The sequence below is a fragment of the Microchirus variegatus genome (genome assembly GCF_963457635.1).
Source record: "Microchirus variegatus genome assembly, chromosome: 19".
In the NCBI taxonomy this organism is placed as follows: domain Eukaryota; kingdom Metazoa; phylum Chordata; class Actinopteri; order Pleuronectiformes; family Soleidae; genus Microchirus; species Microchirus variegatus.
This window is the reverse complement of record NC_139820.1, coordinates 4,881,472-4,953,148: the sequence shown is the minus strand read 5'-3', so window position 1 is coordinate 4,953,148 and position 71,677 is coordinate 4,881,472. Positions and strand designations below refer to the sequence as shown.

The window sequence follows — 71,677 nt, the reverse complement described above, 5'->3', positions numbered from 1 at the left end:
GCATGGGGACAGGAGGGCTGCTGGGATATCTCTTTGGTCGTCAGAGGTCAGTAAAGATGGCGATGGAGGATATGTTCTTCTTTTCATTTCACTCACAGACTTCAACATTTTTCTGTGTGTGTGTTTTGCAGAAACCATGGCAACAATTACAACAACTACTATACAAATAGTAGACCTACACACTCCTCTTCTTACCCCTCCTCCTCCTCATCTTCTTCCTCCTCCTCTGGGACTCGGACTGCTTCAGGTATGTTGGCGTGTTAGCTTAGATGGCAATGAATTTAGTTGACCTGATTCATCCCTATTTCTGAAATACAACGACATGCTGTGCTGTCGTCCAGTCATTCTCAAAGACTGGGTTACAGGTGGGATGTTATGTGGCACATTCAAGACTAACATCTCTGATTGGTCACCAGGTTTCGGAGGAACCAAGAAAAGATAGGAGGTGTGGAGGTGAACATAATGGTCTACAGTGGACGCTGGGGCTTTCTGCGTCGTGGCTTCTTCTATTATTTCTGGGTACTGGTAGACAAGTGTATACATGCAGTAATAATAATAATAGTGGTAATTAGATCTGAACGTGGCCAAAACAACAGCAGGAGGAAGAGGAGCTTCAGATGAATGACTTTAAATATTAAAACAGCCACTCTTCTGTTGAACAGGTTTCTAAGGAACTGCTCTGTGAATGTCATGTTAAGACATTTAAAGCATAATATAAGCTTCATCCAATCAAAAACACACAAATGTGTATTTAACTCACCATCAGTTTGAGCCCTGAGCCTATTGTCCTGCACATGATATCATATTGTGTTGTTTTTGTTTTTTTCAAGTGAATAATTACTGTATTTTCTTGTGATACATAATAAAAAAAAAAGTTTAATATTTTCCAGAAAGACATTTTTTTTTAAGTTTATTTGTTGTTGCGTTAAAATCACAAATTAAATAGAACACATTCTTCCCCGCTCACCAACCCATACAATCTGAAATAAAACGGTTCAATCCATGATACAATACAGCAATGAACAAGGCAATCAGAGATGGCAAACTCTGGCGCCCTCTGTTGGTCATAGTGGCAAATGTGGGAAACACAAAAAAACACCTGCATCTTTGAAACAACTTTGTGTACAATATCAAATAATTATATCAGTGTTTAAGTTACGTTATTCATGCCAGAGTTGTTTTTTTAACTTTTTTAAATAACATGATTAAGTTGCATAAGTGGCATAATGGGTCATAACAATATAGGTGGGAACTGCCGATCAGGTAACGTGTGTTGCTGGACGGAGGGAGGGTGAGCGCACACAGTTTTTTGACCGCTTCACTTAACTAAATACAATCTAAATGGCAGACTCTGGCGCCCTCTGTTGGTCGTAGTGGCAAATGTGGGGAAAAAACACAAACCAACAATATACCAACCTGTATATATGTATATGTATGGCTTCGATAGACCTTTGTGTACCTTTGATGTTGGATTAAAGGATACTGTGGACACTTTGATACCTTTGATGGCTTTGATAATGTACTGTGTATATATCTAGCAGTAGGTTGACGTGTTCGTTAGAAGCTCTTCTCGGCTCGGTGTAAAAAAAAGTTTATTTCCTTTGACAACATGGGCAACTCGCTTGGTTTTGGCCGCTTCAAGGTGAGCTGTGAGGGCTACAACCATCCCAATGATGCCTACGTCCTGAAGGGCTCCTGTGGACTGGAGTACTCCCTGGAACTGAAAGGATTGAAGGGAATTGAAGGTAGGATTGTCAGATTAATGAGGCTTCATCTTTTCAATCATCGGTGACATATTTAGAAAGTGTCATTTTCTCTCTCCGTCTGTCTCAGATCTCGTGGGCTTTGCCTCCAGTTTCTTCAGCGGTTTCCCCGGAAACAATTGCCAGCAGCACAGTCATCAGAGTTTTAATGTAGGATGCCTGCTGGTGGTCGGTGTGCTCCTGCTTCTGCTGGCCTATTGCCTCTATGAGATGTTCCTCGGTGGAAAGATAGGAGGACGAGCTGGTTATCCCAGAGCCAATCACCACGGCTCCACCGCAGGAACTCCGCCCCGAGGATTCAAGCCCGACTTCACAGGTACTGTTGTTACCGGAGAAGGATTTAGTCGGCAACAGTTGGTCCTAGACCTTATCCACACGGAAAACTTTCTTATAACTGGGTTTATAAAATCCCAGGAATACCTGCTAAACCTTCCTCCTTTATTTGGCACATTCAAAGACTAACATCTCTGATTGGTCACCAGGTTTCGGGGGAACCAAGAGAAGACAGAAGGTGTAGAGGTGAACAAGCGCAAGTGCAGGAATCGCAAACCAACAGACAAGAGCTACCGAAAATAACACTTGCGTCTTTGTAAATAGAATGTACAATATCAAATAAAAATCTAAATTGTTTCTTTTTCTGTGTTAAAAATGACGTTAGATGCTACAAAATCATCAACATGTATATTTTTCATGTTGACACTAGAGGTGCCAGATCCACTTTAGTCGGTTCCGGTCCTGTAGTTGAAGGTTGCCAGATCCTGTTCCGAATACGAGGTTAGCTGTTACACTTAATAATGACACAGAAAAGAAAAGAAAATCTACTCCAGCTGAGTTTATTTGATTTATCTGAAAGGTTTATTTTTTTTAAAACAATAGTAGCTGAGATACAGTAAAAGCTGAAATTCATACAATTTCTGTGGTTTGGACTGAAGCTGTTCTCAGGTGCTGTTGATGTGTTGCTTGCTTTCGGGACGCTGCGCGTTGTTCGGGCCGCCGTTGTAGACCTCGCTGAGCTGGTGAAGGTCCTTCAGCATTCCTGCAAACTGCTCCTCCTGTGAGCAAACAGACGGCTCAGTTGACACCGAGCTATTGCGGCTATTTTTTCCTCGTCTTTTTTTCCGTCGTTGACATTTTGCACTCACCAGCACGTTCATTCGATCGACTGCGGCGACGGCGACGCCTAACTTCCTCTCGTCTTCCTCTCGCTCCTCCTCGATCACACCCAGCCTTCGACAAACAAAGATGAAACGAGATTGCGTCGAGTGTTTGGCGCAAGGAAACTTCTAAAACATGGACCAGGATTGAGAAATCCTGATGATTTTCAATTTGCCAAAGCGACAAACTGAACCCAAACTCAAATTCTCTATTTCGTGCTACGGCTGACGTTAAATGCCACGGTGTTACCTGAAGGTGGCGCTGGTAAGCTGCTCCTCGCGCAGAGTTAGCACGCTCCGCAGCTCGGTCACCTCAGCCAGCAGCATTGCATTCTGGTCCTGGCTTTGGATGATGAAGTCCTCCAGGCGCTTGGCCATGTCCAGCTCGCGCTCCGTCACCTGGTCGATCCCCAGGCGAAGCTCCGACAGCTCCTGGCCGTGCTGGTGAGTCAGTTTGAATTTTTTTTTTTTTTTTTTAAATGTCCCCAAAAGTTTCTTATTGTAATCTAAAGTTTCCTATTTTGTTAAAAAACAACAATGACCAATTAAGGAAATGTGTAGCTTAAAAACATCTTCAGTCAAAACCAGCATTTGTGAGCTGCCTTAAGCTAACGCTAAGCTAAAGCTCTCAACAAACTATATTTTCCGCTCTTGTGCTGTTAATAACTATTTAGAAATGATGCTCTTTAAGCCTAAAATATGCTAAAAGTTATATTTATCCGGCAGCCAGAGTGTTTATTTTTGCATATAGAAGATGAAGCTAACACAAAAAATCACCCTTTCTGGTATGCGAAGGCCACCGTACATCGCCAAATGTATACATGACATGAAACAGCCGTTTTCTTTCTGGATTAAGTCACTTTGACATGCAAATAGAGATCAAGTCTGTGGTAATAGTAAAGGTATGTGTTCGGTTTGTACGGCTAATATTCTTGTTTATATATGTTTATATATTGGAAACTACTGTTGTGAAAAGATGCCATTTTTTACCCATTGAAATATCTGTAAAAGGATGTTGTAAACAGTAATATGCAGTATTCAAGTTGCCAAATTATGATATCTGGTATAGGTATAGGATACCTTGTGGCTGAAACATTATTTTTGAGTCAAAATCACTTAGTTTCATTCTATTTAGAAAAATTAAAACCCACTCAATCCCACAGGTCCAGATTTTTCAAGAGGTATAGCGCATGCTCACTTTTTGACAGGTGTGAGCACAGTCTCGCCAGTAGATGTCACTAATTCTTACACACTGGACCTTTTAAAAAAGCTATCTTTGTTCGTCGTTACCCTGTCCAGTAGGTTGATCTGCTCGTTCTCGGTCTTCATCTCACTCGATTCCTTACTGAGGCTGTTTTTGATCCAGGGAACCGGTTGATGTGTGCGTTTGAGACTGGCGCTCTGCAACAAGGACGAAAGATTGGACACCAGAATTTAGTAGACATATTGAGCACGTGACCTAGCTGGTGCCAATGTAGCGACGCTCACAGTATTCGGTGGCGAGATCATAGGCTGGTTGGTCTCCATCTCTTGTTCGGGGTCCGTTGTCGGCAGAGCTTCAGAACTCGTCTGACGCTTTAAGGCGCGTTTGGCTTGACCGGTGGGTCGGTGCGGCGCACTGTGGGTTCTTTTGATCGGCGTCCTCTCCTTTCCGTGCTTCTTAGTCCGAACGTCCCTTTTGAGTAAATGAATACATGTTTTATTCTGTGGCGAACAGTAGTGACATTGTTGTTGTTGCCGCCTGGTGGACAGGGGTGGAACAGCTAGTTGTAGCTGTGGGCTATTCACGCATTATCACAATAAATTGTTTGATCTGGTCAATGACCTGCAGGATCCTTAAGTTCCTGCGGTCAAAATGTGACTCAACATACCCGTCTCGTAGGGCTTTGGCGTCCACAGGAAGCTGCTGGAGGGACGACTGGTGAGGACTGTACTTGCCCAAGTCTTTAGGAGGAACATACATGGGCTTGACTTGTCCTGGTGTGCTGCAAGAAGGAAACTGTTTTAGAAAACACCTAACAACACCATGTTTCGCTAACAAGTGAGATCAGATATTGGCTCTCAGTGTACCTGCTAACCATGATCCGCCGCGCCTCAGGACCAAGTGACTCTGTTATCTGGTTCAGAATCGATGGCAGCGGGTCCAGCTTGTCAATAGTGTCCTAAGAAAGACAAGCTGCATGTGAGACCCCCCTTTGGTTCTCAAAGACTGGGTATGTTGAAGTGCGACTGAACAATTTGGCGTCGTCTAAAAAAAAAAAAGCTACCGTTACAACTAACTGCTTAACTTGAGCCAGAGGTTTTTCCGCCTTACCTGATCCTTCAGATGGATGATGTCAACCAGCAGGCCGTGGAGCACGGCCAAGCGCAGAGGCAAATCAACGTAGCCATCGAAGGAGGTCATGGGGATTTCGGTGTCGAGGCTGGACACCGTTTGTAGAAAACCCCTCATTCCGTTCCAGTGCTGCTCCAGGAATTCGTTCATGAAAAGCATGTACTCTTCCTTCTCACCAAACCTGAATCAGAACAAACAATTAATTTTCAGATCATTTGTTCCTACAATATTTGAAAATACGTATGCTTCTATGCACTGGCGAACGGTCCAGGGTGTACCCCGCCTATCGCCCAATGTCAGCTGAGATGGGCACAGCACCCCCCCGCAACCCTCTGGTGGAGGATAAAGCAGTAGATAATGGATGTTTCCATGCCCAGCTAAGGTTGGAGCTCAACAATGGCAACTGTCTAAATACAAGGATAGCAAGGATAGACAGTTTGTACCTGTGTCAAACCGAAACATTGTCATGTAAACGTACTGATCGAGTCACAAGATAAATGTCAAAAGTGTCTGTCCAGGTGCTCGGCTGCTCACAAGGTGAAGTTGGCTAAATTCTGGATGACTTTGGCAGTTAACGTGAGGGTCCGCAGGGTGTTTGTCTCTGGATACGGCTGCGTCAGACCAAAGAGAGAGGGACTGAGGATGGCAGGACACAAGAAGCGCAGGAAGAGAGAAGCCGAGATGAGACGCTGGCCGATCTCTGGTTTGCCCTGGTCTTCACACAGCTCCATCCAACTGGAGAAGATTTTGTGTAACTCTTCAGGAAAAGGTCTAAGGGAGAGGAACATGTCAAAGATCAGCTCAGTGAATTACTCTAATCCCGCCCTACACCACATGTCCTTTCAACTCTCACCCATGGATCTTCTCCACCACCTCGTCGCACGCTTCCTTCAAGTGCTTCTGGTTGTTTGACAGTTCGGTGGCAGCACATTTGCGAGGATCGACTTCACAGTTCTCCCCTGAGGCGTAAAGACGAGTGATGAAGTCTCCTACGATGAAAAAAAAGAGAGATACGAAATTACCAAAAACAAAACATCAAGCATCAACAACAACAAAAAACCCACCACGCAACTCTACCTAGCGTGTTAATGAGGTACTTCTGGCCAACAAGCTTCATATATTCGTCTATGGCTTTCGTGGCCAGTGTGTTCTCTCTGAAGATCAGCGCTTCCTTCTCTCCAAGACGCTCCACCTCTGCGCTTCCCAAGTCAATGAGGAACTCCTGAAGCATACACATTAAGTCAAGAAAACTTGTTTTTATTGCTTATTTAGTACAATTTTCTGTGAGCCCATGTGCTCACCTTGGCTTTGCCGATACTCTGGAGCACATGGACCAGAGCGCCTGCCAGCTCTTCCTTCTCCTTGACGTTCAGAAGTGGCTCCAGATTTCTGCACATCTCCACGTAATCCACTGTCACGTACTCCGCAAACTCTTTGTATTTCTCCATGGGTAACACCTTCAGATTCTGAAAACGGGCCTTAATTCGGAGCGACGTCTGCGCTCCCAGCAGGTCTTTGCTCCCCGCTGAGCCCGAGGCCTTGTACGGCGTGATGGGATACCATTTCTCTTGATAGGTCCTCCCTCGGATGTCAGCCAAAGGAATAGCCACGCTGCCCAGTGGATGCAGGCCGGCCTCATCTCTGGAGTGGCGTTTTTTCTTGGGGTCCTCGTCGCGGAAGAGATGCAAGGTGATTTGGGAGACGCACGGCAAGTTGTCCAGCTCGAAGAATTCACCCCAGAACAGTTGACACCCTCCGGCCACGCCTCCACTGGCCCCGACGCCGCCCGATGACCCGGCGGAACTGCCGTCCGCCAGACTGGAGCGGTTTGGTGGCTTGCCGACAGCTCGGCTGCTCGTGCGGGCGAACAGGGTGCCGTCCAGGTGTACCTCACAGTAATAACGCCGTTTGGGTGGAAGATCTTTAGCTTCATTTATCCACAGGCACAGGGAGTTCTCTGTACGCTCAATGTTGTCCTGTGAACATTTAAATCCTTGCGTGAATTCACTTTTCTGGTGAAACATTTCTTAAACTAAACGGCTAACGGGCCTTACCTTATTGGGCTGAGCAGCCCGTCTTAGGTCTTCAATCCATCGGTCACGTTCAGCAGCTGAGGAGCAGCCAAAGCAGTGGGTGCTCTCAGAATTTATCACCTGTAGGTTCATTAAAACTATCAGTTTCTTTCTTCCTTTTTTTGGACAGAATGGACTCGGACATCCTTTTAAGTCAAAGAGAGTACCTCAAAGCAGTACTTTTCCCCCAGAATGGAGCTGTGGACTGGCCGGATGACTGTGGTGATGTCTGCGCTCAGATCCAGACTCTCCAGTGGATTGACTGGGATCGACACAGACTCCCGGGAACCATACCTTCAAAGAAGTAGAAAAGATCAAGTCTAATGTTCTTATGTCTTTCAGTCAGCATTGTTCTTGATGATAATTGCTACCCTGTTCCCAGTATGGAACTTTTGCTTTTCAACCACAACGTACTCTACCTGCTTCCTTTGTTCAAGCCGATCGAATTTTGCTGGGTGTTGCTATTCCTCTTGGCCCTATTCCGTCGCTTGAGGAGTGCCTGTCAGTGAAGAGTGAAAGCAATGATGTCTGACGGCAACTATGTACTGTATAACATCAACAGGAAATGGAGCAAGCAGACGGATTGTTATCTCTTGGGTGAAATACTCACCTTCACGCCACCATCGCTCTTTGGTCGAGGACCACCTGACAGACCCACATGGTCGGGGCTACATTCTAAGTGCAAAACAAACCCAGGGATGTTAACGATGATCTGAGAAGGTTCGTAAAAGCATGCATTAGAAACTCTGTTTCCAGACAAACTGTTCGATTCACACCCATGACTCGCCGGAAACTTCGAAAAGATAAAAGACCACACTCACAACAAACATTAGCCAACGTTGAAATATTAGAAATCGGATTAGCCAATGATGCAGGATGTGGGTTTTAGGTGGAGCTGTTTTCATGTTCTGTAACTTGTTAAAATTTAACAAGTTTTTTTTTGCAGACCTCAACATAAGTTTGGACATTTTAAAAGGTTATACAAGTAGCACTGTTCTGGAAGATTTCACAATTAACAGGTTACCTAGCAACAGGTAAAAGCGTAGTTTTTTTGTGTAGTGTAAAACTTCTGCCGGCCGACAAGGTTTTATTTTTGTTGCAAGGAAAAGGTCAATCTTCACCGGAGTGATCCTTGCTGGAGAAAGACCCCGCGCAAAGTGACCACTCCACATTTATGTCTGAGCAGCTCCCCCTTCGCATTCCTCCAATAGACAAAGACTCTACCTTGAGAAGGTGCTTTAACACCGATTTGTCTACTGTAGGTATCGGGGAGCTGTCTCCCTGCTGGTGTGGCAGGAAGGTGCAGGCTAGACACAATACACAATATACAATACACTATACACAAAGGACCTGGTATTCTGTACTGGGCAGGTATGGGTGATAGGCAAATGTAGCTCTGAGAAACTGAATTTACCATCACAATTCCAAAGTATTTACAGCTTTTGTCAGCATCTCAAGGTAAATTTTGGTGCTGAATATGCGTGAACATCAAGCCTTCAGGTGGTACGCTCATGTCATCTTGATGGAAATGACCAAATGGGCTCGGAAAAACGCGACCTCAAACACTATTACGCACAGAGGAAGCTATGTAGCAGAGATGTCACATAGTTTTCTCAGCCCAAACTAACCCGAGATGGACTGACGAGACAATGGAGATGCATTCTGTGTGGATATTTGTTTGTAATCCTTCGGTTAGACCGACATCACGCATGCGAAAGACACATTTTAAGAGGAAGTTTACGCGATAATAGCTTACCCAGAGCCCCACCACACACAAACCAGCGCCTAAATCCCATCATTTAGTCTGCAGGTGTCGGCTGCCTCAGTCCTTATAACATTGTCTTTCTTCTTCTTCTTCTCTCGGTCAAAGTGCAGCGTACGACATTTTTCTTCAAAACGGCAGAGCTACGACTGACTCTATCCTCCTTCACTCCCTCTCTGAGTCTTTCGTTCTGTCTCATAGATCAGACAAAGGGGCGATGCCATCTTCCTCAACGACGACAAAAAAAAAAGAAAAAACGTAAAGGAAGCAATTTTGACAGTCTCTCGCACGCATTGACTTTCAGCTATTTCCTGTGTGACTCTCTGCAGAGTTGGAGTTACGGCGACGTCAGAAGCTCTTGCATTTATTCTCTTTCTTTGTTTTGCTTGATTTGACATTAACTGATAGTATAGTAACTCAAGAGAGACGTTGAAAGTCTTTTTTTTCCCCATTCAAAACAAGCTCTTTATGCAACCTGTGAAGTCGCCCCCTGGTGGCTAACAGCTACTGGCTTCACTTTTTAAGCCAAAAGGCTCCAACCAATTTTATAAATCAGTATTTTGTGATTCTCTGTGTGTGTGTAAATATGTCTTTGTGAGGACCAGTAGACCTAAAAAACCACAGGAAGTGGGGGACATTGTGGCTGGTCCTCGTGTCCTATCACTGCATAAAAAGTGCCGTTTATGGTTTAGACTTAGTTTTAGTGTCAAGGATACAATTTAATGGTTTATTGGTTTAATTTTAATATTTAGGATTAGGGATTTAGTCGTGATGGTTAAGGTTAGGCTAAAGGAATGCACTTTGTCAATGGTGCTCACTAAAGTAGCAGTTTAAAAATGTGTGTGTGTGTGTGTGTGTGTGTGTGTTCTTGTATTTGTGGTTTTGTGAGGACTCAATTGTATAAACCTTACAGTGTGAGGACATTTTGTCTGGTTCTCAAGCCATTAAAGGGCTTTTTGGGGGGGTTAAAGCCCTGGTTTTAGGGTAACGGTTCGAATTGGGTTAGGGTTAAGGATGTAGTTTTGATGGTTAAGGTTAGTGTAACACAAATATGTGTGTGTGTGTGTGTGTGTGTGTGTGTAATTTAACCTGCGTCAATGTCCACAAGGTTCTGCATGCTGATGTTGGACAGACAACTGTTGAAACGGTTCCGGGTCCACATCGTTGGCTGAGACACACACACACACACAAAGACACAGAGGGACAGTTGTGACAAACTCTCACAATCACATACAGTAAAATGGCTATGAAAATGCTAACTATGCTACAGAGCTTAGCTTATCCTACTTTTGTGCTACCGAGTCCAGGCTAACTCCAGCCAGGATAGCTAAGATATCCCGGCCTTATCCTGGGTTTGTGCAGTAGCCTGCAGGTGCAATACACCTGATGAACCACAGGGGGGAGCTGGTGAGTGTGCGTATGTGTGTGTGTGTGTGTGTACCTCCTCCTCTGGCGATATGAGAATCTGTCCTTCCTCGAGGACACACTTGCTAATGTCCCACAGAGGAACCTCCTGCGGTTGAGGCCAGTGTAGTCGAGGTAGATCGGTGGGTCCGGCTGACGACGGGTCCACCTCCTCCATGTCTGTGACACAAAATGGCGCCCATTAGTGATAGTAGTACCTGGTGGGTTTTTTTTAGTGCCTGCTCTGACGAGGTTCCGAGCTAGCTGAGCCGGAAAAAAATCCCAACACTTAGCAAAGGAAATGTCTAAAATCTCAATGAAATTGTTATTTTAACCAATCAGATTTTAAGCGTTGGCGTTATCACGCCCTCTGATTGGACGGTCAAGGAGTGTAGCAGACGGAGCTAGCTAAACTGTATCTGTAGCTATTTGGACTAAGACAAAATAGTTTTTTTCTAAGCATATTTGTTGTGATTCAACAGCGGTTTTCTCAACCCACAATGACTGAAGGAGGGGAAGAAATTACTGACAAAGCCGTTTTCAAGAAAATCTGGACATTGTTAAAAAAGGGCGGGAACTGAAACGCACGGCTAATCTTTGCAACAGTGCGATTGAACTCTTCTTGAGGAAAGGAAGGCACGAGCGTGAGTTTTGGTGAGTGAAATGCATTTGTTGTCTTTTTGAGACTTTGTTCTGGCTACATGAGTTGTAATTAGCCAACTTTGGTTAGCAATTTGGCTAAATCATGTTCATCGTCATGTGGATTTTTACAGCAGAGTAATTGGAGGCACATGCTTGTTTGGTTCATTTATTTTAGGTAATTATGACATTTTATCTCCCACAGCACGTGGTCACTCCCATCTGTGGAGCTGCTGCTGCTGCTACAGATGCTATCGCTGTGCTCTTCCTGTGCTATCTCCAGAGTTGTCGTGACGTTGTTTCGTGTACTTAACGCATATTTGCATATATGTTCTCATTTCTAACGGGCAAACTGGTACTTCTTTTTCCGTCTTCCTTGTCTGTGTATAGTGCCAAATCACAACATTATACATTATCTCAAGTCTCTGTACATCTACACAACACCGTAGACCACACCTTTTGACCCTTTAAGGTACTACTCAACCATTTGAGTAGTACCTTGTTCTGAATGTTGTACTTTATGAATTATGCAAACCAGGTTTATTATGAACAGACGTCTCAACCGTTTGGTAGAGGCCTGTATCTGAAATACTGTCGGGTCTAATTTCACGTTATTAAGTAAATAAAATAAAATAAAATCATTTTTGTTGGTGCGTACCTTAAGGGGTTAACGGGAGTAAATCTCTGATAGAACCAGACTCGAAGATGTGCACTTTGGGAATCACTGGTCTAAAACGTAAAAGATAGTTTTTGTGGTCACATAGTAAACTGTCAGCTGACGCCCAGACACTGAATGTAGCAGGTTTTTTGTTGTGTGTGAACATCGGTCAGGTGTGTTTCTTTGAAGTTGTTTTTGATTTATCTCCAGGATGAACATTTAACAAAAAATGTGTTTCTGTTTTTTCTGTTTTCCTTCTGCTTTGTTAGATTCCTCTTTTATTTTTGGACTTCTTCTCAGCGTGTGTGAGCCTTGTTTACTTTTGCTTTCCCCTGACTCTTTTTGCACATTTGTTTATGTTTAAAAACAGAAATGAATGAATAAATACATCTGTATTGGATTATTTAAAGGTTTTTCCGCGGGGCAGTACCTGGGAGCAAAGCCGAGGCGCTGTTCCGACTCTGCAGCCTGGGCCTCTTGAGCTTCTGGGACACGGTCCTGAGGTACTTCTTCAGCAGCGTCCCTCCTCCTGCTTTCTGGGACGTGTCTGCAGTGGAGACACCTGAGGCTTCTGCAGCGCCGGCGGCGGCGGTGGCGGCTGAGGAGGACGCCGCCGCGTTAGCCGAGCTGCCTGAGAACAGTGAGCCCGGAGGTTCTGACATGGCCCGTCTGAACGGGTTCCTCCTGGCGACGCCGACGCCTTTGTCAGGCTTTGCTCCGCTCCCACCCGACGGGTTCTTGTCCCCGGTGTCCTCGCTCAACGCCTTGCGCCAGTTCTGCATCTTGTTCCACTTGTTGGTGGAGGCCTTCTGGATCTTGTCCAAGGTGGAGGATGGAGAAGCTGCTACCGCTTCTCCTTCGTCCAGGGTTCCTTTGGAGCCCGTGTGCCAACTGTATGTGTTGAGAGGGTCGCAGGCGTCGGACGGCGGCGTCTCAACAGGACACTCCTTCTCTGTCTCTGGTGTCTCGAGCTGAGCTGCAGACTCTGAGTCTTTCTCCTCGGTGCCCATTTCAAACTGGTGTGACTCAAAATTCTCCAGGACGCATCAAAGAAGGGTCAGAAAAACCTCCAACGGGAGACGTCGTGTGTGCTTCTGATTTGTTGCCTGTGACGGGGAGGACAAAACTTCTCTCTCTCGTTTCCTGTCTTGCAAAAAACGTTATCCGGTGACAGCATTCGCCGATTGCTCTGTGGTTTCATCTGCTGCAAGCGCCCCAATCTCTCTCTTTGCTTCCTCATGAAGAAATGACACAGAGAAGTTCACCTACTGACAGAAATCTCACTCTGTGTTTTCACCTAATGCTTCCTTCACTTCCTGTTCTGCTTCTGCATGTCATCGACATCCACACTTCAGCAAACGCCTCTTCCAAACGATCCAAATCTATCTCTAAAGCACATTTAAAAACAAACGCAGTTGGTCAAAGCAACTAGAAGAAGAGGGTTTTTAGTTTGGGAGCCACCACAGCAAAGGTTCTGCCTCCATCTTGATGATTTTCCTGCAGACCTCAGTGATCGTGACAGTCATTATGGCTTTAAAAGATCACTAATAATCAGACTTTTTGGCACTTTTCTGGTCACTCACAGACGTTTTAAGAAGATGACAAAAGAAAAGTGAACAGATGATAGTGTTGGAACTATGGAAATGTCAGTTTGGTGGAGTTCTGGAGAGTAGGGGCAGCAGCAGATGAGGGTCAGGGACCTTTACCTCAAAATAAACCAGTTTCTCTGTTTTTGATGTGAGTTTTGGACCGAGGACGACGATGATGGACGAGCTCACCTGTGGGACAACGGGCTGTTGACTGTTAAAAAGTCAGTTTCCTGTCAAAGCGAGAGAAAAAAAAAAGAGGTTGCACTTCCTGCCCGCGATCTGTCAGACTCTGAAAAAAACCCCACTTCCTGTGCTCTGCTCGCACACAGCTGCAGCGCGAGATGATGAAAGAGGACGGTGAATTTTAACGAGATCTAATCTCTGGTCATTTAAGCTGCTGTTTGTTTGTACGTGGAGGTCTCAGAGGTCACAGAGGTCACAGAGGTCACACTCACACCTACAGTCAAATTTAAAGTCTGCAGGTTTTTTAAACTCCTCGGTCCAAACTGGTTTTGCTGTGAGGCCACGATGCCAGCCACTGCACCACTGTGTGACCCTCAAACAATCAATTAATAAATCAACCAATCAATCAATCAGACACTAAAATAGTGTTGATTTAATCGCAATTAAGGGTGTATTTAACTCTTTTAGTGTTATAGGATGATTAAATAAGTTAAATTGAACAGTATTTCAAAGCGGATTTGGTCTGAACTCGTGTGCACAAAGCACTGAAAGTGCAAAGTGCTTTAAAGGACAAACACGGGCATCAAACTTCCCGGAATGACACGCAAGAGATAAATGCAAATTCAACACAAAACGGAGAAGAGGAAGCGATGAGACGTTATCACAGAGCCCAGCGTTCACACACGCAAGAGGAAATGCACACGAGGGAGAAAAAGGTAAAAGATAAACATATAAAATGCATGTAACTGCAACCGTCAGCCAGTAGAGGGCACTGCACTGCAATATTAAAATGTTCCACAGCCATAATGTGTGTGTAATGACATTATAATAAATAAGTAAATGAATGAATGATGAAATGAAATAATGTATTTATTCATTATTTTTGAAGATATATATCAATTGATCGATTTATTCTTTAATTTATTCATTATTTTATTTATTTGTAAATTATTTAACTAATTAATTAATTAATTAATTAACGAAGTATTTATTTAAATAATTAAGTATTTAATGCATTAATTCATTATTTATTTATTTATTTATTTATTTATTTAATTAATTAATGTATTATTTATTATTATATTATTTATTATTTTATAATGTATTATATTTTATTATATTTACAATTTATTATTATTATTATTATAATGTATTATTATTATTATTATTTATTTATTTATATATTATATCATTATTCAGTCATTTATTGTCCTCCATATGCTGCCGTCATTTCAATTATTTCCATAAAATGTGGATAAAACACTTTAAAAATGACATGGCGAAAGTGAAGTTTCAAAAAGTGTCATTTGGAAACAAGTTTACAGTCTCGTGTGTGTCTTTGTTCACTTTTTCTCTCAGCGAACACAAACGCTGTGACCTTTTCATTGCGACCGTGACTGAATCTGCGCGGAAAAAACGCTCACATTCACTGTAACACCCCGTTTTCATGGTGAGGTCATAAATAAACTGGGTGAATGGTTTGGATTGTGACAGATCGACAACGTGATGCATTTTCCCGTGAAATAATCAAACCCCATGTGACCACACAATAACGTGTTTTCTGTCTTTTTTTTTTAAATGTTGCAATGTCTTTAATATTTGCTCAGGAAAAACTTCCCAAACACAACAATCCTGCTCTTTATTCATTCATGGTGTCATCTGTTCACTGTCATCGCTGCTAAACCTCTTACGTGATTAGGATTTGAGTGTATTAAACTCTTAAAAACCAAACAGAGGAAAATAAACAACCTATGACAACTGTGTCTGAAAAAGTGCTGTAAAAACCACAGCTGAGGAAAAACACTGTGACCTTTGCAGTGCAGTGACTCATCTGCGCCTGCTGTGTAATTCATGGGAAATAAAAGCAGAAAGCCACAATCTGAGACGACTCTATACTTTAGTTTTTATTATTTTTGATGTAGGTTCACATATGACTCTGCTCCGATTGTTTGTTTGTCCTTCACGTCAGCAGACGTGCTCATCATGCTTTGAGCACCAGCAGCATCCACTCAGTAGTGATGTGTCAGTCGTGAACGAGTCGGTTTCAAAGAGCCGACTCATTTAGGTGAATGATGTCAGAATGTGAATCTTTGGGTGGCTCGCAATTCGATTCAGATTCTTAGGGTCACGATTCGATTCAAAATCGATTCTCGATTCAACTGATTCGATTCATGTGATTCTCAATTCAAAAATGTATACAATGCATAGTGTGTTAAGGCAAATTATGGCATCAAAACAATACCGTTTGTATAAGATAATGTGATCACACAAAGGCAAACTTAAGACGAAAGTTAATTTTTTTTTTATTCAAAACAAATGAAAACTTACTTACTGTACAAAAAAACAAATTGCATAAATAAAAGCTTAGACTAGCTGCCTTTTTCTCCCAGAAGTTACAAAAATAAACTGTACACAAATAACACATGTGTTTTGAGTGCTTTTTCAAAACAGAAACTTATAAATCATCAGTCAACACTTAATGAACTGGCTGAATTCGAGTTGAGTCAAATGTTCCGGCTCACTAAAAAGGAGCCGAAGTGCCCATCACTAAACACTTGAGAAGTGGAAAAAAACACAGCTTGGGAAAGTGGGCGGAGCAATGACGACGTCATACGTCATCACTGTGAGGAGGAGGAGAAAGAGAAGGAGGTGAAGAGAGAGCAGACAGCGGAGCAGAGGGATGCAGACCTCTGCCGTGTGTGCTGCTCCGTCCTGCCGTGAAACAACCGTATACTGTGTGGGGCATTTTTTAACTCCCGTCGTCCCAGTTTCGAGCTGTCTCCGTCGGTTAGCCGGTTAGTTGCTAACCCCGGCTACATGGCCAGCGAGCTCCGCACAGCTAACTGTTGTTAGCCTCAGCGCAGCGCTGGGACCCCGGCGAAGCGAAGTGAAGTGCGAGGAATGGCAAGAGTTGTCTCGGATATTCCACTGAGAACACACGGCGACTAAAAACAAAATAAAGCACGGAACGAGTCCGCGTTTCCCCAGACACGTTTTGAGACACCGGTAAGCAACAGTTCTGTGATATATGTGTGTGTTGTATATGTAAAAGTTGACAGCGTTTATTTGAATTTAGCATTAGCTCACAGGCTAGCCTCTCTGGTAGCCACTGTTGTGTATGCTAACATTAACAAGTCGACGGAGCGAATGTTACGTATATTTTCGTGATTTATCAACCTTCATGCGTCATTATGGACATTTTGGTCCATTTGGGTAAAATTGTCCTCTTGATCTGGCCTCAATTTTGCATGTTACAGCTTATGGAACAATTTCTTTGTAAGAAACTCTCTCTTGGATGTTGGAATTCATGCCTTTTATTGTATATTATTTAACAAAAGGTGCAATGGGATGTGATTTAAAACATCTGCTGCAGGGATTCCAAAATTGACAACAATTATTGACAAATAAAAGTCAGCACTTACCATGTGTTGCATACAAAAATGATAGTTGAACATAATAACAACACTTCTACTCTGCATTCATGTTGCTTTTGCTCTGTAAAGTCTCTGTAATAGTCATACAGTGCATATATAAAAAGAACCCAGAAGTAACAGAACTCATTTCTGTCATGTGTTTCTGCTGTTGATGCTTTTAGAAATGTATTAATTCCCCAATAACCTCACATTGAAAATGAACAGGGAGCACAGTTGAAAGGCAGTCCACACAGATCACTCATGGATTAAAGGCAGTTGTGTGATTACTCAGCATTTCCAAATGCACATATTCTCGTCAACACTGCTGCCAGGCCTCTGAATCATAATCCACTGTAACAATAATAAAGTCTCACGCAGAAGTAACCACGCTAGCACATCCACGTTATGACATTTGTTGCAACGCCGCGATAGTTCTGCAGCTTGTGATGTTAACCCGTCTGCGGTGAGTGACGTGCTCTCTGATTGCTCAAGCTCTTGTGGAGCTTAAGCTTTTTGTCTCTTTGTAAAGAAGCGGTAAGAGTGTTTGCTCAACGTATATCGGTGACAGGACTTAGCGCTGCGCTCCATTTACATCAGAGGTTAGAAGTCAGAATTGGTAGTGACCTCACTTCCATGTTGACCCCGCTCCAGTTTAGACATCTCAAAGGGTTTCCACAGGTCCTTGAAGCACCCTTAATAGACATGGGTCATTCAAAGTGCTTGAATATTGGGTAAGAAATTGATATTTAGGTCAATGTCTCCCTTGTTTGTTGCTTGACGTACGTATACGAGGCCTATGCAGGACAAACGTGGGGACATAATTACAAGTGGTGTTGTGGACTCTGTCCACTCTCTCTGTCTGCTGTTGACGTGAGAATCAATGCAAAACTTTTGCCGAGTTTGAAGTCCGACTTGAGGAGACGTTTCAGTTGCAGGAACATGCCAGAAAGATGGTGCATTTCATTTTTTAGTTCCTTGGTCAGATGTCACAATTTCCAACTTATGACTTGCTTTCTCAATTGATTACTTGTTTGGTCTGAAAATGTTGATCCGCGTTTCCACACCTCAAAATGTTTTAAAGATTTCTTTGATACACAGAGCAAATAAGACATTGACATTGACATTTAAGAAGCTGAAAACTTGGTCAAGTAATGGATTAACAATGGAAGGATCATTGAGACCCTAAACTACAGGGCTTTGTTTTGCTTGGAAAACCCTTCAATTGATACGGTCACTGGTCCATGACTGTATCGCGTGCATGTCATCCGATGTCTCCAATTGAAACCTGTAATGAATTGTCTTGCTTTTTAACGCTCCTCTGAAGTTGCTGACAGACCTCGAAGCATGGCGGTAATTATGTGTGGCAGTAGCGACCCATAGATATACGTGTTGTGTAGGAAGGAATACTGTGGTGGCCTGTTTGTGCTCCGTCTGCCCTAGACCAGTGGTTATTATTAGTCTGCCTGCCCTGATCCCTCTCAAAGTAGTGTTGTGCTGGTACATGAGCTAACACCCCTCCTTGCAGCCATGTTGTCACAGCACAGCAACAGTTAGAAACGTGTATTAGCATGCTGAAAGAACACCGAGTGCTTAACATACACACATTTGACTAGAAACAAATACAAACGACTAGAACATTTCGTGTCGACACGTGCTGTTTGCAGTTCAAAGCAGACATTTTTTTCAATCATCGCGTGACGTGACTGTAAATAGCGGTGACTTGAGCTTCTGCTGTGCACACGCAGAAGTTTGACTTCATCGAGCTGTGCACCATAATAGTTTGCAGTAGGGATGAGAGGTATTGGTACTTGACTTTGAGTCCTATCTGTCTCTCCAATCTACATTGTATCTCAGTCTAGATGGCAGTACATGTACCTGTTCTCTTGCATTTCTTATCCATACGCTTACCAAGTAACCTGGCAAGTTTGAGGTCAGTCAAGTGACCCATTGGAAAGTTATTCAATAAAGTGATGCTACGTTCAGTTACATTTTAACTTGTACGTCAAAACTAGGAGCGACTTTGCCCCCAAGTTTACTGCGTTCCATTTGAGAAGTCAGAAATGTAATCTTGGGCTAGCCTGTGTTCGAATTACCATTCGATAACAACACTATACGTAGTGTTTTTGTGCGTACAAACACCATATTAGCATGTATTATCGTTAAATAATTAAACTGTACTATGTGACTATCTGATTAACCATGAAACAAATATGACACAAGTGCTATTAACAGTTAAAGTAGCAGTGTTGGAAATCCAAGTTCTTGGCCTCATCGCCTCAGAAATCCCAAGTTCCAACTACAAATGGAACATACCATTGATGCAAGGTTCAACCCAAGTTTGCAGCGAGAACACATTATTGACTATATTTGACAAATGAGCTGCGTTTACTGACCCGAGATCCTCATTTGTGGGTCAAAGAAGTTCCACTCACAGGGCTACTTTCCAACACACAGGCACGCAGAAAAGCACCTGGCATCACACGAGCGTCGAGTCAGCCAAAAGCACACCTTTATTTAATTACACAGTGGAATCCCTGTTGTAAACCCGATTGCTGTCGTGATGGCGTAGATTTGGCACGGAGCAGCCGTACATCTCAGTGTTTCTTTGTGTCACTAATTCCTGTGATCACTGTGATGATTTTTGTGTTTCTTATTCTCCAGGTTGTCGGTGTTACTGCAGTTCTCATCATGGTGCAGAAGTACCAGTCACCCGTGCGTGTGTACAAGCATCCCTTTGAGCTGGTGATGGCGGTAAGTGTCTGCGCCTGTAGTCACAGTCTGGACTCTGTCTCCATGGATGCATGACATACAGGAAATGTCATGACTTTTAAAAGTGTCTGTGGAGGAGTTTATGCAACAATCTCTTTGCCTTAAAACCCATATTTATCCTGTGTGCCTGTGTAGCTGGTCCATTTCGCTCTGTGTCTGTGTGTTTGTGTGTGTGTTTATCATACTGTATATGCAGAGTTATGTAATGCTCGTGGGCGAGTGCCACAGAGGTCATTCTCATTGAATTACACACCTTGCATGTCATTTGCTCACAGATACAAAATGCGGTTGGTGAAGCTCAGAGTGCAGAGCTCACAGCTTTCACTCTGAGGGCTATTTTTATGTTTTCCTAACAAACACCGTCAGTATTTAGGCTTATTATGGTAAAAAAGAAAAGCCTCTTTACAGCAAAGAAACAGAGTTGAAGCAGATGTTTTTCTGGAAGCCTGCTCTCCCGTTAGCCGGTCTCTTACTGTTCCGGCGTCCTGGTGCACAACAGCTATCCACCATCTTGATTTTTTATAATGAAAACAACCAGTGAAGCAACAAGTTACCTCACGTATTGCCTGCTATGTGATGTGAACAGCTCTACTCCTTGCCAAAATGGCATTATTTGGATTGTTGACGCTGTGCGATGTCAGCTACCAGACCTCTAATTATGAGCTATAGCAAGGCTAGACCGCAACGACATACACCACAGTCTCATGTGGGCGACTTAACAAGCTGTCGTGTGTTTTTAGCGCGTTTTCCGCACCAATTCAACAAACGATGCACTTCATTAATAGCACTTGAAGTCAAAGATGTCGTCGTTGCTCGGCCACTGGTGCTGTTCTGTCTCAGACTTGCAGGTGGTAGTCCATTTGCAATGTAAAACAAACCTTACCTCGCATGGCCTTTAGCAAGTGATTGCCTCACTACATGTTTTTATTAACTTTCGGGCATGAGTGCACATGTTGAGTGTAGATTTCCATGTTCATTTCCTTATATTTTGCTGTTTAAATGGCCATTTTCTTCATCCAAATACCTCCCTTTGCTTGTTTTTACTCTGCAGTGTTTTGACCTAAGCAGCTGTTTGCCAGTAGTAATGTCCTGTTGTTGCACACTGGCAGCGTCATCGTAATAACTAGACTGGCCAGAGATGCTTTAGTGCTGAGCTGGTACTTTCTGCTGTGCTTTCCTGCTTCAAACGACACCTGATGACCTGGAAGTCATGTGTTTTTTAAATACACCAGCTTACCGACGGGTGCCGTTTTTCTTTAAATGGAAATTAGCTTTCTTTACTGGCTTGAAGGAGGAAGCAGGCAGAATAAATCTCCTTAGTGTTGACTGGGTTGAGCTCTGGGCAAACAGATGGCTATATATAGAGCACTCAAACCCGCACCCCGGGTCTACACATGCAGCCCAAGGGGGGAATCCATGTCTAAAAATGCAGTAAACGTCTGCAGGTGACTTAATAAGGGCACCAGTGTTTGCAGTACAGACCATGGCATTGTTTGGATAATAAATGACGAGATATTGGTCGAAACGCAACTGATGTATTGCCAAAAAGAGTTAAAAATGACTATTGTGCATGTAATGATGGCTAAACAGGCTTGCATCATTAAATTACACATTTTGTAAACTGCAGATCAGCCACCTCCATGGGTTTTCTGTAAACTGGAATGGATTATTTCTGGAAAATGTTTGCATTGTATTTTATAGTGTAGTGGTTAAGATACACGTCCGTTGGTAAATGTGTAAAATATACCTCTGTCCTTTTCTGTGTCCCTTTTTTGAGACTTTTTCTCTGCAGTGGGTATTTTTTGCAGACACTGCAGAGGAGATTTAATGGTGCGTCACAACACTTGTATTGAAAATCCAGTGAAACCACTCGCTTCTCACTTCCTTCCATACAAGCTTTTCAGTTGTACACTGCAGCGTAGTAGTAGTGTAACGGCATCCCCTGCATTTGTGGGGGAAAAACAATCACAAAGCAATGATACAGCACTCTATTGATTTGTTGTGTAAACAGGATTCAGCTCAACCTGAACCTGCAAGTGTATAAGGTGTACAGAGCCTGCAGGCAGTGTAGGTGTTATGCAACTGGTTCGAATAATTACGTAAGAAAATGTTGAAAGATGTCACTCTCCAATGTCTTGTTTTGTCAACAACCCAAAATCATTCAGTTGTAATGATTTCTTTGTTAAATTGGGGCACAGAAACCAGTGAAATTGTCACATTTCAGAAAAGTTGCAGAATAGTTACGCCACCTCTCTCCGGTTTCTCTGTTAAAGGCATTTGAAGTATCTGCCAGCAATGGCTTCTTCCCTCTGTTTGATGGGGATTATAGTTGACATTTTGCTTTGAGGAATTTGGTGTTCTCTCGCGACCAGACTCTTGTTTGGCTCCTCTCCGTTCTTTTAAAACCCCATTTACTCGTGCAAGGGTAAAAGAAAAAGACAGAGGCGCTACATTCCCCTGTTAGAGCCTTTAAATGCATTCCTGTAGTCGAGATGAAATATGACTTCGCCTCGCTTGGCCTCCAGGAGCCACTGGGTCCACTAATGGGTGCCATCAAAGCGTCGCAACCTCCGACTTGCATGTACTTTCTGCACTGAGATGCGTCTGGATTTTAAATTCCCTTCAGCTGTTTTTGTTCTGCACTGGTTATTGCACTTCTTCTCGGCGTTGACAGCTTTTTGGCGGTTTGACGCTCTTCGTGTGAATTGGCAGTTCGTGTACAATTTGCAGGTTTTACATCATACCTGCTCATACCAATTTAACACCGTGGTTAATGGAATCAAAACTGAAAAACAACACCATCTGCATTTATATTGGTGCTCTATACGCTTTTGCTTTCTCTTGGCTACCAGTACACACTTTCTTGCGGGCTAGATTTTAACGCTGATGGGTTTTTTCCTCCTCCTGCTGCTTCACACTAAAATTAAAACCGAAAACAAAATGCTAATGTGACAACATTGTTTGGTTTTGGGTGTTGCCTTTTGATTTCGTTTCGTGGGTCTGTACAACTGTACTGTACGATTCGTACAGACAGGATCAGACTTGAAAATTAAATTTAAAAAAATGCTACACAGTGATTTCCAAAAATCAAGTTAGAACAAATATTACACCAAGGTATTCCAATATCCCCATCCTTTGGCTGCCTCACTTGGGTGAGTCCACAGAATTGTTTGTTGCTTTGCCATCCAAGACAAAGAATCGGGATCAGTTTATTGTCACTCTCAAGAACACATTTGGCAATTTAGCATACACGGAAACGGATAAAACATAAAAAGACATAAAAACACACAACAGACAGCAATGGTCTCATGCTCTTCTAGGTTGTATGTTTTTAATATAGTATGAATTGTCACAGTAACTGATTTACTTTTTTATAATCAAACACTCACGCTCATCCCTACTGTATATCAATAATTAAGCCGTTTAAACTCACCCTAACACTTTTGACGTTGACCTCTGAAGTGTCCGTATCACTCCACTAAGTTGGCCTGTTTGTGTGTGTGTGTGTGTGTGTGGGGTTGGTTTGTTGTTTCTTCACTTAAGTGAAGTTAAGGGAAGTACAGCTTCAACGCCGCTCTGGCCACAGCGGTCCCTTGACAGGACTGTACCAATATCAATAACAGGAAGTGGTATCTGATGCTGTCGCTGCTGTTGTTGCAGCCACTCAGTTCGGAAGCCTCTGGTCTACCCTCGGGGAGTCCGTTGAGGAATGTCTGAAGCAAAACACAGTACGTCGCTCGCTGTTGTTTCAGGCCTGAGGGGACGGTTGCATCTGGCACATGTCCAGTAAAAATAGCTGCTCACTTGAAGATGCCTGTTATTGATGACCTTATTAGCATGACTGCTACCAAGTGAGGGTTTCGAGTGAGTTAAATCCCAAACCGCACCATGGTAACGTACAGGGCCTGTAGCTAATCCACGAGGACAAAATGCTTTGGTCCTGCCCCTGTCCCTGTAGAGTTTCTAAAGAGGAAGGAACAGGTTGTTCCATGCTAGTGTTATTGCCACTATCATGGGATTTTAACCCCCCCCCCCTCCCCTTGTGGCCAAATCCTCAAACAAATACATGTAATTCACATAATAAATGTTGGCAAGGCAACAAAACGGACTGAATTTCAAGACTAAACCAGATTATCTGGAGATTGTTATCAGGAATGCGTCATAGGCTCGGCTAAAGCCTGTAATAATGAAAACTCGCTATGTACTTAATTCACTTTTTGCTGTGTACAAGTTTTTGCTAAAGCCCCAATACTAAACCTGATAAAGAGTCTTTCATGCACCCTTTGGTGTTATTGGAGCTGTTAAAGCCGTCTAACTTCATTTACCACCTTTTTGGTATATTTTGAATCATTATGCATTTTCTGGCAATCGCAAATATTGTTTACTGGCATCAATTTAATATATATATATATTTTTAAAGTTATATGCAATGATGGAACACTGGTGCCCATCCCTTGCGTATTATGTCCTCTGCTTTATCAGATGCGAATGATCCAGTTTTGTAAAATAAAGCGGCACTCGATTGTTTACGTGACAAAGAGTTGACGAAATGAGGACATCCATGTTTGCTCTTGTGTCGCACCAACTGACTGCCCATTATAATCTTTTTAACCGTTGTTTACCAAACCTCCGGGTTTTCTTTTGTCCACAAACCAAAATGCATTAGTTGTATTCATTAATTTGTTATATGGAGCAAAGGAAGCAGAAAGTAGTTTAATTTAGTAATGCACTAATAATCTATTAATCGTTGCATTACCGGCTCTGCATTCTGATTCCTCCCAATAATGTATCCTCTCTGTTGACCTACATTTTAGATCCATGCCTTTTTCATACTGAATCACGCCGTACAGTACAGTGTGTCACAATTAATCTGAGCTTCCATCATGCAAAACAGAGTGCACTCGGATAACCTATCAATGTCCATCTTACCTTTTTGAGATAATGGTGCAAAGAAGCAGCCGTTCCAACAGATAAAAACATTTGTCACGCGAGTGACAGAGATGAAGAAAAAAAGAGAGTTGCTGAGGATTAAATTGTGCGTACGTGGTTTGAGTGATTGGATCAGAAGATGCATTCAGGAGAGTCGAGCCCCTACTGTCGACGAGTGATTCGATCACTCGGGTCTTAAAAGGGCCCGGGATCCTGAATTCTGTTAATTGTGTCATCCTTTTTTCGCTGCATGGACTACTTTGGCCTGCAGGTGCCTCCTGTAGCTGTCGTTATGTGGGTCATCACTCGCACATTTCATTCTTTCAGTATTTGTGTCCGTTTACTGCAGCGCTAGTGTTTCTAAACCTGGCTCATCCTTCTGTCCCCTTCCTTAATGTCTGGCCCTGGTTCAGTCTCAAAGCAGCCCTGGCAGGTCGACATCCTGTCCCCCCCCCCCCCCATGTCCTGACCCACTTATGGCCAGGTCTTGTTAAGGCTTGTGTAGCCCAGTTCTCTTGTGTTGGAAATATCACGGCTTTAGTCTGTTGTTGTAATCTTTCTGTGAGTCCTGGCTTTCATTTGACTCGGATGAATTTGGGTCTAAAATTAACCTTTTGATCAGAGGTAGAGGTAGGCATTGGCCAATGAACATCGTTTTTCCACCCATAAGTTTATTTTTTTTTTGATTTGTTTGATGACCTGTGCCATGTATTGACGTCTACTTTTCACCAGGTTGTGTCTTGTAAGGTCATTCCAACTTATATTATAACAATATATGCTGTAGCAAATAATATTCACCTTTAAAAAACAACATTAGGTTTGTTTTGATATGGGAATGTGGTCGATCGAAAGAGAGCCCAGACATTTTCTGTGAAACCCACTTCCTCTTTATTCAGCCGCAGCTCCTCGGTTGTAATTTCCCATTGATTACCCCATTTAGCCTTCGATGCTTCCCTCAGCTTTGCAGCCGTCTCGTCTCATTCATAGAATCTCCAGCCACTCTTCTGAATGAAACCGTCAGAACTGTGTCTGCAGGGTCTAATTCACTTGCTGCGCTAGATGCCGTCTGCCGTAAACGAAATATAATAATAATAATGAAGAGTTAATACCGTCCTTTGGGAGTGGAGTTTATCGTCGGGAGTGCTGCTTAAAATCCAGCACTGTGCCACGTGACTGCAGCAGCCTGTGAGAAACGCCGAGGCTGATTTCATTCACTCATCGCCAGGACGCTCATTCACCCTCTTTGGCTGCTGCAAGGTCGAGATGCTGCTCCCGTCGCTGCTCCTCCTCCTCCTCCTCTTCCCCCCCGCTCGGCTCAGCTCTGCACTGCTGGAAGCAGAAGAATCTGTCACACACAGTCACCCTTTTAGTGTATTTCAGCGTTCAGTGCGACAGCAGTGAGTCAGATCTGTGTGGCAGCTTAATGACGCAAATATGAACGTGGCACGCTAATGTTGCGACGGTCTTTGCTGCGCCAATACGTGGTTATTTATGGGCCGGATTGACGTTTTCTTTTTGTGTATTTTATCTCATTTTGAGGTAGATTTGAGTGGTTTCTTTGCTCCGCATAACTGAGAAATCATTAAAACTGAATCATTTTGGTTTCTGCACAAAATAAGGCATTCGACAAACATCAGCATTTCGAGGTTTGGGACACACTAATCAACATTTTCTGACATTTTGTGGACCAAGTTCATTTAGGGTAGTAATATGTTATGAAAATAACAGTGAGATGCATATTGGTTGACCTTGAATCTTAAGTGAGTTACTGTATTTATCGAGGTGCAGCTGGCCTGGTTTTTTGAGCACATTTCGTGGCAAAAAATAGATTAATCTGCCGTCCCATTTCTGATCCAACGCGGTGGATTCGCTATTCGTTCCTCTTGTGATTCACGCGTCCCCACATTACACCCCTGCTCAGATGCAGCAGTCCATTAATCTGCACAGAGGGGTGATCAGAAAATGAGCAGCCACTCCGCCCCCCCCCCCCCCCCCCCTCCCTCCAGCTGTCAGCTGCGAGGCGTCATGTGACCGGGAAGCTTCTGCAGTGTGTTTACTGTAACCGCTCACTAAGAGGCTCATGGCAGCTGATAAAGTCACTGAATCTTGTCGTAGTTGCGGCAGAGGCAGCCTGCAGTGATCCGACTTTGCCAGCTCGCCTCTTCGCTGTCGAGCAGGATGTCAATAACGCCGCGGTTTCCTGTTCTCTGTGTTGCTCAATGAGGAACTTCGGGAAATATCTTACTCATCATTGTCTCGGCACTTTTATATGTTCACAAAAAAAATCAAGTTTAAGCTTCGGCGTATGTTGTCCAGCATTTCTTGTTCCTTTCTGCGACTTTTTGATCGCTAACAGACGGACATTGTGCTGCTTTCAGTTCCCCCGGTGAACACACAGACACACACTCATTCATTCGCGCATACATAATGTAGCTCTCCAGTTGATTATATCACACATCCTCCCAAATATTTAGGGCTTGACATTGATATAAGGTCCCCACGCTTTTGCAGATCGTTCCCCCTCCTCTCACCGAGTCGGTCGTTCCAGGCGGTTCTGCCATTACAATGCACACTGTACACAGTGAGATCAGTGGCAGTAGTTAAGTGGGTGGTGTGGTATGCAGAGAGACCAAATGCTCTATTGTTGTGTCCTTTCAATCAGGATATTGTTCTCTTTCCAAACCCACAACCAGTTCACACCTTAGCTCAGATATAGAGGACAAGCTTGAATATTGTGCGAATATTTCTGGTGCGTTTTTATTTGGCATCTGCTCTGACAAGGTTTCAAGCGAGGCCTAGTGAGGTACCGACTATAAGATAAAGGCAGCAATAGTGTTATTTTGCACACTTATCATGGCAGAGCCGGCGAATAAGAAGCAGAGAAAACTATTGTTGGATGAAGCGACTGTCTGGGAAATCTCACAACACTCATGGGTGTCATAAAAATAAGTAGCTTCGTAGAGAAAAACCATCTTCTCCGCTTGAGTACAGGAAATAAACGCCGTCTTACTTACTCTACAAACAGAATAGTACTATGTTTGTTCCCGTGCAGGAGGCTGTGTCAACATCAGTGTAAAGCTGCTAAACTGGTTGACCTTGCTATGGGGAGTTTGGGAGTCTGGAGTTGTCTTATCCATGACAGGATCTTTCCCGAAGAATAGTTTCTCCCTTCTTTAGCTCACATGAGTGGTTTCCTAGTCACACGATCAGTCTGTGTACTCAATGATCCGTGTACTCAATGAGGTGAGAGTGAAAACTTTATTGTTTCCATCCTTCTAAAAGCTCTGGCAGGTCATCGCATGTATTGTGTGACCAAAGAAGCATCCAATTTATCAAGCCAAGTGAATCCTCATTTTCTTGGATTCTGCTGCAGTCACCCACCATTCTTAAAAGTAAAGATGTAAACATAGACTCAAAGGCACCGCTAACACGATAAACCGGTGTAGCCTGTCTGAATTGAAACCTGAAACATGTTTAATGTGATGTTATAGTCCTTTTTTTGGTTTTGTTACATGATCCCTCGCGTTTGAGTCGGTAAGAACAAAACACACACACACACACACACACTTTTCACTGACCTAGTTTCGAGTTCATGGCTCTGCTCTCAAAAATGAAAACCAGGAGGAATTTTCCTCTGCATGAGCCGGACACTGAAACTCTTCCACGTCAAATTATGTAAACAGATGCCAGCAAGTGTTTTTCTGCACCAGGACCGTTATTTTCAGACGAGGGTTGCGTGTCTGTGGCAAACCTGTCTGAATAATGAATGTGACACCGTCTGTAATTTTCTGTCCGACTGGTGTTCAGTGATGTCCAGTAGTGAAATTGATAATTATTTAGCTCTAATTCTATCAAACCCTTTCCTTTTGTGTCTTTGTTTCTGACACCCTCTTTGAGTGACATTAAATGTCATTCAGGCCAGTTAATCACTGTCAGATGGTGCACAATAACACGCGGTACAAATACAAATGTGTGAAACGGCTGAAGAGCTGCAGCAACTCGTCAATCAATCAAATAAAAATTGATCTGCAGCTATTTTGATAATCGGTTTGAGTGTTATCTTTAATAACATGTGTTCTGATGTTTCCTAAATGTGAATATATCCTGGTTTCTTTGCTCCATAGAACAAATAAATCATTAAAACTTAACGAAACATTTGAGAACATCATCATTTTGAGGTTTGGGACATTTTATGGACCAAATGACTGCAGTATTATGAGTTTATGTCGTCTTATAAGAATACATTGGTCTAAAAATCTTAGTCCTCAGATCAACAAAAATGTATAGAATCATCATGATTTGGATGTATTTATCCAGAGTTGAAATGTAAATGCTCGAGTTCTCATCCAAATAGGCTTGTGTCGAAGCCATCGACATCAAATGTCTTAATCCCTAAAGTGCTTCCGACAAAAATGTCCCCATTTTGCGAGCCAGCAGAAAAGCCCAGCTGATGAATACGGCAAAAGTTGACCCCTGGGCAGCTGTCGTCTATATTACACAACCACTGTCATAAGCTCCAGATATATGATCCGGCCAGTGAGGAAGTTGGAAGTGTGTTGTGGTCAGTGTTGCTCCCCCCGACGAGACTTAAAGGATTTTCACGTTAATGCAAACGGAGCGACTCGTCTCTCACTTTCAGGGTCGAGTAGTTAAGCAAATTAATCTCTGATGCCCCAATTAGTATTTAAAAAAAACTTTATTCCTCTCTATTGTGTGACAACGATGTAAATAAGAAGAGAATTTGTGGTATTTTGCCCTCGGCTGTTCAGCTGAAGTTCGTGTGAAGGCTTTTTCCTGAACATCTTAAAGATCAAGTCGCTTCATGTCTTTACACAGTTGCTCCTCCTCCCTCTAGTTCTTGTGAACAGCTGTATCAGAGCTGTTGCTATGACACGACAGCTTTGCCTTGGGCTTTTTCTTTTCCTTCCATTCCATACGATCCAGTGCAACTACTGAATGTACAGTATATACATGGTACATTGTTGGGCCCGTACACCATCTGTAACCGGAGTCATGTCAACACTTCATTGTGCACTGACGAACCGTTTCACTTTTATTCTTCGTATGACTTGTTGTAACGTCTTACCCATTTTCGGTGTATGTATGGCTGGTTTTAGTTTCTGTTTGGAGTCGTGTACACGCATCAAAGAGTCATAGTTGGTTACCTTGCTCGGGGGCACCCCAGCCCTTGACCTGTCCTGGCATTCGAACCAGCAATCCTCAAGTTCCCTTGGGCTGTGTTGCTTCTTGGCTTTCAGTATTACTCAGACCTCTTGTCCTTATTCTTATTATTCGTATTATTTGTAGATTATGTTTAAATAGTCTAAACTGCAGCGCATGAGCTAGTGAAAGAAATGCAGGGTTCGCGGCATGTTGCGCTAATGGGGAGATGTAACCACTTCTGCAAATGGACATTCAGTCATTGGAGTAGAAGTATTTGTATTTATGAATGTAATCATTGATCACAACATTTGTTTTGTACATTTTTAATATGTTATTGACGTTTGATACATCTAGTGCGACCTCCTACCTATTCTCTGTTGTTTTTTGGGTTACTGTAATAGCTCCCTGCAACCCTCATGTGGAGGATAAAGTGCTAGAAAATTAAATAACTGACCTTAATGTTAATACCAGATCAGTCATTTGCAGGTATATCTGTCTATTGGGCTTAAGAGAAGCTTTAGAGTCACTGTGTCACGATGTGAGCCCTGTGGCTGTATGTATGCACGTACGTATGTTTTTACTGTATATAACCTGTGAGGTGTTGGGACGATTTGCTGTTTGATGGGTAAACAGGCAGTTAGTGAGTCATGCACAAATGCTCACGAAGGCAGTGGAAACGTACATAGGAAAAGCCGTATTGTAAACACGCTGGTGACATAAGGTTTTTTAGATCTTGTTGGTTATTTACACTCGCAACACGAAATGCGTGTCGTCCCACAAGACGGGAGTACAACTGCTATCCTTCCTGTCACGAAAAGAGACGCCACCGCAGTGAGTCGAAGGAAGTGCAGTCTGTGGAATGTGTGTTCTCCTGTTCCAAGTTTGATGTCGGCAAATGAAATTGATGCCCTACTTTGACATTGATCCATTAACCTAAAAACCATCCCTCAACAGGGGAGGAACACTGTATCTAGGCCTGCAATTATTAAATTGTCACCGTCATTTTATTTTATGGCATAATAATTGCACGACAAGCTTGATCCAAGTTCATAATCCTAATATTTTCTTGATTTATTGAGTCATTGTTTGGTCCATAAAACGTTGACCGTGTTTCCCAGACCTCGAAAAATAGGATGTTGTTAAATGTCATATGGTAAGAATTGTTTACAAATTTAGCATTTTTAAATTGGCATATTATCAAAAATAAACAGCACACTATAGCCAAAACAGGTCATTGTTTATTAGCTCAAGAAATACCTTTTATTTTTCAGTCTTCTCACTCGAGGGTGGCGCTAATGTTCCACTCGCATGCTATTAAACCACAGCAGATGAAGACGTCACTGGAAAAGGGCCAAACGATTAAAAAAAAATAAAACCGTCATCTGAAAACAAAGTGCAATCAGTAATGTAATGAATTCTCATCTTAAGCCAGCTCTTATTATGACGTTTAATGTGCGCGATTATGGTGATTATGCAGAATTTTCTTGCAATCAGTACAAATAATTGCCAGCGTCAATGCCCATTAACATTCCAGACAAATAGAAGTAGTAGCACACAGCAGTTTTACATTAAAAGGTAAAAAAAAAAAATCCACACATTTGAAAAGCTAGAACTGTAGAACATTGAGCTTTTCTACCAGAAACACGGTAGAAACAATTATGAATGATACTCAAGGTTAACTAGTGATGGCTTTTGATGTGTGACACACAAACAAACAAGAACTGTGGTTTATAATGATTTAAAAAAAATACCTTGGTACGTGCCAGATATTCCCTTTTCCTGCTTTTGTTTTGACCCTGCTTGCAGCTATGTTTGTTTGTTTTAGGTGCCAGTAATGCGTAAAGGATAATGTCTGGGCGGCCCGCCAGTAGAACACACAACGCACACATACTTTCATCGCGGTCGCCTTTTGTCTTTCCTCAAGTTTATTATGTCTCCCTTTGGAGTTTGTGGATTTCCTCAATTTCGATTCCTGAGCAGAACACATCCATACCTGTGCCCTTACCCACACTTCCTGTTGTCCGGAGGGAAAACGGAGGGAAGGGTTTAAGGAGCCGTGTATTGTTTTCATATTTTCTTGTGCGTACTTTGGACGTCCGTATGAGTCAGTCTTATATTTTTTAGTATTCCAGGAAAGAGTTTAAGCAGGAGTGGAGCTCTGGAACCATGCTCGTTTTGGTTGTTATGCCATCAATGCAACACATACAGCTTACTGCACACCTGGCAAGTAATATGAGATATTTTGTCAAAATGAGAAAAAATGGGAAAAAACTAATTATGATTGGGAGAAATGCCCAATGACCTTAATATTAATGCAGTGTTTGTTTGTTATTCGAGTTGCTTCCAGCTGTGTATTTTGAGTCATGCCCTGCAGAAGACACTTTGCGTGACAGGTGAATCATGGAGCAAATGGATGCGAAATGCAAACACGATCCTGTTTCAGGCAAGTTGACATAGCCGGGGAAAAGCTCGCTCGTTTGTCACTGACACACTCTGGTAATTTGTTTTGTCACATCAATTACAATTGAAAATATGTCGTAGATAAAAAGAGAGTAGTTTGCTTTGTCTATGAAACATTATTACATTTTAGTTCAAAGCTGTCAGAGCTTCCTCCTGTTGTTCAGGGATTGTTTATTTCATCCATTCTATTATGAAAACAAGTATTGGTGAGAACGGCTCATAAAAAAATGACTTAGAACTGGATTTTTTTGTACTGACTGGTCAAATGGTCAGTGTGTGTATTATTGGAAATAGAACAGCATGCACTTTATTTTTAGGGCGCCATTCTCAAGAATAACCTATCGCCAAGACCGTCCCATTTCCTGTTTTTAAGACAAACTGTCAGGCTATTTACGGCGCACAGGGGACGGATAAAAAAAATTGAGCTGTGTGTGTGGGAAATGGCTTTTTTAATGCAGAACAACCCTGTGTGTTTGTACAGTATGTACGGCCATTGTTGGAGTGAACAGTAGTGGTGTTTTGGACATGACATGGCATTTGTGGTTGCGTCTTCTTTTTGTTTTGCGTATTGTATGGTTGTTGGATGATGTTTACAGTCGATGCTTGTTGTGCTGACGGCGGCGCAAAAGCCTGCACCCACTGTTCCAGAGCATCGGGGCTGAAAAACAGAGCTCACAATTGACTCAGTCAGGGCACAGTGGACAGTAGGCAGCTGGGTGTTTCAGCTCCGCTGGCATTGGTATGCTAGGAGCTGCTGCGAGCCCTGCTCACTGCCTACTCTGACACAATACAATGGCCGCTGTTGCCCAGCATACTAATGAACTAGCCTATAACTTCTCTGCTGCTCGTTTCTTTGTGTGACGCCGATGGTTAAAGGCAGGAAACACACGGTGCACAAGTGGTTCTGAGCATGCACATGAAACCATTTCTCTAGTATAGGACATATGCGTTGTCCTGTGCTTCGCAGAGCACAGACATTTTATCAGCGAGGTTCATCCGACACTAACTCACGCACTCTCACTCTGACCCTGTCCTTACTTACACCGAGGCTTAAATCTCAGTTAGCGCTCGTATTTCCAGACACACTGCATACTTGCACTGGATCAGAGGAAGCCAATGGCCGATATATGATGCCAAGGATTTTCTTATGCAAGCATTGTCTGGCTGGTTTTCTGTTTTTTTTCCATCCAATAACATAAAACAGTTTAATAATCATGTTTTTTGCAGTGCAGCATTCCCCACAGTCTTTCTTATTTACATGCCTGTTTCTTCTCTCTCTTAATTCCTCGTATGTCTGTGCTTCCCTGGTGTTTCATGAATGCATTCCTTCATTTCCTGAAAACGAGTTAGTGGATTTTCATAAGCTCACAAAACTTGAGGTAGACTGATTAATTTTTTTGGGCAGATTATTATTCATAAACTCTTTGTTTCATAAAGAGAAAGCGGCTGCCCTCATTTCTAAAAAAGTTGCTATGCATTTTCAAAACATTCTGTTGGATTTTAGCTGCAAGGATCCGCGACGTAAGCGTCTCGGACCGCCTCTGTGTTTTGACTAACGTTATCATGAACATCACATCGCTGAGTCAGCCAGTTTGCACAACGCCGCCAGTCTGATCCAAGATGAGAGAATTGTGGCGATAAAGAAAAAGATGGTGAAATGGTTACAGGTCACTGTACCGGCCGCAGCCTCGTTGCATAACCGCTGACTCGGCCTCTGCATAAGAGCTTTGCTTATGTTTTGCATTTTCTATGTGAATGTGCATTCCGGCAACCAGCGTTTCCCTTGGGGGGGGGGGGGGGCAACTGTTATTTACAACCTGGTTATGTAATAAAGTATTGAGGCCTTTGTTGTCATGGAATTAAAAAGCACTTGAATGGGAAGTTTGGAGTGGTACAAAAGTTAAAGGATCTTTTGTTTGCTGTACGGTCTTATTTGAGTCTCTGAAATTCTCCAGGCTCTGAAAGCTGAAACAAGATGTTGTGGTTGTGTGTGTTTTTAAACTGAAGCTGCCCTTCAATCACACGCGAAATGTCATGTTTCTTTTCAATTACTAGAACTCCGAGTCCTCCACAAGAACACCATGTTCAGGTTACATTTTGAAGAAACTTAATTGTATGATTTGCATGGTTGTTTGGTGGCTGCAGCCAGGTGTAATCACATCTTTTCAGTCATTCAATTTCACATTTATTACTAAAAGCAAATTTTCTTCAACTTCTGCGACATTGTGGACAGAAGAATTTTAAAATTAGAACAAAGCTCCGGCGTTGACTGATAATTATCTGTCCGTTTCAGGCCTACGAGCGCAGATTCCCTACGTGCCACCTCATCCCGATGTTCGTGGCGAGCGATGTGATGGAGGAGGAGGCCAGCGAAGATGGCGCCATCCTCAAGGTCCAGAGACGCTGTGCCCTGGACGTGGACGCGCCGCGCCTGCTCAAAAGGGTACGTTGTTCAGCAGATCTTGATGTTCGTTTATTTGTTTATTTGTTTATAACTTCAAATGTTCTGTGGTTTTGCAGATTGCTGGCGTGGACTACGTCTACTTCATCCAGAAAAACACCCTCAACAAAAAAGAGAGGACGCTGCACATCGAGTCCCACAACGAGACCTTCTCCAACAGGGTCATCATCCACGAGACCTGCTGCTATTCGGTCAGTAATCATGCTAGCACAGCTGTGGTGTGATCCAAGCGTTTATTTTCTCTGTTTATCAGCTGTTTGGTCACTTCCAGTTCCAAGATAAATGGAACGCAGGCTTTTTATCTCACACACCAGAAGCATGAGTGTGTGTGTGTGTGTTTACATGCCCCTAGTTTCGCTGAGAAATGGAAAGGACTGGACATAATGATCCACAAACTCCCACTGACAGTTTGTTCACGCTGTGAAAATTTGCCCTCTGTGTTAGTCATCATCTGGGTGTGTGGTTGCCATAGTAACGCCTCAATTCTGCTCGCTTGTACAGTATATGAAAATACAGTGTGTGCCGATGCAGGTTCACCCGGAGAACGAGGACTGGACGTGCTTCGAGCAGACGGCCAGCCTGGACATCAAGTCTTTCTTTGGCTTTGAGAGCACGGTGGAAAAGATCGCTATGAAGCAGTATGCCAGCAGTATCAACAAGGTGTGTGTGTGGGCTCGCCGCATCCCATAATAAGCATTTATGTCCGTGTAGGCACAGATGCGTAAGTTAATAACAGTAATTTAGTTCCACAGTGCGACACAATGGGTCCTACATGGAGAATACAGAACTCACATCTTTATACACTGCCGTTCAAAAGTTTGGGCTCACTTAGAAATGTCCTTATACACTTTTTTTCCAGTGAATATAACATTAAATGAATCAGAAATACACTCTATACATTGTTAATGTGGTAAATGACTATTCTAGCTGCAAATGTCTGTTTTTAATGGAATATGTACATAGGTGTATAGAGGCCCATTTCCAGTGTTCTAATGGTACATTGTGTTTGCTAATCGCGTTAGAAGGCTATTGGATGATAAGAAAACCCTTGTGCAATCATGTTAGCACAGCTGAAAACAGCAAAACCCGTATTTGTCAATCTTTAAATGCATTTTTTCACTACCTCACAGGGAAAAGAAATTATCGAGTACTACTTGAAGGAGCTCCAGGACGAGGGGATCACTCGCGTACCTCGCTGGACTCCCTCCTCCTGTACCCTGCCTCCGCCCAGGCCGACCACCCTCTCCACCAGTCCGCCCGAAGTCCCCAAGCTCGTGGTCACACCCGCCGTTTCCATCCCTTTGCCCGCCAACGCCAAGGACAGCACCACGGTCGACGCCAAGCAGGAGAGCACCTCGCTTCAGGCAGACATCCTCAATGAGCTTCTGGCTGGTACACCTGAAGGTTTGTGAGCAATTGATATATATAGCAACAAGAAATGATTTGCTCTTTGTTTATGGATCTTAATTTCCTCTTGTGTTTCTGTGTTGCAGACAAACTGGATGCAGACTATATCAAACGTTACCTGGGCGACCTGTCCCCTCTGCAGGAGAGCTGTCTGATCAGACTTCGCAAATGGCTGCAGGAGACGCACAAGGGAAAGGTAATTTTTTTTCTCTTTTTTTAAGTGACGTCTAATGGTGGGGACTGCAGATTCCTCCAACAACGGTAGCCTCTTTACAAACCAGAAAGCATGCGGTTTGTTCTTCATTTGCAGAGTTAGCTTCAGTTAAAAACACGAGATGTACTGTCTGGCAGGTTTGTCCTTTCAGGCTGCTGTAGAAACAGGGTATGACAACCAAACAATCTTATTTTTTAACATGTTTTTACACTTAAACAAACATGCAAATGGGTAATATATATTTTATTTTTTTTTACCTATAAACCCTTGTAAATGTTGCACACTGGACCTTTAATAGCTACTAGTTTGCTTGTTCACTGCTGAATTACAGCTACCCGCCCTCCTCTCTCCACCCAGATCCCTAAGGACGAACACATCCTGCGCTTCTTGCGGGCCAGGGACTTCAACATCGACAAAGCCCGGGAGATCCTGTGTCAGTCCCTGACCTGGAGGAAGCAGCACCAGGTGGATTATCTGCTGGAGACCTGGACTTCGCCACAGGTCCTCCAGGACTACTACACCGGGGGCTGGCACCATCACGACAAAGGTAGACTTGCAAAATGCAGCTGAAGGGAGGGTCTTGCATCTCCACTTCTTCACGTGATCGGGTTACAGACTCGCACACATACCACTGTCATTCCTGGCAGCCCACAGACGTGAAGTAAACATGTGGGCAATGTGTCGACATTACGACGTTACCCAAACAACTTGCACAATCGCAAGCACTTCTCGATCTGGGTGCACGTTATGAATTCTTTATTCATATTAGAGGGTGTTGACCTGGCATAAATCACATTTAAGTGGCTCTTGTGTTTTGTGGACGATTAATCTCTGTTTTTTTGTTGTTGCACAGAATAAAGATTAACAAACACAATGAGAGCATTTTGACTCGACGCTGACGCAGTCGCTTGTTGCGTAACAGGAGAACAGGCTTTTATACAACACAGACCGCTCCACTTATCGTTCCGGCTGGTCGAATGTAAACAGTGTGATGGATCGTGTAAATATTTCCCTTGTTTTTCCTGTAGATGGCCGTCCTTTGTACATCCTGAGGCTGGGCCATATGGACACGAAAGGGCTGGTCCGCGCTCTTGGAGAGGAATCTCTCCTCAGACATGTATGTTACACACACACACACTTATAAACGGGCTTCAATTCACGGTGCTCTGGTTGCTAATGTGAGAGCCAAATTCTCAATATATGACCACCAAATTCATATTTATGTCGTCATAGGTGCTTTCTATCAACGAGGAGGGTCTGAGACGCTGCGAGGAGAACACCAAGGTGTTTGGTCGACCTATCAGGTAAAGTGTAGTCCAATACTTTTGTAAGCTAAGTGTATTTTTGGAATATATTAATGGAATTTGAAAACATCTCGGAACTAGGAAAACATACTGTATTTTAGGAGTTTTGACATTGAAATCCTCGGTGTCTAAAAGAGCTACAGTGCAATAAAGAATAAAACTATTTAAATAGCACTCAGTGGAGAGTATAAATGATCGTGTGTGTGTGTTTCAGATGAGTGAGAGAAGATAAAAAAAGGTGAATATTAACCATGATTTAATGTCCAATGTGTGACATTTAATTGGTTTGCTGGCAGGAATTGAATATACTACTCATAAGTGTGTTTGTATAAGTGTCTAAGTGACTTCAAAATAAACATTTGGCTTTTGTAGCCTCGGAATAGAGTTAGTTTTATGTACTCTGTGCAAGGACCTTGCTTTAAGGAGGCCACTATCTTGTGTCGCTGGTTTTAAGAGCAGCCTGCACCATTAAACCAGCAAGAATGTGCATTCGGTTTCATCTTTAGGTGCCACTATTTCTGGCACCCTGGACCTTTTTATTTGAATAAAACATTTGCACGAACAAACGATAAAGAAGATCAAAGCTGAACTGTATTAGAAGTGTATTAAATGTGGTCACGTACGAAGGTAGAAACGACTATTTTAAACATGAAAACATGTCACCATGCTGTTGAAGTTCAGTGACGTCGTCGTCGTATCTTGGATATTGCTTCACACTCAAACATACATGTGCCCCACGAGTGAGTCCAGAGAGGGTTTTATCTCTCCCAAAATGGAAAGAATGCACAAGGCTCAGCTGTGAGTGCACCAATTCAGTCAGCGACGGTATCCGTCATCTGTCAGCCTTCTCCAACAGGAGGAGGAGGAGGAGGTGGCTGGGATGAGAGCCACGCAGGAAGTCATGTGAACTGTGAATGGCTGTCACTTCATTTAGGGGAGGAAGGAGCAGGGGAGAGGGAGAGAGATCCTGAATTAGCAAAGCATTGCCTTCACCACTTAAGCTTCACCTCAGAGTGACAGGTGCTAAGTGGTCAGTTGTGTGTTTGTGTCGTGTGTGTTTATCCGCTCCCTAATCCTCTCACTTGCGCTCTCTCCGTAGCTGTTGGACGTGCCTGGTCGATCTGGAGGGACTGAACATGCGTCACCTGTGGCGGCCGGGAGTCAAAGCGCTGCTGAGGATCATCGAGGTCGTGGAGGCCAACTACCCGGAGACTCTGGGGCGGCTGCTCATCCTGCGAGCCCCGAGAGTTTTCCCCGTCCTCTGGACACTGGTGAGAACCAGGAGGGACACACTTTAATTGCTCCTTCACAAGTTAGACAAGTTGGACGTGTTAATTGTACAATGTAATGGCTGAGAACACTGAGGAGCGCATGCTCTTTATTGTCCTACACGGCCTGCAACTGATAACAACCACCTCCTGGTCTTAGGTGAGTCCTTTCATTGATGAAAACACCCGCAAGAAGTTCCTCATCTATGCCGGCAATGACTACCAGGGTCCTGGAGGTCTGGTTGACTACATCGACAAGGAGATCATCCCAGACTTCCTGGGAGGAGAGTGTATGGTGAGTAGTTTATAAACGTATTTCAGGTTCTTTTTAATCTTTTTCTTGGTCTAAACACTGGTTCAGGTCTCCTTTACTGACCCAGTTCTGTGTGTTATTCTCCGCAGTGTGAGGTTCCAGAAGGCGGCCTGGTCCCCAAGTCGATGTACCGCACAACCGAGGAGCTGGACAACGAGGACGTCCGTCTGTGGACCGAGACGATTTACCAGAGCGCCAGCATCTTCAAAGGAGCGCCGCACGAGGTGAGGGCAGCATCTTCGCTGTGGACAATACTGCCATCTAGTGGCCGTTACATGCCAATGTCAAATGTGGCATGACAATGAAAAAATTTGCCCACCACTTTATTAGGTACACAGGTAACCCGATAATGTGGCGGCAAGTGGCACCTGGTGTGGATTTCTAGTGAAGACGGTTTTTCGATAACTGACACTAACAGATTATTCCTCCATCTGATGAAGTTAGCGATGAGCATGTCGGCGTTAACGCACCATGACCACTAATTAACGTTTCCATGACGACTGACCGGGAAAAAGACATGCGTGACGTCATGTTTACGTGCCGCGGCACCGGAGTCCAGGCACCGCTTACCAGTTAGCTCCTTTAGCGCCGTTAGCGTGCCTACAGTCGACCTGGAGCGGTCTGTTTATGAAACGAAAAGAGCAATGCTACAAATAACTAGCGTGCCTGTGTACTGTATATGTGTTCCTCTGTTTTTAAAGTTTAGCGTTACTTTGGAGACTCATTTTAACAATCAGGAGGCACGGAAACAAAACGTCACGCACGTGGCATTGCGTTAATTAGCGTTAACATTGACTCTGTTAACCGCCGTTAATGTGTTAGCCCAGCACTAATTTTAATATTGAACGCACAAAACGGTGTAACATAGTTCACTGTTTACCATAATTAGCTTGATTAAATGGTAATCAGCAAATATAGATTATTCAAAAAAAGGCAAATAACAGGCTGATTCTCTGTCTACTTTCTCCTGAACCATCACTCAACCTTCCTCCTCCTCCTCCGCTGTCGTTTTAGCTCTTGATTGAAATCATCGACGCCTCCTCCGTCATCACCTGGGACTTTGACGTGTGCAAAGGTGACGTCGTCTTCAACATCTACCACTCCAAGCGTGCGCCGCAGCCGGCGCGCAAAGACCCCCTGGTCGCCCACGGCATCACCTCGCCGGTGGGCAACAACGTCCAGCTCATCGACAAGTCGTGGACGCTGGGGCAAGATTACAGCATGGTGGAGTCGCCTCTCACCTGTAAGGAGGGGGAGAGTGTGCAGGTGAGTGTCTGAGATCACTGAGAACTTGAAGAAATGTGTTTTTTTTACTGGGTTTTCATTGGCTCATTGTTTGTATCCTGTCCTCAGGGCTCCCACATAACACGATGGCCAGGTTTCTACATCCTCCAGTGGAAGTTCCACAACATGCCGGCGTGCTCGGCCACCAACCTGCCCAGAGTGGACGACGTGCTGGCCACCCTGCAGGTGTCCTCGCACAAGTGTAAAGTCATGTACTACACCGAGGTGTTGGGCTCCGAGGACTTCAGGTTGGTTAAGTGCGATGGGGCTTAAAATCGATTAATCGGTTTTAGGCTTTTTTTCATGATTAAAACAAGATTTCTGATCGTTTTAGCTTCTTAAATGTGAATATTTTCTCCGCGCCACATAACAAAGAAATCATTTTGGTTTGTGGACAAAACAAGACGCTCGAGAACATCGTCATTTCCAGGTTTGACAAACACTGATCAACGTTTTTTAACGTTTTCTGACATTTTATGGACCAAACGATCAATCGAGAAAATAATCGTTAGTTGCAGCTCATGCCATGGTGTTCAAACATCACTTTTTATTTCCACTTTTCTCCTTCTCCACATCGTACTACACAGTGACACGTATGATTAAATCATGTCATGTTGCTAAAATCACCTCAGGAAGAAGCCTTAATTTAGCGCGTCATGGTTTTTTACAAGCCTCAAATTTCTGGACCCTTCCTTTTGAAACTCTTGTTAATCCAACTTTTTTCTGTCCAATCCGCTCCCTTTTTTTGTCCTCCTCCTCTTCCTCCTCCTCCTGCTGTCTTCTTCCTGTGAAGAACCGCTTGCTACGATGTGCACAGTTTGTAAGTGGCTCAGTGATTGCCCCCCCCCCCCACACCCACCTTTTTTTCACTTTAGCACTAGCTCATTATCGCCGCTTTTGTCTGCTAACCCCCTGCCCCTGTGGCCACCGCCGCCGCCGCGCTTCAAAAATGACGCAGCAAAGAGATGTGGGATCGCATCTGTTTTTGCTCAGGATTTGAAAGCCTTGCCTAACAACAAGTGTCCTCAACCCGAGACGCCAGTCTAACTCTCTGCCTGCATGACTAACGATATAAGGAATCTTAGACTGGGTTAAGTTTGGCACACTTATTACCACCAATCTGAATCTCACTTCCCTTCATTTCACTGTCCCTCCTAACACAGAAAAGACTCAAGGTCACTGATGTTTTTTGTCGTCTCACCTGGACTAAGTCAATTATGCCAAATTTTGGCTAGCTTCATAAAAGTTTGCCATTAGTTATTCTAGGCGTGTTATGGTGCCGCTTCTGATATTGATTTTTTGCTGTTGCAAGGATTTTAAAAAGTTCGATCAGTTACTGTGGCGATTTGTGATAGACTACCGCTACGCTTGGGGTCACCTATACAATTTTTTTGTTTCCCATTAAAAGTCACACTTTTATTCATCAAAAGAGCTGCAAAATGGATAGAAAATATAGTTAAAGAACCAGCAAAACTGTTTTCAGCTGTGCTAACATCATTGCACAAGGGTTTTCTAATCATCCAATAGCCTTCTAACGCGATTAGCAAACACAATGTACCATTAGAACACTGGAAATGGGCCTCTATTCACACATATACGTGTACATACATATTCCATTAAAAAACAGACGTTTGCAGCTAGAATAGTCGTTTACCACACTTACAATGTATAGAGTGGATTTCTGATTCATTTAATGTTATTTTCATTGAAAAAAAAAGTGATTTTCCTTCAAAAATAAGGACATTTCTAAGTGACCTCAAACTTTTGAACGGTAGTGTATATTACAAAAACATAACTAAAAACATAACATAACATAATTGGCAGCAGTCGTGGAATGAAAATTAAGAGGTTCCTTGAATGCATCTCGTAGTTTAAAGGTCTGGTCGATTGTTAGTGATTATTCCAAATCTACATCAGGGATTCCGAAAGACCGGTTTTGGACCCAAAGATGGGTTGTGGGAGTTGTTTTTTTATTGTGGTGGGAGTCCTTAAACAAATTAAACAGTTATTTTTAATGTAATGTATGTAATCATGGGTGTCAGACAGAGTAGAGTGCTGATAATCACCTTTTACAGATTTACACAAATATGTTTTAAACACACGTGCATGCTCCTGGAAACGATATTGGGATTTCATGGTTGCTCCCACTAACTTACACTGTTTAACCACATCACGGTGCTTTTGGTTCAAATATAACGACTCAATCATGTAGTTAAAGTTGCTCTTACATTTGAATACAAGATGATAAAATCTAATATCAAATCCTGATTCTCTTCCTTTTCACGTGTTGTACAAACCCAGTCATGTAGCTTAATTGTCCCTCCTGTGGGTTTGACTTGGGCTGCATGGTTTTTGCATCATGTGAGCGATGCGTGGCGCACACTGAACTCATTCAGCTCGTCACTGGGTTCATCTGGTGTTGCACACAAATCAGCTGAAGCCGCCGTTTCCTCACGATGTGACGTTTTTTTTTGTTTCCCCCCCCTCTCCATCTCTTCTCTCCTCTCAGGGGTTCGATGACCAGCCTGGAGTCGAGCCACAGCGGCTTCTCTCAGCTCAGCGCCGCCACCACCTCGTCCAGCCAATCACAGTCCAGCTCCATGATCTCCAGGTAGAAAATGGAGGCAGAGGACTTGAATCCACCCCATAACCCTCCACTCCTCTCCTCCCTGCACTGACCTAACCATCTTCACTGAAGCCAAACCCCCCTCCCGTTCTCTTTTGGACTCTGTCCTATTGCACAGCCAGTCTCTATGGAACTGAAGCATGCTTGCACAAACGGAAGACAAAGAATTAACAAACCTGAAGCAAAAAGGAAAAAACAATCTTTACAATATAAAGGGCTGATTTTTGCACAAAGGTCACATATTTTCTCCTGCCCCCCCGGGCGACTCCACCAAACATCACATGCTGCAGGGTGGGGAAAATGAAAAGGTCAAGAGTTGGCGTTTGCACCAGAAGCTTGAAAAAAAACAAAAAAAAAACGAGGAGCAATATTCTGAATCTGGGAGTGACGGGACCAGATGACGACACTGGAGGGCGCTGTTACGTATACATATATATGCATTTTACGCGGACGTTCACTGGCGCAGTACTGAGACGTGGCTTTCCTCGGTCGTGTGCGTCAGGACCGATGAGACTGGAGGAGCTGTTACATACGTGAAACACAACCGATACGTTAAAGGGATAGTTCAGGTTTTGTGTGTGTGTGTGTGTGGTTGCATGAGATATTACAGATGCTCGCTCTCGCTGATTAACTTCTTATTGACAACCACACACCTTCTTATGTGTGGAAATTTTATGTTTAACAGCTTTTTTGGGGGCTGGAAACAGTCTCTTGTTAACCCTTTACCATCCTGCACCAAAGCCCATTGAGAAAATCGGCGATTTTACATCGCAGCACACGGGGTTGTCGATCCACCTTCTGCCTCTTTCAGTGCGTTAAAATGTATAATACTGTGACTGTGCGTCACTTTGGTAAATCAGAGCAATGTATTTTTAAACACCAAACTTAGCAAAGTAGGCAGCAGGACACAAACCGCTCCGTTTTTCTCAATGGGCTTTGGTGTAGGAGACGACGGTGTCTAAACGTATCGTTTCCAGATGGAAAAAGCAGCAAATATATTCTTTAAAAAGGTTAAACGAGTGTTTTTCTTGTCCCTGCTTATCAGTGAGAGAGAGTTAGTACCTCATACATCCACATTTAAGCAAAACAACTCTGAAATATCCCTTTTACGTTAAATGTTAATGTAAAGAGGGCTTTGTTCAGGCTGGTCAGATGTGCGTAGTTAGACCTGGGTCGAATGTCACCTTCATTATTATTATTTAGTGTTTAGATTGAGCAGTGTGTGTGTGTGTGTGTGTGTGTGTGTGTGTGTGTGTGGAGCTCACAGAATCATGACAGCACAGGTTCAGTCGGGGGAATTTTCCTCTAAACCGTGTGAGCTTTTAAACCTTCATCACTAACTAAGGACGATTTGACCTGGGTCTGAAAGCCTCCCGCGAGAAGCAATAACAATGATGACATTTTTTTTCTACTGTGTGAAATGTTTCTATTTATCGTACGTGGGAGGATCACGGGTGCTGATGGACATCGTCGTCGTTGTTGTTGTTGTTGTGTTGCAGACAAGACGAGCAAAAACTGAGCCAGTTTACTTTCTAAACTCTGTGGCATCAGCATTATCACGCACCGTCTCTGTTATTATCATCAGGAGAAACGACGATAACGATAACAAAAGAAATATAATGTACAGCTTTTCTCCTGGACACCATTTTTTATAATCCTTGTACTTTAAAACGGCAGCCATTTTGACTCGATTACATCGCATTATCGATGGCTCTGTAATCTGATCTTAGTCGGGACGCTGTGACGCTGAACCAGCTACTAGTTCTTCTTCTTCGCAGGTTTTGCGTGTGCATTAGGGCTGAATGATGCTTTTGAGATTTCTGTCGGTTGGAGTGAAACATGTTTTTTTTGTTTTCTTTCGGAGGGTGAAGCAGTGTGGTGTGTGTGTGTGACTGCATGCTCACGCGGTGATTGGGTTTACAGGTTTATCATTATTATTATTATTATTATTATTTATATACAGTATATATTAAACATATAAAGAAATAGCCATGTGTCCATAAACACCATTTTAGCCTTTTTTCTTCTAAGCAGCAGAGTTTCTGCTTCTGTCACAGTCACAACTGTAAAAAATAAAAAAAAAATTAAAAGAGTGACTGTGGATTAGCAAACATTTCAGAACGCAACACATCCATGCAATTGTTTATTATTATTGTTATTATTATTATTCATATCTGGTTAAAGAGCTCTTCACATAGGTCAGACTGCCACTAGAGGGCAGTCATCAGCAGCTCACAGCAGAAAAGTACAAAATATGAAATTGCACGTTCCATTTACAGTGGAAGTCAGAAGTCCTTGAAATCCTTGAAAGTGTCTGAATTATATATATAAAAAGAAGGTTTAAGGTACTGAAAATCAGCCCTAAATAGACATGGGCCGTTGAAAGTGCTTGAGTTTTGTTAAATGTTAGCTAAATGTCTCCCACGATAGATTACGCAGGACAAACGACGAGACGTAATTATTACTAGCATTGTTGTGGACAGTCCGCCGTCTCTCTCCGCTATCGGCGTGCGAGATTCCGCGCAGAACAATGAGCGAGTAAAGTTAAGAAAGGGAGCAAAAGTTGTCTCATCTTAAAGCTTGAGTCTGAGTGGAAATTGGTCCTGGAACAAGGTGTGGGAACCCTGAAATATGACTTAAGTGTAATGTAATTAGCGGTTGCTTCGGCTTCCTTTTGCAGATACTCCCCCCATAACTCGGAACTTCTGACTTCCGACTACAACTGGAACGTACCATAATACTTTTGTGAGACTGAGGGGGGTTTTTTCACCGGAAAATACTGGCTCTGCCTGTGGTTGTTGTTTTGTTTGTCTTGTTTTTTTTTTTTTGCTTGTTTTTAACTGTAAATGATCAAAGGTCAACATGTGACAAGTGTATGTCATTAACTGCAATAACGTGGAACACTTTAGTGAGAAAAAGGACCTCCTCCTCTTCCTCCTCTTCCTCCTCTTCCTCCTCACACTGAGGGCTGTTAGATTAGCTGTGTATGATACAAGATGAGGAACAGTGGCCTGTAAACACAGGCCGGATTGTGTGTGCGTGTGTATGTGTGTGTGTGTGTGTCCCCACTGAAAGCGCACAACTTACCCCTCCGTTTCATCAGGAAACTTAATTTTCCCATTAAAAGTGTACAGTGTGTAAAATAAAGTAACGTTTATAACACCTTACCCTTCCCTTCCGAGTGTGTTGTCGAACCTATGCAGCGTAAAAATATCAACGTATACGTTTAGTTTGTCCGTTTTGAGCTCTAAAAATGTACATTTTTTTACCAAGTTTTACACACTGTACCTGATTAAATAACAGCTAACATCAGCTCAGAATCAGCTGCTCGTACTTTACTTCCTCCTCCTCCGTGTCGCACTCCACTTCTTCGTGTGTGACTGAAGCCATAGACTTTTAACATATTCATCAGGATCTCATTGACAAGTGAGGGCTATTTAAGTGTCTGTCTCTGCATATCTCTGTGTCATTGTCTTCAGGAATAGTGTAAATGTTTGGATTCATGTCAACATGGCCGCCTTTACATGGTTTTGAGAACATTAAACTTGAATAATGAGGAAAATACGCGCACTTGTGTGTCACGTTTGTTTTTGAGTTTTGCGTGGTTCATGTTTTTAAATTCAAAATAAAAATGAAAAATGACCACTGCTGCCACTAAATAATGTTCAGTAATATATTGTGTTCTTTCATTCATCCAAGCTGGGTTGAATAAATAATTTAATGATTCACTTCTAAATGTGTTAATACACAAGGAACACTTGATTACATGTGTTTATATAGAGGAAGTTCATTAAGATTATGCATTTATAAATAACACGACTCTGGTGGGACTCGAACCCACAACCTTTGAATCTCTTCTGAAGAGCTTTGTCTAATATTTAATATATATTAATTATATAAATTATAAAAATAAATATTATTTTTTATATATATATATATATATATAATATATTCATATAATATAGAAATATTATTTAAACATTATTTTCATAAAACAGTGGCTCTGTGGCACAATATGTTCCTGCAGTTTTGCTCTTCAACCACTAGATGTCAGTGTGTCCCCGCTGAACACCAACACACTACGCTGGCTCTGACGGCAGGTTCCGCCCTCCGTGTGACGTCAACACCCGGAAGCTAAACACTGAGTTTGGGAGTTTGGTCACGCTGACGCGGTTTGGCGTGTCTTTTTGAACACGGTGACACGGGTTTTAGATGTTTTCTCCACCGGCAGAAGAGCTGGTCCTTCAGTGGGAGGGGTGAGGTGTCCTCATGTGTCCTTCTGTGTCCTCATGTGTCCCTCTGTGCTGTCCACTCCTGTTGTTATTTACTGACAACAACCCACAAACAAACACCTTCCGCCTCAGCGCGTGTGTGTGTATTTCCTCTTTGCTGTATTTGTTGTCAGTGTAAATGTCACGAACACTGTAGCAGTCCTTATGGAGACAAAAACCTGGTCCTAATGAGGCAGAACTGGTTAGATTTAGGACTAACATTTGAATTGTGTGTAGACAGTGTGTGTGTGTGTGTGTGTGAGAGTGTGTGTGCGCACCTGTTACTGTACCTGTCTGATGGGCTCAACCTTAATTAGATGTAACTAATTAAATAATCCTCTACCCAACCTTAATCAGGTTTAAATAATCCTCACAAAACCTTCGTCCGGTTTTACCAAACCTCATTCAACCTTAGTCAGGATTAAGTAAACCTGGCCCAACCTTAATCGGGTTTAAATAATCTTCACCAAACCTTAGTCAGGTTTAAATAATCCTCACCAAACCTTAGTCCGGTTTTACCAAACTTCATTCAAACTTAGTCAGAATTAAGTAAACCTGGCCCAACCTCAGTCATGTTTAAGTAAACCTTTCCCAACCTTAATCAGGTGTAGGTAATCTTCACCAAACCTTAGTCAGGTTTAAATAATCCTCACCGAACCATAATCAGGTTTAAATAATCCTCACCAAACCTTAGTCCGGTTTTACCAAACCTCATCCAACCTTAGTCAGGATTAAGTAAACCTTTCCCAACCTTAATCAGGTTTAAATAATCCTCACCAAACCTCATTCAATCTTAGTCAGGTTTAACTCAACCTTACCAAAGCCATAGTCTGGTTAAAGTAAAACTCACCAAACCTTGCTCAAATTTTACCAAACCTCATTCAACCTGAGTCAGGATTAAGTAAACCTTACCCAACTTTAATCAGGTTTAAATAATCTTCACCAGATCTTAATGAGGTTTAAATAATCCTCACCAAACATTAGTCAAGTTTTACCAAACCACATTTTATCTCAGTCAGGTTTAACTAAACCTTACCCAGCCATAGTCAGGTTTAACTAAACCTTACCCAGCCATAGTCGGGTTTAACTAAACCTTACACCGCCAAAGTCAGGTTTTCACTAAACCTTACCCAGCCATAGTCGGGTTTAATTAAAACTCACCAAACCTCACTCAAATGTTACCAAACCTCATTCAACCTTAGTCAGGTTTAAGTAAACCTCACCCAACCGGAGTCAGGTTTTTACCAAACCGTATAAACGTGTCCTTCATTTTTATGTTTTTTATGTAAATGCAGTGAACAGGCTCGTCTGAGACAGCAGGTGGTGGACGAGGACACTGAGGACTGGCAGACCCGTCCACACTTCTCAGGCCTGGACAGAGTGGGTGGAGTCGACCTGTCCTTCATCAAAGGGGACGACGTCAACGCCTGCGCACAACTCGTCGTTCTCAGTTACCCTGAGCTCCAGGTGAGAGCGCCTGCTGACCCTTAGTGGTGACAGAGGGAACTGCAGCACCTACTGTAAATATAAAAGTCATGATGGTTGCTTTAAATCTTATTTTTTTAACTAATTAATTTAAAAATAGGGTCAGAAGACCTCAGCTAAGGAGGCGGAGTCTCACTTTGACACATGAAAATACAACTTATTTATTTATTTTTTAATCAAACCCCAGGTGCTGTATGAAGACAGTCAGATGGTGGCGCTGACAGCGCCGTACGTCGCTGGTTTCCTGGCCTTCAGAGAAACTCCCTTCCTCCTGGAGGCGCTGCAGCGTCTGCAGAAGAACCAGCCTGAACTTCTGCCTCAGGTCAGACTCACTCCTGGGTCCTTGAAATCCTTGAAAGTTTGTGTATTTTAAAAAAATTAAATACATTTCAAAGCCCTTGAATGTTTTTTGGAAATCACCCTAAATAGACATGGGTCATTGAAAGTTTGTAAATTAAAAAAAAAAAAATCAAGGGCCTTGAAAGTTTTTGAAAACTTTCATAAATAGACATGGGTCGTTGAAAGTTTGTAAATGTGAAAAAGAATGTTTCAAGGCCCTTGAAAGTTTTTGAAAGCCTTCATAAATAGACATGGGTCATTGAAAGTTTGTACATTTGGGAAAAAATGTCAAGTGCCTTGAAAGTTTTTGAAAACTGATCTAAACAAACATGAGTCATTGTAAGTTTGTAAATTTGAAAGAAAAAATAATCAAGGGCCTTGAAAGTGTTTTAAAATCACACTAAATAGACATGGGTCATTGAAAGTTTGTGAATTAAAACAAACATTTCAAAGGACCTTGAAAGTTTTTGAAAACTGCCCTATTGAAAGTTTGTACATTTGGAAAAAAAATGTCAGGGCCTTGAAAGTTTTTGAAAGTTGGCCGAAATAGACATGGGTCAATGAAAGTTTGTGAATTAAAAAAAAATTCAAGGCCCTTGAAAGTCTTTGAAAACCACCCTTAGACATTGGTCATTGAATTTTTTTGTAAATGTGAAAAAAAATGTTTCAAGGCCCTTGAACATTTTTGAAAACCACCATAAATAGACATAGGTCATTGAAAGTTTGTAAATCTGGGGAAAAATGTTTTTCAAGGCCCTTGAAAGTTTTTGAAAACCACCATAAATAGACATGGGTCATTGAAAGTTTGTACATTTGGGAAAAAATTTTTTTCAAGGCCCTTGAAAGCACAACCAAATGTAAATGAATGATCATGTCAATGATTGTACTTATGTACTTTTTGTCTTCAGGTGGTTTTTGTGGACGGAAATGGTCTCTTCCACTACAGAGGTCAGGCAAACTCGCTACTCACTGTCTAAGATTTAGTGACATTTACGAGACGTTTTTCACATCTGTTTTTACGTGATTTTTTTTTTCGGGGCTCTGATTCGGGTATATTACTAAAAAAATAGTAATTACCGTAATGTGCTGCCCTAACAGAATTCGGTCTGGCGTGTCACCTGGGAGTGTTGTCGGGGCTACCGTGTGTGGGCGTGGCCAAGAACCTGCTGCAGGTGCAGGGTGTTTACAAGAATGAGGAGCACCAATCACAGGTGAGCTAGCAAACACGCTACACACAACAGTTTATCGCAAGTTATTTCTAAAAAATTCCGTACTTACAGGTGTTTTCACATTACGAGTCCAGTTTTGCGACATCTCGTTATTTCTCGCGGGACGAGATGTCGCGTGATAGCATAAATATGTTTTTAGCGATATTTGAGTAAATGTAGGCGCTTGTGTGAGGATAAAGAGGTAGACGATGCTTATTAGAGGCGTCGTCGTGATTCTCCAAATCCTTGATCGGATTCGGTACTTGGGGGCGTGGCTAAATCTTCGAATGCACCTTTGCTTCCGAAGGTCGAGATTGTGACGTCGTTTTGGTTGACGCCGCTAATGTTTACGCTGGTGTCGTAAAAATAAGAGTTAACCTTGACAAGAGTCTGTTTTTGTTGTCGTTGGTGTGGGACAAAGAAAAGGACAGAATCCACAATTACTTTTTCACTGTGTGTGTGTGTGTGTGTGTGTCTTTTGGAATGCAAATCAAAGCTGTTGGTTGGATAAAGTAAAGTGGACCTGAGGGACAGCGACACGTTGGATGTCATTAATATGCAAATGTTGACTTTGTTCCCACGGTAACCTGTTGAGGACGGAACAAAAACGAGGGAAAGTGAAGTGTGTGTGTGTGTGTCTGGCAGCGGCCTCTACATCAAAGAATGAAAAAATATTTTTCATTTAACTGGCAAATTTTTTTTTCCATCTGTGCTTTTTCTATTACCACGAAAATCTGGACGGCCATCTTGTCCTCTAATAAACACATTTATTTAAAGGTGCCATATGTAAGAATGTGGCCAAAAACGGTTACTATATTCAAATTCAAAATACCAAGGTCTTTTAGGTTTTCGTTTTTTGACGTAACTGGCAACCCGTGGTTGCTCAGCAGCTGAGAGTCTACTGACTGCAATGATTGGTAGACGGCGGTAGGTGGCGCCACATGCCAAAACATGATTTGCAGTCTGCAAAATATTTTTTTTAATGCCAATATTTTGTCTGTACTGTTGTTGTTGGTGAGTTCAGTTTGTTATATGAACATTATTCCTGAGTCTCTGTGACATATTAGGAGGATTTTATGTCCAGTTGCTTTAGATTTATTACATAATGCACCTTTAATACAAAATTAAGATTTTCTGGTTACAAAATAAACAGGAAACCTACGTGTTTGTTCTGGATCAGTGGCTCAAGCATGAAATTCTAGAACTCTCTTTTCCCGTCCGAGCTAATATGATTGTCGCTCTCCGTGAGCTCGAGTCTTATTTGCGTCGCACATTATTGCGAGGTTTTTCGCGAGTCTTTTTTAGCTGTTGTTTGATCACCGGGAAAGAGAGAGAGATGAAATGAGTCTGTGAAACACGAGTCGTTTCAGGCTCTGGAGCGAACTTCACATCATTAGCACAAATCGGATTAGCTTCACGAACACGTGAGACGCCGCCAGACTCCATTAGACGCTCGGAGACATTTCCAGCCCGGCGAGAGCTTTCGAACAACAAATATGCAGCGAGACGAGCGTCTCTGAGGCTTTCAGACACCAGTTTGTCTCCGTCAAACAAATCAACCTGTATTTGTTACCGTTTTAGGACCTTTTTCTGGTATAAACGCCTCATAGTCCTCATGGAGACTGCCTGAATGTGGTTGGCTGGGTTAAGGTTTTTTTAGGGTTAGGGTAAGAGGCTAGGGAATGCACTATGTCGAAAATGTGTCCTCACTAAGCTAGAAAAGCAAGTTTGTGTTTGTGTGTGTGCATGTGTGAGGTCCAAACAATGTCCAAACCTAGTAGAAACCATAAGGAGTGAGGACATTTGGGTAAAGTGAGGACATTTAGTCTGGTCCTCGCATCTTTAAAGGGATTTTTCAGGGTCAAGACCTGGTTTTTGGGGTTAGGGTAAGGGGCTATGGAATGTAATATGTCGAAAATGTGTCCTCACTAAGATATAAAAGCAAGTTTGTGTGTGTATGTGTGAGGTCCAAAAAATGACATTTTGACCTTGTGTGGACATTTTCTCTGGGCCCCACAACTTTAAAGAGCTTTTTTTTTTTAGGGTTGAGACCTGGTTTTCGGTCTGGAATGAAGTTCCTGTATTTGTGGCTTTGTGAGGACCAAATGTCCTAGAAACCTTAATGAGTGAGGACATTTTGGGAAAGTGAGGACTAAACGTCTTTCAAGAGCTTTTACTGGGAGTAGACCTGGTTTAAGGGTTGAGGTTTGAATTGGGTTTATGTTATGTTTAGGTTTAGGGTCAAGGTTAGACACTTAAGGCTAAGTTAAGGGGTTAGGGAATGCATTATGTCTATAGTCTGTCCTCACTAAGATATAAAAGCAGATGTGTGTTCTTGTGTTTGTCGCTTTGTGAGGACTGAAAAACATATAAACCATAGGGAGTGAGGACATTTTGGCTGGTCGTCACATCTTTAAGAGGCTTTTTAAGGGTCAAGACCTGGTTTTAGGGTTAGGGTTTGACTTGGATTTAGATAAGGGTCTTGATTTAAGGGTTTGGTGTGGACCTCAGAGGATTTTCATATTTCAAAGCAGGCCCTGGAACTCTTAAAGGGAAGGATAATTTGTTCATTTTTGTCCTTGACTCGTGACGTTCCTCTGCAGCGTCCCTCTGATCTTTCCCTTTCCTTCCCCCGTACATAATCTGGCTTTGACCCAAACCGGTGTGTTATTGATGTCTTGCTCCGTCTCTCGGCTCTGGCTTCGGTCCTACGCTTTCCTCACGCGAGCCAAAACACCGCTGGCCCGGTCCCAGCTGGGACTGGAGTACCCGTGCGTCTCCTCGCTGTCTCCCTGCTGGCTGCTCGCTGTAATCAGTCACCGTGGAGCGTTGACTCCATCCATCATGGAGACTGAGCTGCCTTCACGCCTCTGGCGCACAAACCCACAGCTCACACCTGCTGACTCCAGCTCACGTCACCCACTCTGTCTCTGACTTTGTCTCGTCAACAGTCGCAGCCAAACTTCAGCTTCTGTGGACGCTTAGGCGCGACGGTGGATTAGTGGTCGAGCGAGACAGCCGTCAATCTGCTTGTCTGTTAAGTGTCTCTGTGTAAGACCTTTAACTCCCAGGTGTGGTAGAAAGGTCAAAGGTCAGGGAACCAGGAAGTGGATACCGTCAACTACCTTAACTACTTCAACTGCCTTAACTACACTCAACTACCTTAACTACTCTCAACTACCATGACTAACTTAACTACTCTCAACTACTTCAACTGCCTTAACTACACTCATCTACCTTAACTACTCTCAACTACCATGAATAACTTAACTACTCTCAACTACTTCAACTGCCTTAACTACACTCATCTACCTTAACTACTCTCAACTACCATGACTACCTTAACTACCCTCAATTATCTTAACTACTCTCAACTACTTCAACTGCCTTTACTACAGTCATCTATCTTAACTACCCTCAACTACCTTAACTACCCTCAACTACCTTAACTATCTTAACCACATTAACTACTCTCAACTACCTTAACGACCTTAACCTACCTCAACTATCTGAACTACTCTCAACTACTTTAACAATCTTAACTACCCTTAACTATCATAACTACCCTCAACTACCGTAACGACATCAACTACTCTCAACTACCTTAACTACCCTCAACGACCTCAACTACCCTCAACTTCCTCAACTACCCTCAACTACCTTAAAGACCTCAACTACCCTCAACGACCTCAACTACCCTCAATGACCTCAACTACCCTCAACTATCTTAACTACCCTCAACTACCCTCAACGACCTCAACTACCCCCAACTTCCTCAACTACCCTCAACTATCTTAACTACCCTCAACTACCGTAACGACATCAACTACTCTCAACTACCTCAACTACCCTCAACTTCCTCAACTACCCTCAACTACCTTAAACTACCTTAAACTACCTTAACTCTTTATCACAGACGAGGGAGAGTTTGTACAACTTTGCATATTTATGCGACGGTTTGTGCTATCGTAAAATAATCCAGCGCTTTCTGAAAGCTGAGAAGTTGCACATCAAAGCTAACGTTGTGGTTATTACGGTAATCGCGCTTTTGCAGGAAGCCGGTAAACCTGCGCTTTTGTCACCAGAGAGGAAGGAGTTGGCAAAAAGCCTGTACATAGCTTCTATTTTTTGGCCTGTTTTTGCACATTGAGACAAAGCCAGTGTGCATTTGTGTGTAACACAACATTTATCGTACTTTTAGTTGTAAAAGTTACGTGAAGTTGTAAAATCGGTCAGAACGGACCGAGCGCCGGACGAAGGTTAAAGACAAAAACCCCGTCTTTGACTGGAAATGAAAGTGGGGACACACTGAGGTTACAGAGACAGAATGGTCTCAGGCAGGTTCATAGTTTTTGTTTTTTTGTTGCTGTTGTTTCTTCACTTTGCTGCTGTTTTGCTCCGACACGCTGAACATCCTCCTCTGACTTTGATTCTTTCGTCTCTTTGCCTCCACAGATCGCTGCTCTGCAGAGAGGAGGAGACAGCTTTGCGCTCACAGCCGCCTCGGGCAAAGTGCTGGGAAAGGTGCGCTAAAGGACAAATGCACACAAACGAAAGAAAACAAAGACTTTATAAGAACATGAACGCACACGTGATCTGCTAAAAGTCTTATACTTACTGTGTGTGTGTGTGTGTGTGTGTGTGTGCAGGCGCTGCGCAGCTCTGACAAAAGCTCCAAACCTGTGTATGTGTCCGTCGGCCACAAGATCAGTCTGGACACAGCTGTGAAACTCACACACTCCTGCTGCCGCTACCGTGTCCCCGAGCCCATCAGACAGGTATACACACACACACACACACACACACACATTCTCACACACACACGTACTTGCTGTACACTGAAGACCGGGTATTAGTGCTGACAAAGTGAGGACCAGCATTTCCACTTTATAAATCAACACAATTACAAATATCTACTTCACGAATGACATCTATATAGCACTACTGGGTGCAGTACCATAAAATGTATGCAGGTGGAGCCCCAGAGCGGAAAAGTGTGTGTGAAACACCAGGGCTGGAAAACGGGTTTTTGTACCAAATTGAGTATAGCATGTTTACAACCTAAGGAAGCGATTTCAATGAAAACAAAGTGAGGACCGGCCAAAATGTCCTCACTTCGTAAAAATGACCTCACTCTGTTGGTTATTATCAACTATTTTGACACTAGATTAGGTCGGTTTGAGTGTTTTTTTTAAAAGAAGTTTCTCCGATTTTTCAGCTTCTTAAATGTGAATATTCTCTGGTTTCTTTGCTTCGTGTCACAAAGAAATCATTCTAACTGACTCTGAACTTTTGTTTGTGGACAAAACAAGACGAGACGTTTAAGAACATCATCATTTCCATGTTTAACGAACACTTTTCAACATTTTATGGACCATACGATTAGTTGATTACGCGAGAAAATAACAAAAATCTCACATGTTATGTTTTTCACGTTGGACGTCATCTTTTATGTCCAGGTTTTGTCATTAAAATACAAATTTGGATCAACTTCTCATCCTTTTATGCTAAACGCTGACAGTGTTACGTTAAATGACTGCGTTTTAAATGACAACTGCGTCGTGTATTTGTAGTTTTTTCTTCATTATTTTCATCTTTTCAGAGAAATCCGATTGCGTCTCTTCATATTTAAATGACACAGACTCACACATCACACAAATTGGCCCCGTTGTTCTGTTTATTCGTTAATTTTCTTAGATTTCCGATGACTTTGAATTAACCGGATAATTGGGTGGAGGAAAATGAGTGATTTTACAGCTTTAACGAGTTCTGTCAAAACGCGTAAATAATCCTGAAGGATTTGTTGAAATAAGGGGCCGTAAAAAAAAAAAATTAAGTTTTAAATAATAATAAATGTCATTTTTGAGGAAGAAAAGTGGGGAAAAAGATCTTCTTCTTGTTCTCCTCTGTGGCTGTTCTTCTTTCTGCCACTAGGCTGTGCTGTGCTTCTTCTGTTGTAACCTCCACTGAACACAAACCACACAGAAAAACTGTACATTCACAACCACAACAACCACAAGAGCTCACTCATCCCCTTATATTCTTGTATTTTTCACCTCTTTAGGACCTTTTTTTTCTGTCATAAACACTGACCATGTCAGGACCAGTAGTCCTCATGGAGACCAAAACCTGGTTCTGAAGAGACAGAACCTCATTTCTGAGGAGCTGGTTGAGTTTAAGTGACAATATAAGAAGGTTTTAACACTTTATCGCCTGTGTTTTACTGAAACAGAAGCTGAAGTGTTTATATTTAAATCCACTGGATCCAGGAGAACCTTCTGGATCTGTGTAGAACTTTACCTTCTGAGATGCACATCTGAAATTGTTCAATGGGACTGAACCAAATCCGTAATCTGGATCAAATTAGAAGACCACATTTTGATTCATATCCAATGAGTTTTGTTCATTATAAGATATATAGAATGGCCGTTGTTGGTATCGTTAGAGGTTTCAGGAGCATGTTTGATCAGGACTATCAGACCCCAATGTTCAGACAATGCAGCCAAAAGGGGGAAGAAGAGTAGAAATCAGCCGAGTTGAAACAACACGGTTCACAATTTTGCAGCAAAAATGTTGGTTTTCAGTCTTTTTGACTCAAACAGCTGCTGACGTTTGGAGTTCAAAGCAGGATTTTTCTGTTAGATTCACACACACACGGCGTCTGTCCGTTGCAAACGACTGAACGTCATATCTGACACGAAGAGCGCAAAGCAGGATTTATGACTTAAAACAGTACAGTTTTATACGATACTTTTGGAGGAGCTTGATTCAGTTTGTATCGTTGCATTTTGCCATGTTCCGAACATCCATCAAATGTTTGCAAATGTTGCAAGTAACCATGAATCTTTTTGGTGTAGAAAGAGTAAGATACTTTCAGGGTTCCCATGGGTCCTTGAAATCCTTGGAAGTTTTTCAAAATCTGACTAAATAGACATGGTTCCTTGAAAGTTTGTAAAATTTGGAAAAACAAAATTAAAGGGCCTTGAAAGTTTTTGAAAACTGCCCTAAATCGACATGGGTCATTGAAAGTTTCTGAATTTGAAAAAAAAAAAGTTCCATTTGACCTTGAAAGTTTTTGAAAACTGCCCTAAATAGCCATGGGTCATTGAACGTTTCTGAATTTGAAAAAAAAAAAAAGTTTCATGGACCTTGAAACTTTTTGGAAACTGCCCTAAATAGACATGGGTCATTGAAAGTTTGTGAATTTGGAAAAAAAAAAGTTTTCAAGGACCTTGAAAGTTTTTGACGACATGGATCATTTTGTGCAGATATTAGTCCAGTTGTCTACAGCCAAACTCCAGAAGACACAAGGCCCTGAACGACCGAGAAGCTTTACACAAATGTACCTTTTAACTAATTGACCCGTCACATAATGTGTCATATTGATCTGTTAAGTGAAGACAGGAAGTTCCTCCGAACAGAGGGACAAAACTTACATGAAAACACAACCTCCTTGGCGGAAGGTGATGAAATGTGATCAATACCGTTTGAGAAGTCCTCTGATCCAGCGCTGAAGGACAACTGTGAGACAGTGATGATGTCACAGGTTGAGGAACTTTGACAAAGCGAAAAAAAAAATGCACATCAGCCTGAGAGTGAGGAAGAGGAGGAAGAGGAGGAGGAGTGAAGGATGTTTGCGTTTGTTTGGCAGACAAACTCTTCTGAGGAGCATATTTATATGTGAGCGGGGAAACATTTGAAAAGAGGCTCGGCTCTTTCTTAAGGATGCAAAAATGAAAAAGTTCACGCTCTCGAGCGAAGAGAGAAACTCCATGAGTGTGGGAGGACATGGAGGAGGAGGAGGAGGAGGAGGAGGAGAGAACTGTTTCATAAGGAGAGAAGAAGAAGAAAAGCTGTGAAATGTTCTGTGTTCACACACACGCACACACACGACTCCTCTGCTGCAGTGCATTCATTCACACATCAGCCCTTCACTGCAGAAGCAAACCATGATGTCATCCTCCGTCGCTCATCTCTCCGTCTGCGGGAGGAGTTTCTCACACTCATCATGTACCAGGTGTTGTCGAGCAGGGATGAGAATAAGATAAAGAAACACAGTGTCAAACATATTAAATATATGACAATGTAGACTGCAAATAACAATACATTTATGACCAATTTAAGTGTAAATAAACCCCTGTAGCACTTTTTTTCCCAGGTGTAAACCAGTGTATATGTTTATCTGGTGCAAATGAACATAGTTAATTTAGCCGATGTGCAAATCCAGTCTCTAGGTTACACACCTTTTAAAATCCCAATATAAATATTGGCAAGAGCTAATTTGTTTATCATGCTATCATGCTTAATTTTATGCATGCTTTTTTTTAGTGCTGGGCACGTGAACGGCGGTAAACGGTGTCAGCGTTAACGCACGACGCGTTTCCATGACGACTGATCCGGAAAAGACGCGGATGACGTCATTTACGTGGCACCGGAGTCCATGCACCGTTTACCAGTTAGCTTCACAATCGCCCATTTAGCGGCGTTAGCGCCCCTACAGTCGAACTGGAGCGGTCTGTTTGTTAAATGAAAAGAGCAGCGCTAACAAATAACCAGCGTACCCGTGTGCTGCATATGTATGCCTCTGTTTTTAAACTTTAGCGTTAATTGAGAGACTAATTTTAACAATCGGGAGACCACACGTGTCTTTTTGACGGTCATGCGCTAACGTGTGTTAGCGTTGACGCCGTTAACGTGCCATGCACTAGTTTTTTTTTTAAAAACATAATGCACATAAATGTTAAATAAATAAAAAACAATAGGGGGGGCCCGAACTAAATCTCCTGTGACCCGCCTGGGGGGCCCGACCCAGACTTTAGAAACCACATTTTGCTTTGGTACAGTATGGAATGGTTTAGTCCTGGGTCAGGCTTGCTTTTCAAGAACGGTGCCTTTACTTGGTCGGCCTGACCGTACCATACCATTTTACTCTAGTGGGACGGGTGCCAAAAAATAGAACCTTTCTCCGTAATAGTGAATATGTAAGTGAATGGGTGTGAAAACTGTACTTTATAGCAGCATTGAGTGGTCATCAAGACTAGGAAAGTGCTGTAAATACAGAATATTTACCAAATCTGTTGTATCATAGGGTCGTATGTGCTGGATCACGTGCCGTATGCTGTCTTAAGAGAACGCGGACAGTCAGTAGAAGGTGAGGAGACACTTTCCTCGACTCACTCTCTTTTTTTTTTTTGTTACCCATCTGCGGTCACTGTGACAGAGAGAAGCTGACAGGTTGAGGTCAGAGAGAGGAAGCTGACACATCGGGGAGATGCTGCATTAGTGACCGCGCCATCCGTCCTTCCATTAGCGACTCCACACCACTTATTCTTCTGAGGGTCGTCGTGAGGGGCTGAAGCTAATCGCGGGCCCTGACACTGAGAGACTTATGATCGGAGCAAATAAATAACTGGGAGAAAGAAAAAAAAAAAACTCAGTCCCTGTAGAAACATTGAGTTTGCTTTGGTTCATGGTCTCACAGAGACCTTTTTATTTTATTTTGCACTGGCTCGCTGCCATCGTCTGAGGTGCCGCTGACTCCTGTGTCCATGAATTAATTTTGTTTACAAGTGTTGACTTCTGGCTTGAAGCATCGTAGCAGCACGTAACCTCATGTTGGCAGAATCAGCAAAAAGGAAACAAAAAAAGCGCCAGAACATTCATAAAATGAGGCTCAGGTTTTGTTTAATCTGTTCAAGGGAGTAATGTTGGAGCTCAGTAACGACATTTCCCAATTTGTTCAAGTGTAAAAAAAAATTGAACTTCTTTCACGTCACCGTTTCGTGGTCACGTGACGTTGGCACCGATTGAACGACAGAGTCCGCAGATTCGTTCGTTACTTTGTTCGATTGTGTAGAACCAGAAATTCTTCCACACGCTGCTTGTGTCCTTCATTTTCTCTGAAAATCAACACAACAATCACTTTTGAGCCAAGAGGGCGTGGATGCGGACTAAAAACAAGTCGGAAGCACTTTTAGACTGTATAATTTGAACCTGAACAAGAAGCTTCTTACCTCAGTCCAGTAGGTGGCGGTAATTTGTTGTGAACCGTCAAATTAATCTAACAAGCGATGTTTTTTTTTTTTATGATTTTGGTTCACCAGATCCAAATTTTGCCCAAATTACAGCCTTAGTTCTGTGAAAATCTCATTATAACCAGGCAAATTTGGTATAAAAAGTGAAATATCTCTAAATAAATTGGTCAAATTCATCAAATCTAATTGGCAATCAAAACAGGACCTTGTGATGGATCTCGCAAAGATCAGAATCTGCCAAGCCAGGGTTGTTAAACCTCCCATAGAGTGGTCCTATCGCACATATAATGTGAGTTATGGAGGTCTACTTACAAACATTAACTTGTTTTTATGGTCAAAAACCTTCTAGTTCCTGTAAATGAGCCGATACAAATCTCTCCTCGCTGAAGCTCTCATCAGACGCTGTTCATGACAAGTGCTGTTTGGAAAAAAAGGACCGGGTTTCTTCAGAGTTCTCACTGAGCCCGAGATAACAATACGTTCTCAGCAGTGAACTTAACAGCATTAATTGGAACTTCCGTTCTAGGTCCGCTTTAAAAGGCCTTCGTATCTGTTGCATTTGTTCGGATATCTTTTGCATTTCGTACCCAAACAATGTCAAATACGCCACGGCACACACTGATGTAGATAGAAGCCATGATTCCATACTGTACCAGACCGAGCATTACTGTGTGGAGAAGTACGTCGCAAATGTAAGAAACTATAGTTGTGAAAAGTTGGTGGATTTTTAAAAATTCAGACTCAGTCCGTGCTCATGGAGAAACATGAAAAATTCACACTCGTGGAAAAACAGATTTCAAAGACATTTCATCATTCAAAGAAGAAGCTCCGACATGTCGATGCACTGAGGCTTCTTCTCCTGCTGCCGCTGCCCCATCGCATCTGCGTTTCCTGTCATCTGCTCCAAACATGTTGCTGTTCATTTTTTTTTTTTCTCCCCCCCCCCGTCATTTGTGGACATCGTCATTATCTCCAGGCTAGAAAATCCATTACTCCTTCGTCAAACCTCATCCTCTTCCTCCTCGTACACTAATGGGAAGACATGCGCTGGTAATGGGACTCTGAGGAGCTGCCTGAGAAGCACAGTAACAGCTTATTTCCAGACCTCTCCTCTCTGTCTGAGTGCTTTTGCGCCGGGCGGAAGTCGCTAATTACGTTCCCTCCCTTTTTTTCCCATGGAAGTCACCTGTATACGCTCGGTGTGAGCCGCTGTAAGAAAGAAAGCCAGAGTAGAACATATGTCGGGTGAGAGAGGCCACCAATAATGCCTTATAGACCACACCCAGAAAGCTTCATGAAAATGATGTTGGTAACATGTACTTCTTGGTGCCAGTAGGTGGCGCAATGACTGGCTTATGTGGGACGTCGCCATGGACCGATCGGCCCTTTAAAAGGAGATGAAGAAGAATAGAAAAGTGTTGGAAGCAAACATAGTTATGGGCGACTACTGTGGTTGTCGCGGTAACTTGCATACAGATTAAAGGAAGGTGAGGGCGGAGTCTGTCTGGTTGGACGCCTGCTATGTGGCTAGTGGGAACACAAAATGTTCCGGCTAAATTCATCGGATCGCTTGAGAACTCTTGTCAGTTGGCAGACTCAAAAAATTTGCGGCCATCTGCCTCGACCGGTTGGGGTGAAAGGAAAAATGGGTGACAAAGAAGATGGGAGGGAAAGATCCTTGTCTCGGTGGTAGCCTGCTACGTGGCTAGTGGGAACACAAAATGTGAAAGTGTGTTTTTCACTATAGTTCGGGCTAAATTCATCATATCGCTCCAGAACTCTGGTCAGGTGGTAGACTCAAAAAAATTGTCAGGTGGCAGACTCGAAAAATTTGTCTGGTGGCAGACTCAAAAAATTTGTCAGGTGGCAGACTCAAAAAAAATTGTCAGGTGGTAGATTTTATGACTCACCCACTTTAAATTCAAAAATATAATTAGTTAAATTTAATTTGATTTGAATATTCTTGTTACGACACACAAATGCTGACGCACGACTTTCTCTAACTGGACCTTTTGGGGATTTCATTGACCGTAAGACTCTTAAGATAGCAGATGAACGCATATATTTCCCCCCGTTAAGAGGCAATAAATATGGCTCCTTGTGCTCCAGTGTCCATTTTGGGTTTCCATTGCATTGGCAGGAAGACAGTAAATGTAAGAGCTGTACAGCTGCACTCCCAGATTGCAAAAACAGATGGAAATTCAATGTGAGTGATAGGAGATGAGGAGCCGGCATGCATGGAATAAAAGAGAGTGAGAAGCGCATTGTGTGAGTGTGTGTTCTTGCCTTTCTTACCTCTGTAGGACCTTTTCTGGCATAAACGCTGATCTTGTCAGGACCAGGAGTCCTCATGGAGCCTAAAACCTGGTCCTAATGAGGCAGAACGTAATTTTTGTGGACCGTGTTAAGTTTAAAGCTAAGTCTTTTATGTGCTTATGTTAAGATTAGGGTTTGGCGTTAACTGGTTATGGTTAAGGATTGGTATAGGGCTTTGTTCAGGTCTGTCCAAATATATGGACGTCAATGCCATGTCCTAAGAAGAACAGCTACACAAACCTCTGTGTGTGTGTGTGTGTGTGTGTGTGTACTTAGAGAAGAGGGAGAGGGAGAGAGCTGATGTGTTTTTTTTTTTTGTGCAGATATTGAAGTTGACGATCTATTTATGTAAGAAGCATCTGTTTGTTCTGTATTTTACTCTCTGCAGATGCAAAAATTCATCCCGTATAAGAAAACTTCTGTGTTCTCGTCTTATATAGGTGTGTGTGTTGCTTTTGATGAGGCCTTTTAAAGGTACATTATGTAAGAAAACAATAACCATTATGTCACCAGAGATTTACGACGCACGTTATATTGTCTCGGTACATTTCAATACACAGCTTTCATACCTGTATTTGTTCCGATTCAGGGAGTAAATAAGTTTAAATGTTACTCTGAACCTTAGTTTGATTAGTTTTCACACTGCTGTTTACGCTCGACCACACCCTCAACGCTAACATGCTCATAAGCTAGTTTTATGATCGGTCGGAATTTTGTTGGAAATTTGCCGTTGCTGTTCTCTAGATGAGTGTTCAGTATGTAAAAGTTATCTATTTTAGAGAGGGTAACTAGGCTACGCTGAGCATTAGCATGAGCAGTTTCCAGTTTAGCTTGTGGCTAACGGTTAGCAGGTCTTCCTAGCATCCATGAACGTATAACTATCTAGTTCTTAAAGGTGACGGCACAGTCTCTTCATCCGTCCAACAAATGTTATTATTTCCTGCTAATGTGTTAGCCGCGGGTTTGGAACTGTGCCCAGAAAGTATACATGCTATCGTAGCTTGACTCAAGAACTTTGATTTCTCACAATTTTAGGCCAACTTACATGTTTAGATGTATGTTAATGTCCAGTTTTAGTTGGACTAACACAGTGATGAGAGTTTTTTTTATTATTTAACTTTTGAATTGATCTTCAGCCATGTTGTTGGAGGATATTTAACGTACATTTGACGTTTTTTAGCTCCTCGTTTCTGTTGTCCCTAAAATTTGGCCTCTTTCCATCTTAACAAGTAAGACTGCAGTACCTATTTCAAACACTGACGGTCGCTGTCGCTTAGGTTTCACATAAAGCCCTCGTTATTTAACTTCCAACCTCCTTGGCCTCATCGCTGCTGCCACCACCTCTCATCCATCCATCCATCTCCACACCAAACCTCACCCCCGCTGTTGCTCCATTTCCATTCTCTGAATAATTCAAGTCTGCAGAGCTTGTATATTTCTGCTTGTTGTCACCTCTGCATTATCACACACACACATACACACACACAGGTTTGTGCAGCTATGGTTTTTACGACACTACGACTTCCATTCGTTTGGACGACGTGAACCAAGTTCAACCATCGACGGTTAAATAATAGATGATCGGTTTGATAATAAAAAGTCGCTTCATTGAAAAATGTTTTATTAATGACTGCAGTGATTAAAGAAATGACCTAACAAAGCAGCACAGTGTACTGCGTCTAAGCTCAACACGCTGTGAATCCTGCATTTCTCTCACTAGTTCTCATGTGCCACAGTTTGGAATATTTGAATATTCAACCAGTTCCTCAGAAAATGAGGTTCTGCCTCCAGGTTTTGGTCTCCATGAGGACTACTGGTCCTCACAAGGTCAGAGTTTTTACCAGAAAATGCTCCCAAAAAATAAATATTAATTGAGCTTAATTGTTGATGAGGTCCATAAAATGTCGCAAAAACATTGATTAGTGTTTGTCAAACCTGGAAATTACGATGTTTATCAAACTAAGATGATTCAGTTTTAATGATTTCTTTGTTAATATGGAGCAAAGAAACCGTAAAATATTCACATTTAAAGGTGCATTATGTAATAAATCTAAAGCAACTGGCCATAAAATCCTCCTAATATGTCACAGAGACTCAGGAATAATGTTCATATAACAAACTGAACTCACCAACAACAACAGTACAGACAAAATATTTGCATTAAAAAAATCTTTTGCAGACTGCAAATCATGTTCATGTTTTGAAAGCATGTTTTGGCGTCATGTGGCGCCACCTACCGCCGTCTACCAATCATTGCAGTCAGTAGAGTCTCAGCTGCCGAGCAACCACGGGTTGCCAGTTATGTCAGAAAACGAAACCTAAAAGACCTCGGTATTTTGAATTTGAATGTAGTAACCGTTTTTGGCCACATTCTTACATATGGAACAGAAAAAATCAGAGAAACTTGTTTTAATTCTTAAAAAAAACACTTGAAATAGTTGAGTTTAGTAATCGATTAGAACTCGAAAAATCAAGTTATTGTTTGTAAACCAAAATCAACATTGACGGCAGCACAACACTGTGTTTATGAAGAGGGAGGAGGAGGAGGAGGAGGAGGAGTGTACACACACACACTGTCATAAACCAGTCATGTACAACTGGTGAAGTAAAACATCTGTGAAGGTCGAGTCCAGCTGGTGCCGCTGCAGCGTCACCGGCCTGTTGGAACTTTTCCCCCCGATGTGCCGCTGATTTAAAGTGGAGCTCCAGTTTGGGCCCCGAGGCTGTCTAAATGTTAATATATGTGTGTGTGACATTCTGCTGCTGCAGAGGCCGGACTCTGCTCGTCCACTCTGACACTGGAGGACAGTCGCATCATGAGTTTACCGCATCCTCCGTCTGAAAACAATACTATCAGACCGAGCTGTCATGTTTTTAATTTAAGCTCCCGTGCATCAAAATGCAGCCGCTCGCTTTTTAACAAACACCCTGAGGCGCGAAACACATCAGCCCTGTTTTAAATAAACTCTGTTAACGGATGGTTCATTTTGGAATTGATTTTCTGACTCTTCGCTTTTAGAGCCGTTAATCCTCGCTCCACCTGAATTTAGCAGAGATTTTAACGATGCGTGAAAATGACACCAGGTCAGCGGCTACTGGACTGACCGTTTCTTTGCTGTTGCTGCTCTGAAACCTCTGGAACAGGTCACATCCTGATTTATGTAACCCGGGTTTGTACTCAAAGACGAACATATTACTCTCAGGTCTAGCAAGATCTGAAAGTGTCACGACTGTGATCTACTGGACCAAAAACACCGGAATCCCCCCTTTAACTCTCTGTAAATCACGGACTCAGACTAGATTTACCAGGTTGAATGTTTGTCTTTCTAACACGAGTAGTCAGTGAATATTTAATGTATATCAAGTTTTTATAGTTGTGTTTGATGTTGATGATAATTCTGCTACTCAGAACGCACTTTCACTTTCACTGACACGTGAAAATGTTAATAAAAAAAACAACAACAGGGACAGTTGTTTTTGTGTGTAACACAGGGTTTGAGTGCATCAACACAATTTTTTTTATATATATTAGTGCTGGACACCGGACCGGAAAAAGACGTGCGTGACGTCATGTTTACGTGCCTCGTTTACCAGCTAGCTCCATTAGCTGCGTTAACTCCATTAGCGCCGTTAGCGTGCGTATGGTCGACCTGGAGCGGTCTGTTTGTTAAACGAAAAGCGCAGTGCTACAAATACCTAGCTTTTTAAAGTTTAGCTTCACAGTCACGTATACATGACGTCACGCACGTATTTTTCCGGTCAGTCGTCGTGGAAACGCGACATGCGTTAACATGCATTAACGTTATATATATGCAATATAGTCTTTTTTCATAAGAGGTCAATTTCTGATAGAAAATGAGAAACAAAAAGAAGGTTTTTAAAAAGAGTGAGTCGAACCGTCTGACATGGCTGCAGGCTTTCGGGAGCTTTAGGGGACAAAAGTATAAAAACCTGCCTTAGGCCACTGGACACATCAGTGTGTGTACTGTGTTTTTTTATTACCTCATTAGGACCTTTTTTCTGTCATAAACACTGACCTTGTCAGGACCTGTAGTCCTCATGGAGACCAAAAACCTGGTCCTAATGATGGCGTTAACTGGTTATGGTTTGCGTTAGGGACGACATAAATGGAAATCAATGCAGTGTCTTCACTGCACAATCCTGTGTGTGTGTGTCCAGCAGTGCACATCTGTCCACCTGTGTGTAATCCCACGCTGCCAGCGACTGTGGCATAAAGAAAAGTGGGGGGAAAAAAGACAGAAGACAATCTGTGAACAGATGAAAATTCAGTGGAGTGTTTTCTTTGCTCTGCAGCAGCAGCAGCACCAGCTGCCTCCTCCTCGTCCTCTTCACTCTGCCTGCTGTGTTTCTCTCTGTCAGACGCACACTGTCATAATTTATGAGGCCACAAATCAGAGATGGGGGGGGGGGGTGGATTGTGTTCTTAAATGTTTATCGTTTCACACACACACTGATTTATTTAAAAGTCAACACGGTTTGTTTGCAGGAGCTCAGATTTTGACTTTATGCCAGTTTTCTGATGACGCAATTCAACGTTGAAACCAGCGTCCGCATTAGTATTTTGGCCCTCGCCGTCAGGTCCAATCCTGGTCATTATTATCCAAAACACAGCGCACTGGCACACAGAAGACTACAGCAGGTTTTCTTGTTTTTCCACTGCAGATCTTACACTGTTTGCAACAATAACTCAGATCCCAGCAGACACTTTTATACCAACACACTTAGAGGGGGGAAAAAAAAAACGGGCTGCCTAATGGACGTTACTGAACATTTTCAGCTGCAGAAAAGCTGATGCTTTGGTTTGTTTGTGTTTTGTTCAGAAAAGCAACATTACAGCTAAAAAATAGTGGCTTTTTATCCACAAAAAAAATGCTATTTTAGGCTCTCTGAGCGAGAAAAACCTCATACTTTCGTTACTTTAGGAGTTCATTTGGTCTGTGATTGTGTCCATTGTAATTTAGAATTTATCGTAAAAACGGTTTGTACACAGCGTGCTAGCTTTTTTAGCTTTACGCTGCTTTCCACTTGTCGCCGGAACTCGGAATTTTCGTACAAATACTCTGCTTCAGGCTAACGTTCCTCTCCGCTTCTGGACGTCTTGTTGTTGTAGCTGTCAATCAAATACAGGAAGTCCCTTTGTGGGTGTGATCACACTGAAAGTGACCAATCGGAACAGGGTCTCCTCGCTCCCCTTGGGTCTCCACCACCAAACACTATTTTAACATGCAGTAAATTGTAAATAACTGCCAGATATTGAAAGTTATTCAGGGAAAATGGGCAAAAACACTTTCTCGCAGGATAATTTTCTGGCCCTTTTATGGTTAAAATGAGCAAGAAATTCCAGACAGACATTAATGACATTAACACTGGCAACCCGTGGTTGCTCGGCAGCTGAGACTCTACTGACTGCAATGATTGGTAGACGGCGGTAGGTGGCGCCACATGCCAAAACATGATTTCAAAACATAAACATGATTTGCAGTCTGCAAAATATTTTTTTTAATGCAAATATTTTGTCTGTACTGTTGTTTTTGGTGAGTTCAGTTTGTTATATGAACATTATTCCTGAGTCTCTGTGACATATTAGGAGGATTTTACGGCCAGTTGCTTTAGATTTATTACATAATGCACCTTTAAAAGGTTAAAAAGGGAGTCTTTTCAAAAAACACTGCTTTAAAACTAAAACACTGCTTTTCAAATTAAAGGGATATTTGTAAAAAACAAAAACATGTAAATTTCCAGTAACATTAATGACATAAATCAGCTCCTTCTCAACGACAGGCATCGGCAAACACAAGAGCTGTTGAAATAAATGTTAAAAACGTATATAAATATACAGTATTTATGTTTATACACACAGGCAAGTGATTTATTAGGTTTGTGAGAAACACCTCAAGCATCAAGGCACTTAATTTTCGTCTCTGCCTTCACCGGCGTTCCTGTTCCTCTCTGATCGCAGCAAAGCAAGCAGTTTTGTCAAAAATGTAAAATCACTTTCTTCTTTTTCGTCCTCCCCCCGTCTCTCACGTTCTCTCCCTCCCTCTCACTTTTTTTTTTTTTTTTTTCCACAGGCCGACTGTCGCTCGAGAGAATACCTGCGCACTCACTTCCCAGCTGCGGCTACAGACACCAAAGAATGAGGTAAGTGACGAGACGCGCGCATCGTACACATCGGTCGTGTTGTCACACTGCAGTGTTCGCGTTCACACCTGAAATGACACAAATAACTTCAGTGCGGTTCCCTGGCACATGGTGAGAAGACTGATTTACACGCTCTTAAAATAAGATGAGAAGCTGCAGCAAGTGACTGAGGAATTTCCCTAAATCCTGAAGATTTGTTGGTACAAAGAACCTAATATTCTTATCATATTTGCTGTTTAAATTGAGGACAAATACTTTACTTTAATACAGATACTTTTCCCCCCAAACTGTTCACATGCGGACCCACATTATAAAGGTCCAATGTGTGAGAATTAGTGACATCTAATGGTGAGACTGCAGAATGCAACAAATCCACTTTTTTTGAAATTTTCCAACTTCTTCTTTGATTTATGCATCGTCATTGTTAGCTTAGCTTTGCGAAACACGTGCATTTTGGCTGCTGTAGGAAGAACAATAGCAGCAAAGTCCTTTACTTATAACCTTATTCTAAGGCTACGGCAACTCTGCAACAACATTTTATTTAAGCTTATATAAACGTATTTATGGGTATCCAATGCTGTTTCTGACAATAAACCCTCCTAAAACACTGGACCGTTAACAAGCCACTGCTAACGAATCACAATCTACATCATGATAATATGAATAAAGTAATATTATTTTTAGTAAGTAAACAAAAGCCACGTAATTTTATGCACGTTATTGAAAGTGTTATACGTATCATAATTTCTCATGCTAGCTTACTTCGCATACAACTTGTCTACTAACTACACAACTATTGCTATAGTCCGTCCTTAAATTGTGTTGTTGTGCTTATTTAACTCAATATAGCAATCAGTTTTCTTATCTTCCTATGCTACCTTACATTGATGGTATGGTTTGGCTAACTTTAGCTAACTGGGTTGTGTTAAGTCAGGGAACAGTTCTATCATGTTAGCTTTACTTACAGGTGATAGTTTGGCTAACTGGGTTGTTATAAGGCAGGGAACGGTTCTATCATGTTAGCTTAACATAAAGGTGATAGTTTGGCTAACTTTAGCAATACTCTGTTTTTTAAATGGGCTTTTGTGTTTCATTTATACCTTGCGAGTGATGGTTTAGCTAACTAGCTGCAGTCTTTTTCCTTACTTTAATTAAGTATTTGGGTTTGTTTACTTTTCTCCTCATGCTTATGTAACTCAAAGATGATGATTTGCTTATCTTTACTGGTAATTTAACTGGGATTGTGTGTTTTATCAACAAAGCAGGGGTTGGTTCACGTACGTGCTACCTCATGCTAGCAATTTTTAAGGCAGAAACTGGGACTGCAGAAAAAAAAATCCGCACATACAGTATTTGGTAACCTTAAAATGTTTAGCTATCACCATGATCAACACAGAGGTCAGAGGTCATGTAAGAGCTGCTTGTTTTTTCTGTATGAAGGGAGCTTGAACTGTCTTCCTGTTTCCCTGATGTTACACAACACCATTCTGCTGCAGTGGAGGTGGATATTTGAAGAGTTTAAAAGCCTTTGACAGGTTCTCTGCGTGTTTGCAGTGGGCGTGCATTGAACAGAGGTAAGACGAGGATTCCCCGGGTTAAGTAAAGATGCACAGGCAAAAAAAAAAAAAGATTAAGCCTTTGAACCTGTGATTCTCATCTGAAGGAGCAGGCAGCTCTGCTCGGTTTGGCCCAACCTTCCTCATCACTGATCAAAGCTGGAGACCATTAGCTCGCTCTGACGCGCTCGGGGAAAAAAAAATAAAAACCCCATTCGCCATTCACCCTTCATACGCAGCACCCTCGTGCAGCTCCACGTGTTCGCTCGTGCTCTTTTTCCGCAGCGCGATGGTTCCACGGCTCCTCACACTCGGGGCCTGAGGGTGTGTGCACTCTCACATCGCGTTCCCCCGCTGGGAGACATAATAGGGGTGTCCGCGTTGATCTGCTCAGAAGCTTCACTGACGTGGTGAAATCCTCTGGAGTGCCACGCCGCTGTCTTTGATCAGCCTCTGCACAAAGAGACCGAGACGGGAAGGAGGAGGCTCAGCGCTGAGTCGGCAGAGCTGTAGCAGGGGTCCTTCAGGCCTTAACCTCGCTCTACCCTCTCACTCACTCAACGCAGCACGAACACACTCTGGAAGTGCTGGATGATGAAACTCCACACCTGTCGTACCAGTTACGTATTAGCCGTGTTATCCGCTAATCTGCGTGTTAGGGTTAAGGTTAGCTAACCCAGGGCCGGCCCAAGCCTCCATGGGGCCCTAAGCAAAAATTTGATTTTAGAGCCCTCTGTTACTGCCAATAATAATAATTTTATTGATCATTCACACACCTACGATACTAAAGCTATTCTACTTATTCTACTCTGTCACAAATACGAATACACTTGTAAAACTAAATATGAGAACTTTTTGTTGCACTGACACCAGAATTGCAAACATACAGAAAAATATTTCAATTAATATTTGGCAAACTCAGCAACTCCCCCTACTGGCGACACAGAGAATCAATACGTAAAACCAAACGTTTATAAATAAAATATTAAGATGCTAAGGTCTGAAAATCAAAAAATGTGCACAATCTTTTTGGGGGGGGGGGGGATTCAAACTACACTCCTGTTGTACAAAGATTTGACTTGTATATGTAAAAAAAAAAACCACAGCACTAAATACAATAAACAAATAAATATCAA

At 42.5% G+C, this 71,677-nt stretch overlaps 4 protein-coding genes across 4 annotated transcripts in view; 3 read left to right on the top strand and 1 right to left on the bottom strand.

Moving 5' to 3' along the window:
* The window catches only part of saraf (store-operated calcium entry-associated regulatory factor), a 2,656-nt gene extending 1,783 nt beyond the window's left edge, over positions 1-873 (top strand). The window contains exons 5-7 of the mRNA XM_083905951.1: positions 1-46; positions 132-247; positions 417-873. The exon at positions 1-46 is cut by the window's left edge and continues 108 nt beyond it. Of these exons, the coding sequence (XP_083762077.1) occupies positions 1-46; positions 132-247; positions 417-442 (188 nt within the window). The 3' untranslated portion in view covers positions 443-873. The remainder of the gene's footprint in view (positions 47-131; positions 248-416) is intronic.
* A 1,813-nt stretch (positions 874-2,686) lies between these two features.
* Positions 2,687-9,123, bottom strand: rasal3 (RAS protein activator like 3; the record flags this gene model as incomplete). Its single annotated transcript, XM_083905925.1, has 17 exons — positions 2,687-2,815; positions 2,906-2,990; positions 3,168-3,358; positions 4,208-4,318; positions 4,406-4,592; positions 4,789-4,902; positions 4,988-5,079; positions 5,232-5,433; positions 5,787-6,023; positions 6,106-6,241; positions 6,330-6,474; positions 6,554-7,228; positions 7,307-7,405; positions 7,492-7,618; positions 7,744-7,823; positions 7,935-7,999; positions 9,081-9,123. 17 exons carry the CDS (start codon positions 9,121-9,123, stop codon positions 2,702-2,704), a joined length of 2,703 nt encoding a protein of 900 aa, XP_083762051.1. The 3' UTR covers positions 2,687-2,701.
* Positions 9,124-16,242: 7,119 nt separating this feature from the next.
* Positions 16,243-46,683, top strand: LOC310940889 (SEC14-like protein 1). Its single transcript, XM_083905932.1, has 16 exons — positions 16,243-16,565; positions 19,634-19,723; positions 34,587-34,736; positions 34,814-34,945; positions 35,286-35,414; positions 35,885-36,158; positions 36,248-36,357; positions 36,733-36,922; positions 37,404-37,492; positions 37,609-37,679; positions 38,779-38,950; positions 39,108-39,242; positions 39,350-39,484; positions 40,275-40,526; positions 40,614-40,792; positions 43,054-46,683. Exons 2-16 carry the CDS (start codon positions 19,661-19,663, stop codon positions 43,157-43,159), a joined length of 2,187 nt encoding a protein of 728 aa, XP_083762058.1. The 5' UTR covers positions 16,243-16,565; positions 19,634-19,660; the 3' UTR covers positions 43,160-46,683.
* A 699-nt stretch (positions 46,684-47,382) lies between these two features.
* On the top strand, positions 47,383-68,984 carry LOC310940626 (endonuclease V-like; the record flags this gene model as incomplete). Its single annotated transcript, XM_083905615.1, has 8 exons — positions 47,383-47,426; positions 48,737-48,908; positions 49,114-49,248; positions 50,174-50,213; positions 50,364-50,476; positions 54,929-54,997; positions 55,123-55,251; positions 68,916-68,984. The coding sequence occupies 8 exons, from the start codon at positions 47,383-47,385 to the stop codon at positions 68,982-68,984; spliced, it is 771 nt and encodes a 256-aa protein (XP_083761741.1).
* Positions 68,985-71,677: the final 2,693 nt, after the last annotated feature.

Bases quoted from the DNA above. Each gene is read 5' to 3' on its own strand.
- LOC310940889 (XM_083905932.1), top strand. From the start codon at position 19,661: ATGGTGCAGAAGTACCAGTCACCCGTGCGTGTGTACAAGCATCCCTTT. The intron at 39,485-40,274 runs GTGAGGGCAGCA...CTGTCGTTTTAG, and splicing joins TCAAAGGAGCGCCGCACGAG to CTCTTGATTGAAATCATCGA. The intron at 40,793-43,053 runs GTTGGTTAAGTG...CTCTCCTCTCAG, and splicing joins TTGGGCTCCGAGGACTTCAG to GGGTTCGATGACCAGCCTGG.